Genomic DNA, 72089 nt, shown 5'->3' on the forward strand with positions numbered 1-72089 from the left:
CAGCTGATGCCTCCCGGACTCTTCACTAACACGACTCGAAGCTACTACATCACCGGATTCCTGCCGTAAGCTCTGGACCTTTGCATTGGATCATCGCAGCTAGCTAGCTGCTACCGAGTGGCTAATGCCCTTGTCCCGAAGCTAGCACCAGTTAGCCTTGAGCCAGGTGCATGTCCCGGATAGCAAACAAAATTACTCCAGCTACAATACCTCTTTTGCCAATTGGCCTGGACCCTTTGTCGACACGGAGCCCCGCCGATCCATCACGACTGGTCTGCCGATGTAATTCCGTCCGTTGTGCCCTCAACCGGCCTTTGCCGGACGTCGATGAAGACGCTTCTGCTAGCCCCGGCCTGCTATCTTTATGTACGCTGTGTCTCTGGCATTGTTAGTGTAGTAACGACTACCTAACGGCTTCCCAGTTTCATCTATTGCTGTTCACTGGACCCTATGATCAGGGGTGAAAATCTGATATCAACTTTGGAGGGGACAATTACATGAAATTTTCTCAAGAGCAATTCCTGAGGGGGACACCAAAAGTAGTGCTGTAACACATAGCCTACATTGTAATATGGTAAATGTATATTGAGGAACCAAAGAAATAAGGTGTTTGCCGTACTCCTAACTACCGGTACCCAAAACTACACAACTAAATCACAACAGCAATACCATTGCCTTTAACAAATCTTAGTTCAGTCACCAGTTTAAGTTGAGAGTGGGGGTATCCATGGCATTTTCCAATTATGTTCCTATTTTACAAGTCAAAAAAATTGAGAACCTTTCATAATGTTGCCAAACAAAGACTCAACAAACTTACCTGCGACTCCCTGTCTCTGCCAGTCTGTCCCTGCATATCTGTCCCCAACTCTGCTGTCTGTGTGCCATCTGTTGCCTGCTCTGCCTAATGATATCATTGTGAAACATTTCCATTAGAATTTCATTTCTTTCTTATGAACATTTTATCAACTTGTCTTTGAGATATTAGGCTACTAGGGTTCTTACTATGCGTTTTGGTGTATTGAAAAATACTCTGATGTCCGTCTTTTATTTTTCTGTCATTTTTCTACCTGGCTGGCTGGCTACACACACAGTGTGTAGGTTATTTACAGTCGGAGATGGGCTTCTATCATCTTCAATCATTCTATTTGGGCTTCGATCTAAAAGGTAGCTAGCAAATGTGAAACAGATTAAAATGACAAGAGTTGACAGCTGTATGAGTTCACCATTTACACAACGTATGCTGCAACCTTTTGTAATTTTAATAGTTTGTTTCATATTGGCTGGCTTCCAACAATAGCTGAATTTGCAAAGCTAGCGAGCACCAATACAGTTTCAGTGGTGTTTGCTATAATCTTTGCTACCCGGGTTAAATAAAGGTGAAATAAAATAAATAAATAAATAAAAGTTCCCTTGCGACAATTTAGCTTTTGCAACGAGACCATTAAATATATTTAAGACAATGGTAGAAGACTGTGTAGTTCTGTTCAGTTTGGATTTCAGTTTATCGCTAACCTTATCACAGGGACTTTGAAGCACTAACTTACATCATCTGCATGCTGATCTTGGAATAAATTGACGATAGCAAAGATTCCATCTTTGACGACGCCACATAAATGGAATAGATACTAGCTAGCTTAATAGTTAATATTTGCGCGCTAGCTCTGCATATTCAGCTAGTGTATGTGCGCGATTGACTGGATTAACCTCATGTCAGTTACGTGCATTGAGTGCCTTTCAGACAGTAGATACGACCTCTCTGTTACCTAGCAAGCTAAGGAACTGGCAGTGGATCAAACCATTGTGAGGCAAAGGGTGGGGGGGGGTCGCAATCTTTTGAAACTTAACGCGCTATTAAGTGTCTATAATCAGCACAATTGCTTTCATTGCGTATTATTAATATTATTTAAATTACATAGTTATGTTTCAGTGATATATTGGGGGGGACAAATCATATTTTTCCCAGGATGGGGGGGTCGTGTCCCCCCCGGGATTTCCGCCCCTGCCTATGATCACCTGGCTACATAGCTGATGCCTGCTGGACTCTTCTTTAATCACGGTACTCCATTTTGTTTATCTGTCAGCCCCAGCCTTGAACTCAGGCCCTGTGTGTAGTTAACTGACCCTCTCTGCCCATTCATCGCCATTTTATCTGTCGTCTTACCCGTTGTTGTCTTAGCTAGCTCTCCCAATCAACCCCTGTGATTGCTTTATGCCTCTCTCTAATGTCAATATGCCTTGTATACTGTTGTTTAGGATAGTTATCATTGTTTTAGTTACCTGCGGAGCCCCTAGCCCCACTCAACATGCCTTAGATACCTCTTTTGTCCCACATCCCACACATGCGCTGACCTCACCTAGCATAACTAGTGCCTCCAGAGATGCAACCTCTCTCATCGTCACTCAATGCCTGGGTTTACCTCTACCACACCCAGAAATCTGCTCCTTTTATTCTCTGTCCCCAACGCACTAGACGACCATTTTGATAGCCTTTAGCCGTACCCTCATCCTACTCCTCCTGTCCCTTGGGTGATGTGGAGGTTAACCCAGGCCCTGTGTGTCCCCAGGCGCTCTCATTTGTTGACTTCAGTAACCGTAAAAGCCTTGGTTTCATGCTTGTTAACATCAGAAGCCTCCTCCTTAAGTTTGTTTTACTCACTGCTTTAGCACACTCTGCCAACCCTGATGTCCTTGCCATGTTTGAATCCTGGCTTAGGAAGACCACCAACAATTCTGAGATTTTCATCCCCAACTACAACATTTTCCATCAAGACAGAACTGCCAAAGGGGGAGGAGTTGCAATCTACTGCAGAGATAGCCTGCAAAGTTCTGTCATACTTTCCAGGTCTATGCCCAAACAGTTCGAGCTTCTAATTTTAAAAATTAATCTCTCCAGAAATAAGTCTCACTGAAAATGCTTTTCCCCCTACATTTTAAACAGTCTAATAGGTCCGTTTAATATAGGAAAACATCACCAAATCCATTTGGTCTATGTAATTTCATTTAGTCTCATTATGATACGGAAAATGTAGGCTATTTCATATTTTACCATATTTGAGCTTTTATACTAAAGATCTACCCAGCATCTTTTAAAACTATTTTGATATTCACCTCATGTCTAAATAATTATTAGCTTAAGATTCTCACCAACAGGGCAGAAGGCTATACATTGCACAAGACGAGTATAGGCTATTTTAAGAGATTTAAGAGAATGAATGCAAATGTATGCCGCTAATGAACAATAACTAGGCCCAATCGATTACCTTTGAAACTATCCTCTTTGAACTACCAGATCTGAATAAATGGGTTAGATGGATGGCTTTGATTGTCCAGCAATCGAATTGCAAGTCGTTCATATGCTAATAGTCCAAATATTCTGCATTGCTACCCTCGGCATTCATTATTCTTAGAGGTCAGAACAAGCAACAGGGACTTCACCAGAGTTTCATAACCAGGCACGCAGCCCTGAAGACCAGGGGCTGACGGGGACATAGTCTGAGAAAAACATAGCCTTTTCTAAAATAATTTCCTGAAATTCTACATGACTGGATACATTACAATAACATTTTTTTTTATAGCACACAAATGATAAATGACAAGACACTGCAAAATGAATCTAAGAAAAATGAGCACTTAGCCTACTTGGACACTTCTTCATGACACATCCATTTCAACGAAAATCCGTATGAGACCAAAATATTAAGCACATTCTTGGAAGATTTGGACCTGAACTAGTTTTTAATGGCGATTCATTGTCATGTAGCCTTCTTATTTTTGTTTAATTTTTTGGTTATTTTAAATAAAATGTTTTTGGCCCATTTATTTTTTTCTCTCATATTTTTTTGTATTTTGGTAAGCTTTTTTGTTGATAAAGGTTTTATAGTGAATGGTTGATGTTAATGGACGGTGTAAAAAAAAAAAGATGAAACAAAAATACATTGTAGAAACTAGATATTGGCTGTTTTTAGCCTTCGGCCTTTCCATAACCACATTAACAAATATACAATATTCTGCTCATATGAACAAATCTATATAGTTCTGGACTACAAGATTCCTTCATATGGGCAAAATATATGTACAATATTTGTAGCCATACATAATTTAATGAAAAGCAGTAAACATACACATTTAATAACAGACTCAAACACAATCCTGCAATAGTCTACAGCTGGCTTCACAGCTAACCGGTGAAACTCGACTTAATGTAGCCTACGCATTGTGGCGGTGCTTCGCGACAGAGCAGAGCAGCACTGAGTGTGCAAGAGTAAGAAAGACAGAATGTCTGTGTTTTAGACTGTGTGTGAGATAGTATGTTTGGCCTCAAACTCATCAGGAATCTGATTTGAGAGCAGCAGTGTCTGTACTGTGTGTCTCATATCACAGAGACTGAGGGAGGGAGATCTATCAGAAAGAATGCAGGTGTTTCTTGTCTGCGAGTAGCTGTGTGTGGAAGTCGAGGGGTTATTGACTCATTCTAACCTAAATAACCGTGTGTATAATGTTTTTGTGTTTTGGACAGCAAATGGAACCCAACCACACTACTCACCTGAACTAAAGATAAACATACTGTATTTGTGCTGGCTGCTGCTTGTGTGTGTGTGTGTGTGTGTGTGTGTGTGTGTGTGTGTGTGTGTGTGCACACGCCACACTCAAATAATTTCAGCACATTAAGCAATCACATTCAGAAAGCAGTATTGATGATTGACATATTTATTAGTTTGATATCTTAACGTACAGACTAGGGTTTGACAACAGTAACATACCTATTACTTATACAGAAATGAACCACCAGCAGCCACGCCCTTTACAAAAGGCTTCTGACCTCAGAGCGCACACACACACACACGTATGGGTCAGATGTGGTGTTGGGGTGAAGGTATGATGTAACCCTGTACACACAACTAGTTCGCTTTTTCAAACCCTGACTCAGGGTGGATCCCTCTCCCAGTCCCAAAACTAGCCCATTTCATTTGTCTCTACCCTCCACACCTTCCCTATATACTTCTCCTGAACCTCAGCCTTTACCACTTACACAACCCCTTTTAATCCCCTGGACACTTCTGAGGAAGAAGACTATCTCTTATAGGATTGAGACCCAGCCCACTCTGGAAGACACTTTGGCATCACGATCTGTGGATAAAAGCCCATCATATAACAGTTATTTAAAAATGTTAATATTTGTAACGGATTCCTTTAAGTCAAACATCTCAGCTGTGAGGAAAAACCTTGGTGGTTGTGACACCATCACAAAATGCTTTAAAAACATAAAACCACATAACATTAAGGACATGCTCTGAGAGAAAGGAGGGAGAGAGAGAGAGCTCTTTTGATACTGATGGGATGATAGAACATGATTGTAGCATAGATGCAGTAAAGAGAGCAATTGAACTTGACCAAAATAATGGAATAATGCCATGGAAATGCGTCGGGGAAAGATCACGAGTCTCTAAAAGTAGAATGCTTGTATGGATGTCAACCGCAACACATGTTCATATCATCGTTACCAATCAACTGCATTACAGTTAAAAACAAATTTGACTACCTGATTTCTGTATGCTAGCTCTGCTAACCAGCTTATATATGAATGGGAGTTAGTATTTAGCAATCCCAGACACCATCGGCATTCCATGCAGCGAAATAACTCAAAATTGGACTTAAGCACCAACATTGTGGGCCTGTTACAATAATCATGATATTTGTAATTGACGAATATCTACTTCGTTAGATCAAATTTGTTGAATGTGCGCCAATCTGGTCAATGGAACATATGCATTCCATTAAATCCTTCACCAAAGCTATGTAAAAATGTATGTATGTGGACATTTCCAATATATCAAACATGCGACCCCCCCCCCACCCAGGTGAAAGCATGTAGCAGGGTTACAGGGTCTGATGCTGGGGTAAAAACCAAAACACAGACATCATTATTGCCTCATTTCAACACACACACACACACACAGAGCAAACCGCTTTCCGATACATCTGAATTGATACCAAAAATAGATAAGTGTTTATTTATATACTGTTTACATAATACGTTTACATTATACCACAACCTAATACAGGTTCAAATGTCACAATATTACATTTACACAGCTCTGTGGAAGGGTGTGACTGTGTGTGTGCTCAGGTAGTGGTGTATGTCTGACACTTTGTGTGTGTGTGTGTGTGCGCGCACGCTCAGGTAGTGGTGTGTGTGTGCTCAGGTAGTGGTGCGAGATATATATATATATATATATATATATAGTCTCTTCTGTGTATGTGTACTGAGTATGTGTGTGTACTCATGCTGTGTGTGTTTGTGTGACGTCACACAGGTGTGCTTTCATCACATCCACAGGACTGCTCTTTTAACCTGAGAATATATCCCAAATCTTCCACACGCACCCACACGCAAGCGAAGAGACAGCACAGACACAATCATTATTTTCTATAATAAAATGATTGAGTCAAATAAATTAAACTAGGAATACATTTTTAGAACACATTTTGGCTTTTAGAATCTTAGTCAGTACTGACTACCCATTCGCCTCCTCCCCAGGCCTCAAACTTTGCTCTGGGCTGAGGATGACTACAGCGGGAGTAGAGTCTCTCTACTCAACAAAGAGCTTAAGTTAAGTGCAAAAAAAACCAAAACACCCAGCTGGAGAGATAAGAACAAACAAGACTACATAAAGCTGGATCATGTGCGTGTGCTAGAGCTGCACGATAGCCCACAAAAATTAATAGCCATTTTTTTTAACCAAATATTGCGATTTGACTCGTGATGAAGATCAAAACACTTGGGTGAACTGTTGGAATCATAGAAACACAATGACGTACAGTACCAGTAAAAAGTTTGGATACACCTACTCATTCAAGGGTTCTTTATTTTCACTATTTTCTACATTGTAGAATAACAGTGAAGACGTCAAAACTATGAAGTAACACAAATGGAATCGTGAAGTAGCCAAAGAAGAGTTAAATCAAAATATATTTTAGATTCTTCAAAGTAGCCACCCTTTGTCTTAATGACAGTGTTACACACTCTTGGCATTCTCTCAACCAGCTTCATGGAGGTAGTCACCTGGAATACTTTTCCAACAATCTTGAAGGAGTACCCACATATGCGAAGCACCTGTTGGAGCTTTCCAGTGTAGAAAAATAGTAAAAATAAAAACCCCTTGAATGAGTAGGTATGTCAAAATGTTTGACTGGGTACTGTATATTAGGAAGCAACGTGGAAAGAAGCATCGTTCTTGTTTATAACAATCTGTTGACTGCATTTGACAGAGGAGGAGGAACTGCGCTGCTTGATTGACGGGGGTAGTGTCTTGGTGTGAGTGGGAATATGCCGCAAGAGGGATGACAGAGTAAACTATAAAAACTTTCCTTATGCGGTGTTTTAAAAATATTGCTTGCCATTTTGGATGTTGAGACAAGGACATTGCACATGTCAATATTGCGATGTCGATGTGAATTTGATTAATTGTGCAGCACTAACGTGCACACACATCCCAGTGTGGTGATAGGTGTGTAGGAGAGACTTCAGCAGAAGGACAAACATCACATTCATCTGTTTATTGGTTGTTGGTGTTTAGGAGCTGTGGTCTGGATTCTGAAATGGCTTTTCTCTTCTGCTTTTTGTCCCACTCATCCACCATAGTTGTCCTTGACATGGACCAATGACAGGGCAGCACTGCTCACAAATACAGGATGTTGCATGGCATAGAGTGTTGTTGGGAAGTGGAGTGTGGTTGTGTTAGCTAGGGAATGGAGTGTATGTGTGTGAGTGTCGTGGTAGCGCAGTACTAGGCCGGTCCGTTTGCTGAGGGTGTCTCTCTGTGGGGAGAGTGGAGGGGGTGGTGTCAGTGAAGAAGCAGGTACACAACACAGACAGACAGAAACACACTTACTTTGTGACGGTGGCAGGCCGATCTGTGAGAGGAGCAGCTGTGGCATTAAGCGGGTCTTCTCCACCCATCACCCTCTTTTTCTCCTTTTCCTTCTCTTTCATGTCAACCTCACTGTAAAATGTAAAAAGGCACAACTAAGAACATCTGGGTTGTGTCTCAAATAGCAGCCTATTTCTTGTACAGGGCACTGTTATTAGACAGAGCCCTATGTGGCAGGCCTATGTGGTTCTGGCCAAAAGTAGTGCACTATATAGGACTTTCTAGCCTTTTCAGATTTGCCCCTTGTAGACCTAGAGTAGAGGCATAGTGATAGGGTCAGAGAGGAATGGAGGGATGTCCAGCCAAAGGTCACACACATACAGTTAGTTATCATGCAGCTGCACACAAAGTTCAATGCCTTATTAACAGAATTAACCTGTGGCCAACACATACCATTGGTTTTTGGTCTACAAAGTGTTGTACACTCTAACACTCCCAATGCAACAAACTCCACAGGCAACACTCAGTGGTTGGAGACCTCATACACTACATAAGGAGGACAGGGGAGGAAATGGGGGAGTGGAGGAAAGTGGAGTGGAATTGGGGGATTGGATGAGAGAGAGGAGAGGAAATTAGAGAGGAAGAGAAGGAAAGGAGGTGGGAGGAATGAGTATTGGGACGGTGGGAAGGAGAGAAGGTAAGATGAGATGAGTGGTGTGGACAGTAAGGCAGGGAGGGGAACATACTCAGACCAGGCACCAGAACGAATTAGTTGGGAGGGGCCGTTGATTTCCATAGGAGGGCATGTTTTTTCACGGGACCTCCCATCTGTGCACGTGCTTCTGCGTTCACCATTTTTTGAATGGATGTAATAGTAAAGACCATAGGCAGCTGGTGAGTTTCAAGTCTGGGGAAGCTTACAATTTGTCCTACCAATCTGTGAACCAGTTATGATTATTTTTACATGCGCATTTTTCATGGAACAGTTTAATTTAAAAAATGTTTGTTTCTCAAAATCATTGTCACGTGGTTAATCATAAAAGTAAAGTTATAAAAATCAAAAAATGTAAATTACACTATTGGGAGAGCACAAGCCTCTGCCATATTGACACACTGATCCACTTGCGGCTAAAGAAATGAGAGCATAACTCAGATGCAGCAGTAGGCCTATAACTTCCATCGTCAATTAAGTCAAATACATAGGCCGACAAATAAAAACAGCAGAAAATGGTTCTTTCAAATCACATTCATCTGTTTGTTCTGCCTCCCTTTCTGTCTTGAACTATTGCTAGTGAAGTGCAACATTCTAGGAACCGAAAGGTTGCTGGTTCAAATCCCCGAGCTGACTAGGTGAAACATCTGCCAATGTGCTCTTGAGCAAGGCACTTATCCCTAACCGCAGAGTTGTGTGAGCTTGGGACAGTCAGCTGTTTATGACATTTCCACTGGGATCATCAGATTGTGATATTTAGCTCTTTCACGTGGCTTAGTGGTAAGCGAGGCCAGGAGTGTTGGAAAGATATTTCAAATACTGAGGAACTATCATTCGCAATGGATGTTAAAAAAACAGACTTTGTTGACTTGTGAGGTGAAAAAAAAAAGAAAAGAAGTGGTGCACATGGTGAGTTAAGATATCAGAAATAAGACACTGCCAAATGAGCACTTTCCTACATTCAGTGCATTTGGAAAGTATTCAGACCCCTTGACTTAACACATTTTGTTTACGTTACAGCCTTATTCTAAATTGGATTCAATTATTTTTTCACCCCATCAACCTACACACAACCCATAAATGACAAAGCGAAAACAGGTTATTCAAAATCTTTGCAAATTTCGTAAAAAAACAATAACAGAAATATCTTACTTACTTAAGTATTCAGACCCTTTGCAATGAGATTAAATTGAGCTCAGGTGCATCATGTTTCCATTGATCATCCTTGAGATGTGGTAAATTCAATTGATTGGGCATGATTTGGAAAGGCACACTCCTGTCTATATACAGTACAAGTCAAGTTTGGATACACCTACTCATTCAAGGGTTTTTCTTTAATTGTACTATTTCATACATTGAAATACAAGCCACCCTTTGCCTTGACAGCTTTGCACACTCTTGGCATTCTCTCAACCTGCTTCACCTAGAATGCTTTTCCAACAGTCTTGAAGGAGTTCCCACATGTGCTGAGCACCTGTTGGCTGGTTTTCCTTCACTCTATAGTCCAACTCATCCCAATTGGGTTGAGGTTGTGTAATTGTGGAGGCCAAGTCATCGGATGCAGCACTCCATCACTCTCCTTCTTGGTCAAATAGCCCATACACAGCCTGGAGGTGTGTTGGGTCATTGTCCTGTTGAAAAACAAATGATAGTCCCACTACACGCAAACCAGATGGGATGGCGTATTGCTGCAGAATGCTGTTGTAGCCATGCTTAAGTGTGCCTTGAATTCTAAATAAATCACTGACAGTGTCACCAGCAAAGCACCCCCACACCATCTCATCCGTGCTTCACGGTGGGAACCACACATGCAGAGATAATCCGTACACCTACTCTGCGTCTCACAAAGACATGGAAGTTGGAACCAAAAATCTCAAATTTGGACTCATCAGACCAAAGGACAGATTTCCACAAATCTAATGTCCATTGCTTGTGTTTGTTTGCCCAAGCAAGTCTCTTCTTATTGGTGTCCGTTAGTAGTGGTTTCTTTGCAACTATTCAACCATGAAGGCCTGATTCATGCAGTCTCCTCCGAACAGTTGATGTTGAGATGTCTGTTACCTGAACATTTATTTGGGCTGCAATTTCTGAGGCTGGTATCCTCTGCAGCAGAGGTAACTCTGGGTCTTCCTTTCCTGTGGCAGTCCTCATGAGAGCCAGTTTCATCATAGCGCTTGGTTTTTGTGACTTTACTTGAAGAAACTTAAAAATAATAATGGACTGTCATTTCTCTTTGCTTATTTGAGCTGTTCTTGCCATAATATAGACTGGGTCTTTTACCAAATAGGGCTACCTTCTGTATATACGAACCCTGCCTTGTTACAACACAAGTGATTGTCTCAAATGCATTGAGGAAAGAAATTCCACAATTGAACTTTTAACCGGTTGAGCTAACATGCGCTAACGTGATTAGCATGACAATTGTAAGTAACAGCAAACTTTCCAGGACAGACATGTCTTATATGGGTAGAACGCTTAAATTCTTGTTAATCTAACTGCACTGTCCAATTTACAGTCGCTATTACAGTGAAAAAAATACCATGCCATTGTTTGAGGAGAGTGCACAACAACAAATTATCACGCCAACTGGTTTGATACATTCACCTCTGAAGGTAAATAATGTACTTAGTAATCTTGCTCTGATTTTTCATCCGGAGGGTCCCAGAGATAAAAGCTAGCATAGTTTTGTTTGCTAAAATCTATTTTTATATTAAAATGTAGTAACTGGGTTCTACAGTTTGAACCCCTGCTGTCTCTGGCTCCACATCCACCCGGCCATCTAGATGAGTGAAAGTCAGTGTATGAGCTAATGATCCATCATGTAGGACATTACTGGGAGTGTGTACACTTAAATGTTGTATTACCTTATCATTTTTGTATATTCTCTATAGTTATGTACTTGAAAATGTATCAATTGACCAATTCAGCACATTTGGGCAAACTTGATACTAAATATTGTCCAGTATTGCAATGCGTCACTGGATCAACCTGAAACTTTACACACATAACAGCCCACTTGGAGTTTGCTAAAAGGCACCTAAAGGACTCGGACTATGAAAAACAAGAATCTTTGGTCTGAACTCGTCGGCCTGAATGCCAATTGTCATGTCTGGAGGAAACCTGCCACCATCCCTACAGTGAAGCATGGTGATGGCTGCCTCCAACCTGACAGAGTTTGAGAGGATCTGCAGAGAAGGGAGAAACTCCCCAAATACAGGTGTGCCAAGTTTGTAGCGTCATACCCAAGAAGACAAAGCTGTAATTGCTGCCAAAAGGTGATTCAACACAGTACTGAGTAAAAGGTCTGAATAGTTATGCAATTGTGATCAGTTAAAAACAATATCTATTTGCAAAAATGTCTAAAACCTTTTTTTGCTTTGTCATTATGGTGTATTGTGTGTAGATTAATGAGGGACTGTCACGTAACAAAATGTGGGAAAAAGTGAAGGGGTCTGAATTATTTCCAAATGCACTGTATATACCTGGTGAAGCCAGCTCTCTCGTTCTTGACATTCATGTTAAGTCTGATGGTCTCCAGTCCGGCGGTTGTGACGAAGGTCTCTGTAGTGACCATTTCCTTGGATACTATCTCCATAGTAACAGATTCAGTCTTTTCCTCCTCTTCCTCGCTGTCTGAGCCTCCTGATGAAGAGGTGTCTGATGCTACCAGCGGAGCCTTCCTTGCCACACACACACTCCACACACATGCTGCAGAGAAAACACACACGGTTATACACACATGCTCTGCAAAGTGAACACACTTTGCATTAGGAACACCTGCTCTTTCCATGACAGACTGACCAGCTATGATCACTCATTGATGTCACTTGTTTAATCCACTTCAAAATCAGTGTAAATGAAGGGGAGGAGACAGGTTAAAGAAGGATTTTTACATCTTGAGACAACAGACATGGATTGTGTATGTGTGCCATTCAGAGTGTGAATGGGCAAGACAAAAGATTGAACTGGGTATGTTAGTAGGTGCCAGGCACACCGGTTTGAGTGTGTTAAGAACTACAACACTGCTGGGTTTTTCAACAATTCCTGTGTGTATCAAGAATGATCTACCACCCAAAGGACATCCAGCAAACTTGACAACTATGGGAAGCATTGGAGTCAACATGGGCCAGCATCCCTGTGGAATGCTTTCGACACCTTGTAGAGTCCATGCCCCGACGAATTGAGGCGGTTCTGAGGACAAAGGGGGGTGCAACTCAATATTAGGAAGGTGTTCCTAATGTTTTGTACACTCAGTGTACACAAACACAACTCACAATGCAGGGAGAGCACACACAGACTTACGGTTCATTCCCTGGCTGGGTTTAGTTTTGTCTGACCCACAGATCTCCGAGTCCACTGGGGAAGTGCACCTCAAACCTGTCTCTGAACTGAACACACACAAACACACGTGTCAGAATATAATCCTATACATGAGCAGCAGAAGGTTAAAAAAAAAATGGGCTGAAACGTGGCTGCACTCACCAGCAAAACGGCTGAAAGTCAGTGAACTTGGCCCAGCCCTTCTCAGCCTCTGTAGTTACAGGCTGTGGGGCGGGGCTTCCCCATGCGTCCACGCCCACTCCAGGCTTGGGGGCGGGGCTACCCCATGGGTCCACGCCCACTCCAGGCTTGGGGGCGGGGCTACCCCATGGGTCCACGCCCACTCCAGGCTTGGGGGCGGGGCTACCCCATGGGTCCACGCCCACTCCAGGCTTGGGGGCGGGGCTACCCCATGGGTCCACACCCACTCCAGATGAGGGGGAGTTAAAGTTCACCTCCCCGAAACTAGCCGCCCAGCCAGGGCCTGAGAGAAACGACAACTCAGAGTAAGCGCCAGACACTCAAACAAAACAGGCAGAAACTTATACTACCACAGCAACACACAACCAAAGAAAACTAGAACCACACACAATCACAAAAACACCCCACAAACAAAAACACTCCGCAGCAAACCCATGAAATACCCCCACCCACCCAAGCAGACTCGGGGTCAAATAGTTATCCTTACTCTGTGCAGTCTCCGTCTGGCTGATGTTCTTGCTGTGTTCAGTCTGACCTGTGACCTCATGAGGCACATCCCCCTCCTTTGTGTCAGAACCTGTTGACTTATCAGGAGTATCGCTCATCCCATCACTCTGAGCCGATCCAACAGACGTCTGTGGCCCCCCAAACCTGAGAAACCAAGAGAGAGCATTACTTGTGTGTCTGTATGTAGATCTGCTGTCTAAAATTGATCACTCTGTTTTCACAAAGAATTTTCCTGAGCAGCAGGAAATGCAAATTCTAGTGTATTCAAGGCTTAAAAAGGCTTCTAAAGTTTGTAACTTTAAAATGTCAGATTTGATTTTCCCTAACAATTTTTTTTATTAACCCACACAAACATTTCCATGAACTATAATCCACATTTCCTGTTGAAGGATTATTTTCCTGCTGTGAGAAGCAGGCTCAAATTAAGATGGCATATATGTAGGCCTGTGTGTGTGTGCATAGTCCTGGAGTGTTGTATTGTTAATCTGAGTTTGTGTGTACCTGGTCCTAGACTTGGTGTGCGTAGTATAGTTGATCTCTCTCTCCTCCCAGATGTCTTCTTCCTCACTGTCATCAAACAACTGGATCTTCTCTTTAGTGCAGGCCTCAAATGCTGCAGTCTTAGCCTGTGAGTGTACGCAAACACAACAATGTATGCGTATAGATTCCCTGCATGACTGTACGCCAAGACCATTTTAGGTAACGACAGACAGTAAATTTCAAAAATGGAAGCGCATATGAGGTAGAGGCTATTGACTCAGTCACTCACAGTGTCCTCTGTGTCCACGTTGAAGTTGATCTCTTTGATCCGGTCAAAGGTGGCGCTGCAGCACAGAACAAACACACTCAGTCACAATCAAGTCAGAACCACTTAGGGAACTTACTTAATGTCGGCGTTTGTGCGTCTTACCTGATGTTGTCGCCGTTTTCTGAGAACTCGTCGTCATTGAAGCCAAACTGATCCACAAAGTTAGCAGTCATCTGCTGGATCTGGTAGTCTGAGAATGTCTGTAAGATATCAGCCATATAAAACAGAACTAGATCATGGTAGCTACCAGGACAGAGTAGGAGCAGTAGATGACTATCTCTAAATTCGTGTGTGTGTGTACCTGTTGCAGTGACAGCTCTTTGGGGAAGGGACTCTGTCGGTCATCGTCTTCACTGGAGGAGCGCAGGTTGTGAGACACCTGGAACACACAAAAGCCAGGGGTTTTACATATGTATACTGAACAAAAAATAAACGTAAAGTGTTGGTCCCATGATTCATGAGCTGAAATAAAAGATCCCAGAATTGTATTTTATTTCTTATTTCTCAAATTGAATGTTCATTTCTCTACCATAAGCCGCTTCCAAAGTCATTTTAGACAATCTGGTGAACCCGGCCTCACAACCGCAGACCACGTGTAACCACGCCAGCCCAGGACCTCCACATCTGGCTTCTTCACCAGCTGGATCGTCTCAGACCAGCCACCCGGACAGCTGATGAAACTGAGGAGTATTTCTGTATGTAATAAAGCCGTTTTGTGGGGAAAACTCATTCGGATTGGTTGGGCCTAGCTCCCTAGTGGGTGGGTCTATGCCCTCCCAGGCCCACCAATGGCTGCGCTCCTGCCCAGTCATGTGAAATCCATCGATTAGGACCAAATGTATTTATTTAAATTGACTGATTTCCTTATATGAACTGAAAACTGTTAGAAAAGTCTTCGAAATTGTTGCATTTATATTTGTGGTATGCAGAGTTCCCCCTATATTCATTTAGCTGCTAAACTGTTGCAAAATAAAATATTTTATATAAAACGGAAAGTATTCCGACCCCTTGACTTTTTCCAAATATTGTTACGTTACAGCCTTATTCTAAAATGAATTAAATGTTTCAACAAAAAAAAAATCTCAATCTACACACAATACCCCATAATGACAAAGCGAAAACAGGTTAAATGTTTTTGTAAATTTATAAAAATACCTTATTTACATAAGTATTCAGACCCTTTGCTATGAGACTGGAAATTGAGCTCAGGTGCATCCTGTTTCCATTGATCATCCTTAAGATGTTTCTACAACTTTGAGTCCACCTCTGGTAAATTCAATTGATTGGACACGATTTGGAAAAGCACACACCTGTCTATATAATAAGGTCCCACAGTTGATAGTGCACGTTGGAGCAAAAACCAAACCATGACTTCGACGGAATTGACAGTAGAGCTCCGAGAGAGGATTGTGTCGAGGCACAGATCTGGGGAACAGTACCAAAACATTTCGGCAGCATTGAAGGCCCCCAAGAAGACAGTGGCCTGGAACCACCAAGACTCTTCCTAGAGCTGGACACCCAGCCAAACTGAGCAATCAGGGGAGGAAGGCCTTGGTCAGAGAGGTGAACAAGAACCAGATGGTCACTGACAGAGCTCCAGAGTTCCTCTGTGGAGATGGTTGTCCTTCTGGAAGGTTCTACCATCTCTGCAGCACTCCACCACTCAGGCCTTTATGGTAGAGTGGCCAGACGGAAGCCACTCCTCAGTAACTGGCACCGCCGCCCACTTGGAGTTTGCCAAAAGGCACCTAAAGGACTCTCAGACCATGAGAAACAAGGTTCTTTGGCCTGAATGCCAAACATCACATCTGGAGGAAACTTGGCACCATCCCTACGATGAAGCATGGTGGTGGCAGCATCATGCTCGGGGATGTTTTTCAGCGGCAGAGACTGGGGAAACTAGTCAGGATCGAGGGAAAGATGAATGGAGCAAAGTACAGGGAACCTTGATGAAAACATGCTTCAGAACGCTCAGGACCTCAGACTGGGTTCACCTTCCAACAGGACAATGACACTATGCACACAGCCAAGACAACACAGGAGTGGCTTCGGGACAAGTCTCTGAATGTCCTTGAGTGGCCCAGCCAGAGCCCGGACTTGAACCCGATCAAGAGCCCTGAAAATAACTGTGCAGCGACACTCCCCATCCAACCTGACAGAGCTTGACAGGATCTGCAAAGGGATAAACTCCCCAAATACAGGTGTGCCAAGCTTCTACCCAAGAAGACGCAAGGCTATAATCACTGCCAAAGGTGCTTCAACAAAGTACTGAGTAAAGGGTCTGAATACTAATGTAAATGTCATATTTCAGTATATAAAAAAAAAAAAAGTTTGCTTTGTCATTATGGGGTATTGTGCGTCGATTGATGATAAACTATTTAATACATTTTAGAATAAGGCTGTATCATAACAAAATGTGGAAAAAGTCAAGGGGTCTGAATACTTTCCGAATGCACTGTATGCACGTACAATGCAGTCGGCAAGTACTCAGACCCCTTGACTTTCTCCACATTTTGTTACGCTACAGCCTTATACTAAAATGGATTAAGTTTGTTGTTGTCCTTCAATCTACACACAAATATATATATATATACACATCTGCCGAGACGTGCTTTTAAATGGATAGACGTTGGCTTATTGACAAAGTCCCCCGCTTGTAGCAATCTACACCCCCCCCCCACCTACCTACCCTTGCCACCACTCCTGAAAAAAATGCTAGGGGAAATACTGGTGTACATTTGTGTGAGCAGGTATGTGTACCAGGTCTACAGTGTTCTTCCTGTTGGTCTCTGTCAGGGCCTGGTCTACAAAGCTCTCCCAGCGCCCCCTGCAATCCTTAGGCAGCTCTGCAACACAGACAGTAGAGAACTTCACACATACACTCTACAATAAGCTTGCTATGTCCGTAGGCCTAAGTAACACACACAGCCCTACCTGTAATAAGGTTGCTGATCTGGGTGCGGACTGGTCCTTTCTCCATGTTACAGACTACAGTATTGGCGATTCTTGTCAGGTGACCCATGTAGCCTCTCCTCATACCCCCCTCTGCCCTGAGAACACACACATTCATGAGAAAATGTAACATGGACAATTACATTTATAAACGTTAACAACCTACACTCGTGACACACTATTACACACCAATCACTTATGACAAAACAGGAGCAAAAACAGCTGAACTGTTGAACTTTAACAGTTTGAGGGCTCTATTAACAAATCTAACGCAGTGGTAAATCTAAGCGCTGGCAGAGCTTAATAGGTTCAGGGTGTGTCAGAATTTTTTTTTTCACAGAGGGAATTATGAGCGCAATAGCTGGCGGTGGCATGAAATGGCTGGGTTTTGATGAATAAACACGTTGTCGGTGTGATGAGGGCTTGGCCACTCACTGGCCAATCAACATGTTCCATGGCTTAATACTGAATGCGTTTTGTTTCATCAACACCAATTCGTCTGGGGGCACAGAATATTCTCATCCTGGTCCATTGTGGATTGATACTAGTTTATTAAATAGCATAGGCTACAGTAACAAATAGCAACAGTAAAAAAAATGGTTTTATTATTATAATTTTTTTTTAATCCAGTGTTTGCTCAATAGCCTGTTTGGAGTGTTGGTGGTCAACATTGCAATTCTCTTCAACGAGCCTAACCAAGCCTACATGTCTTTACGTATTGCACTTCTCCTAAAATAAAATAAAATAAAATACTAGACTCATAAATTGTATGTGTGAGGCACGTTCTCAATATAACCTACGCCTACCGTTGATATTGCATTATAGGACAGAATAATTTAATTAAGTCTAGAGTGCGTCTTTGGTAACCAGATGAGGCACTCTTTGGAGATGGATACTCGAACAAGCAAAATTAACTCTGACGAATAGACCATTTAAACACCTTTAATGGAAGGCTACTTTGCAAGGCCAGGATAAAAAACAACGCATTGCTGTTGAACCAGCCTTAGTAGCCTCGGGTAAGGGCATCCTATGGAGGGCTTGATATCAAACAAAACAAGCAATCTGTTTATTAAAACACCAACAATATTTCTAAATCGGACAGGGTCAGAAGCATTATATCATAAAATCGCTTCTTTCGTTCCATGGCACCATGTACACACGTAGGCCTAAATGGCTTTACTCATAACATTCGCATGACTATACAAAATACAATTGTATCGTTGCTTATGTGCGAGGCAGATTCTCAAACAAATCTGCCGTTGATATGGCATTATAGGAGGACTGAATAGTTTGGAGGAGCATGTCTTTGGGAATCGGGTGAAGGGCGCTCTTTGAAAATGGAGATGGATAGCATGAGGGCAAAAACCTAAAATATTTCAAAGCACTCTCAGTAGACCATTTAGAAGCCTTCATTCATAGGCTACTTGGCTAATGGCCAGGATAAAAAGATGCACCTATGCGATGCTGCTAAATCAACTTTGATTAAGGGGAGGGTAGGTTATGCTTGGTCTTTAAATAAAATCGTTTTTTTTATGTTTGTAAATATGAGATTCACCGGCACATCCCTCTTCCATGGGCACTGTGCATTATGGCTGGTAAGGCTGCACTTCCACTCTCAAAGTCCATGTCATTATTAACTGCATTACCCTTAAGACATGCTTTTTGTGGGTCTTAAAACATCCCATTAACGCTGCATGAAGTATTCACTTTTGCGCTTGTTTTTAATGACACACATCAAATATTGCCACCCCTCCTCGCTAATGTTAGACAGGTAAATTGCCGAACCTGGCGTTAGGGCTGGAAAATGCCACTGCACCAGTATTTACATTACAAAATTGCAAACTAATGTGCGTTTGACACTTGCGCCTCCTTAGGGCTCTATTTTCTCCGGCACTGAGTGTCTTACTGAGTCTTATCATTCTCCTCCCAGGCCTCCAATATCCTCTGAACCAGACGACAGTCCTGAAACAACTACAGATGGAGAGAAAGAAAGAAAGAGTGAGGGAGAGGGAGACCTTGAGAGAGAATATGTTACAGAGAAACACAGGCAGGCAGAGACACGTACATGGGTCACCAGTGGGTTATGTGTGGAGATGTCAGGAGGAACAGAGGGCAGTGGTGGTTTGGGGCCAGGCAAGGCCTGCTTTTCCTGGGGCTCCTGCTGAAGCCTGGGCTTTTCCTGGGTCAGGAGGCTGCCCTGAGGATTCTCCTCCTGGGGAAACATGGATTTTTCCTGGGCCACAAAGCTGGCCTGGGGAATGTCCTCCAGGGGAACCAAGGGCCTTTCCTGGATAACCAGGCCAACCTGGGGCCTCTCCTCCTGAGCAGAGTGGCTGAGGATGGCTGCCACACACAGTTCCACTTGGAAGTGCAGGAAGTTGTTCCAGGTGTACTTAAAGAACAGGTCCTGCAACACACAACACAAACAGGTTAACAGATAAAATATGTATACAAACCAGGACATGGTGTGTGTGAGTGTACTCACCAGTAGGAGGTTTATGGTCTGGAGTCTGCAGAGCTCCAGTGTGACGGTGTTGTTATAAATCGTGTCGTCAAAACAGGTGTAATAACTCGTGTTAGTGGTCTGTAGTAGGGAGGCCATTAGTCTGGCCACATGGAGACGACAGTTACCCAGTGGCACCTCCAACACACCTAGACTGGTCAGCATGGGGGTCCGCTAGAAACACACGCACATAGACACAGGTGTAATTTAGTTTTATGATGTGCTGAATAGCTGACATTACAGCTCCAAGAATGTATAACAGATAACACCGCAAGACTGGAAGGGTGACATAGTCAGAGAATACGGGATGTGTGTATGTTGAAGGTGTGCATGTGTCTGTAGGCTTGCGCGGTATACTGAGGTACTTGGAAATAGCCACAGGATGGTTTTTCAATACCGTCAACAACATTACAACTATTTATTTGAAGTTTTTCCCAATACATTTTTATATTTGTATATACTTAAGTAAATACCTGCAGTCAACTTGTGCAATATGTTAAGAGATAAAGCAGATCGCGTTCTTCATTTCACCGGTCATATTACATTAGGAAGCTTACCTTAGTTCCACAGAACAGTTGAGCCATGTGTTTGTTTGTAAATAGCACAACGGGAGAAAGCGGGAGCAGGTTGAGTCCAGCTGTGTATTGACAGGGGTCGCGTTTTATATTGAAAGTTGTGTTTTTTTGCTTCACTAGAGTGATCAGGGACGTGCAACTAAAGTTATCCATCACAGAAAATACATCAGTGCAACACATTTGGCAGAAAATAGCTTAATTTTCATCAGATGACAACAGAAGTGCTACTCTATTTGGCCGGCAGCCACATAAGTAAATGAGCTTACAATGAAAAAGCATGGTATTTTTTTGCAAAAATAATGCATGGCCGCCATATTTCTAAAGTGTATTTATAGAAAGAATGTAGCCAGCTACATTTCCTAATGTTTTGTTTTAAGTTAATCTAGCATTTTACCTGAGAAAATTAATCTGGCTACACAGAGAAAAGTACCGGTAAAAGTAGCTACACATCAGTCAGAGTGCTGTCTGGTCATAGAATGCCGGTTCGTTTGCGAATTCTCATCCAAGTGGAGAAGTGCAACTGAAGCACAAAATGGGTCTGATCCCGAGCAGAAATTACAATAAGAAGCATTTTAGATCTGCGTCGACAAAACGCAGCAAGATATTTCTGCATTGCATCTTTTTTCCTGCATGAAAAACACACTATTTTACACTGCTGCTACTGTTTATCATCTATGCATTGTCACTTTAACTATACACCTACATATTACCTCAATTAGCCCAACTAACCAGTGCCCCCGCACATTGACTTTGTACCGGTACAAAAATTCGCTACTGTTATTTTCACTGTCTATTTCCTTTTTTTTCTCCACTGATCTATTGTTTACCCAATACCTATTTTTTACTTAAAAATTGCACTGTTGGTTAGGGCTTGTAAGTAAGCATTTCACTGTAATACCTGTTGTATTCAGCACACATGACAAATAAACTGATTTGATAGCAACCCCTAAGTTTAACTTGCTAGTTTTGTGAGTAAGTGGCTGAATTAATAAGGTATTGGGGCATCATATCGTGTTAGCTTTCTGCCGTGTTTGAGAAGTCAAAGCCCTTTGGATGGGTTATCTTAATTTCCTTGCATTTTCTTCTCTCCATTCTAGGCCTGTCTGCTCCCCCCCTCTTCACCGGGCAGAGCAGGCAGGCCCAGTTGCCCTAGCGACTCCAGATACCACACAAACACAGCTTGTTCACATGCTGAATCCAGAGCCAGTACTGTCCTTCCTTCAGACAAGCATGCATCAAAACTTTGTTCCTTTGCACAATGTCTCCTGTTCACATTTGCTTTGTAATGTCCAAACTCACCAAAAAGGACATTCGGTAGCTCCTACACACACATCTATAACTTTATGAGCTGGATTGTCGGTCTTTGCAATTTGCTTATTTTCATTTGCGCTCACTCACTATTACTTGTGCTAATTTTGTTAGCATTCTGGTAATAAACACCCGATGGGCTTTTAAATTTTTTTGGTGCCCCCTTGTGCACTAATACCGTAAATCCCAGGATGAGAAAAGGACGGTATGACAATATGAAAATCTGGATACCACCCAACCCTGTGTGTGTGTGTGTGTGTGCACTCGTGCGAGTTTACCCTGGGAGGATCCAGCAGTAGTTGGTGGTAGTGTTTGAGGTGGGGTTGGACAGCCTGCAGGATGCTGCTGACGACACACCTTTCATATCCCAGAACACACACATCCAGCACACCCTCCACTCTGGAACACACACACACACCAAAGACACAGTTAGGATGTGAAAATCTGTGAGTCAAAGAGAGGCTAGCCCGTGACCAAATTCCTACACATCCTATTCGGTAGGCTTTATAGGAATGTGAGAATGGAACACCCACCCCGGCCTCCTGATCTCCAGTAGGGTGAGAAGGACTTGAGTTCCGTAGACGATGCAGCTCTCTGTGCTCTCGCCCACAAACATGTTGTCCAGCAGCTGACTTACACACTCCTGCCTGCAGGAACACACAGGACATTACAGGTAGGTAGGTGAGAGGGTGAGAGGGTGTGAGAGAGAGAGAGAGAGACTTACGACTCCAGCACGGCGAGCAGAGGGTCGGCCTCAGAATTCTCTTGGAGCTGATTGGCCTGGTCTCTGCTCAGACGGATGATGTCACACACAGTCTGGGACGCATTCGACTGTCTCTGAAACACATTCGGCTACATTACTCCTCTGACAGCACTCTAGTCATCGGTAGATTGTGTGTGTGTGTGTCTCATACCTCCTTGTCTTTCCCTGGGTGAATGAGTTCTATGAGCCTCTGGGCCAGCCGCTCTTCATTCAACCACTGCAGAGGGAACACAAACATACATTACATATTTTACGTCACGCTGAGGGTGTGTGTGTGTGTGTGACATACGTTGAGTGTGTCTTGTCGGAGAGGAGCAGGATCTACACAGCTGATGAGGCGTAGCAGGAGGTCCATCATGGCTGATGTGTTGATGTGTTTAAGAACCAGACCCAGGAAACCCTCCTTTCCCCGCAGGAAGGAGATCACCTACAGAGACCACAACACAACCACCTGTCAACCAGATCAACTGAAAACCTATATTCAACCATATAGATTATTATAACCAATTTTATTAATCTACACTAGAGAGAAGAAATCTCCTTGCTCTGCAGAAAACTGAACACAACAACCCGATTATAACCATTAAAGGGATTCTTCGGGTTTAGGCAATTAAGCCTTTGTCATGACGTTGCCCTCTTTGGGTACAGCGAGCACAGTTGACCCCCCTCCCTCTGCACCAGGCCTTTTCTATGCACCATCCCCCGACCTCTATACTTCTGACACCAGGCTCTGTAAGAGCGGTCGTAAATTCCTATGAGGAGATTCTCTCCTCATGGCCACAGTATAGAGACAGAGTGAGTTTCATAGAGAGAACAAAGGAGTTCTTCCACCTCACAGAACTGGAGAACCGAACGACATTTATGTTCTGGAGAAGGTATAAAAGATTGGTGAAGAATCCAGCTACGAACGGTCCGTTTGGTAAAATTTTGTGAAACTCATGAGACAATACGGCCACATTACATTACATTACATTTAAGTCATTTAGCAGACGCTCTTATCCAGAGCGACTTACAAAATGGTGCATTCACCTTATGATATCCAGTGGAACAACCACTTTACAATAGTGCATCTAAATATTTTAAGGGGGGGGGTTAGAAGGATTACTTTATCCTATCCTCGGTATTCCTTAAAGAGGTGGGGTTTCAGGTGTCTCCGGAAGGTGGTGATTGACTCCGCTGTCCTGGCGTCGTGAGGGAGCTTGTTCCACCATTGGGGTGCCAGAGCAGCGAACAGTTTTGACTGGGCTGAGCGGGAACTGTGCTTCCTCAGAGGTAGGGGGGCCAGCAGGCCAGTGGTGGATGAACGCAGTGCCCTTGTTTGGGTGTAGGGCCTGATCAGAGCCTGAAGGTATGGAGGTGCCGTTCCCTTCACAGCTCCATAGGCAATCACCATGGTCTTGTAGCGGATGCGAGCTTCAACTGGAAGCCAGTGGAGAGAGCGGAGGAGCGGGGTGACGTGAGAGAACTTGGGAAGGTTGAACACCAGACGGGCTGCGGCGTTCTGGATGAGTTGTAGGGGTTTAATGGCACAGGCAGGGAGCCCAGCCAACAGCGAGTTGCAGTAATCCAGACGGGAGATGACAAGTGCCTGGATTAGGACCTGCGCCGCTTCCTGTGTGAGGCAGGGTCGTACTCTGCGAATGTTGTAGAGCATGAACCTACAGGATCGGGTCACCGCCTTGATGTTAGTGGAGAACGACAGGGTGTTGTCCAGGATCACGCCAAGGTTCTTAGCACTCTGGGAGGAGGACACAAGGGAGTTGTCAACCGTGATGGCGAGATCATGGAACGGGCAGTCCTTCCCCGGGAGGAAATTATTATTATTACTATTAATAATACTATTAATAACTATTAATTAATATAACTATTATTAATTATTAACATTACCATAATCATGTTTATAGAAGAGTCTCAGGTATGAGACTAACATCTAAATGGTTGTATAAAATGAATGAATAAGGATGGAACTGTTTGTGAAATTGTGTAATGTGATTTTGGACTGTTTAATGAAGGAAACTCCAATTCCCTTTGGAGTCTAACTAAATCAGAGGACCACCCATGAGCACAGTTATGGTCTGGCGTCATGGGACAGGCCCTTTTCTGCTCTTCCGAATAAAACCCCCACCTAGGTTTTATATCACCAGACCGAGCTTACCTCAATTACGAGATGGCTAAAGGTTGGAGACCGAGCTTACCTCAATTACGAGATGGCTAAAGGTTGGAGACCAGCTTACCTCGATAACGAGAGGGCCAAGGTTTGACCATGCATTCCTCTTGCTGAACTTTTAACCATACCACGTGGTTAAACTCTTAGACTATCGATACCGACAGAATAAGAACAGGTCTTTGATATTAATTACTAGTCTGCAGCTAGGAATTCGGTATCATTGAACGAAGACCGACAACCGCCGACACTGCTATTCTATAACGACATGAATGAATGTCACTCTGAACTACCCATTCTAACCACGACAGAGAGAGGGCGGACAGACTCTCCAACAGAAACATACTTTTCAACAGAGATCCCGACGACACACTGAGCGTAAATATATTGATTGCAATTATTCCCGAATGAGTGAGCGTTCATGCGCAAAGGATTAGAATTTAATTTGTTATAATTATCAACTCTGTCGGGCCTTCTTAGCTGACCCCCACTCCCCTTTTGTCTAACAAGCCGCCATGCCAGTTTAGCCCACTAGGGGACATTCCCCCTATGATTTCCTTGTAACCATATCTACTGTTTGTTATGCATTTCTGTGAATTACTTAGTTAGTAAATAAATGATTTTAAAGACAATTGATGTATGGATGACTCATAGTGAAGACTGGGTTCGTGCAGGTAACCAACAATTTACGACGTTTGGAATGAGACTGACGTGAGGTAAAGAATACGTCATTGATCAGAAGACTAATTGATCAGATATTTAAATATCTGAAAGTTATATTAGTAAAATTATAACTTTGTAATCTGAATATTTTCCTCGGTGCCCCGATTTCCTGGTTAATTACAGTTACACGATTAATCAGTTTAATCGGCGTAATAATAATTACAGAGTTATTTGATAAATGAGTCTTCAGTTTTAATGACGCCTAAAGACACGACACCTTTTTCCCTACTTGCCGAGAGTCAGACGAACTCATGGACACCATTTTTATGTCTCTGCATGCAGTTTGAATGAAGTTGAATGTAGTATATTGTTAGCGTAGCGCAATTGCTGGTAGTCTCCAGGAACTACTAGCAAGCTCCTCTCAAAAGCAGGGTAATAGACCTAACTACTCCAAAGCGGAGTGGTTGGTCATTTAGTCTTACAAAGCTATACAAGTCAATATTTTATAAATGTGTTAATTTGACTGATTATCATAAGAAACAAGATTCTATCCTCTTCCTCATTCTGCTCCGTTGTCACAGAGATCGCAATGCTGTATCTGTCCCATTATTGCATCTGTGAGCGCATGGGTAGTGCCACAGACAGATATAACATTGCAATCTCTATGTGACACATTTCTTATGATTATCACAATAATTTACACATTTATAAAATATTGATTACCATGTATAGCTTTGTAAGAATATAAATGACCAACCACCCAGCTTTGAAGTAGTTCGGTCCATTTCCCTGCTTTTGAGAGGAGCTGGCTAGTAGTTTGTGGAGACTTCCAACAAATGCACTAAGCTAACGATATATTACCTTCAAACTGCGCACACAGACATAAACATGGTATCCATGAGTTTGTCTGACTCTGGGTAAGTAGGAAATAAGGCTTAATTGCCTAAACCCAGAAGTATCCCTTTAACTGTGTGTGAGATGTGTTTGTTACTGTACCTGTTCAGTCTTGCGTGTGATGAGGTTTCCAATGGTCTTGCTGAAGAAGGATGCGAGGAGGGGGTTGAGGGGAGGGGGCTGCTCCAGGAAGGAGTACAGGATGTCCAGAAGGGGCTTCTCTCCCCCCAGCTTATCATTTATCACCCCTACATCACTTGTCAGCAGCTCACATGCTATGTTAGGGTGCCTGGAACACACACACACACACACACACACACGCTCAGTGAAGCATCCCAGTGACTGACTGGACGTATGGCGTGTGTGTATGGACTCACTTGAAGCGTTTGGTCTCTTCCAGACCAGCAGGGGCTCTGTGGTGATGAGGTGCAGCAGCTCTTGCATGCAGGTGTCCTGGGACAGGAAGACCAGCAGCCTGGGGCCCAGAGAGGAGCCAACAGACACTTGTTAGCATTGGAAATGCTAAAGCTAACGCTAATAAAAAGTGTGCAGGGGCTAATGCTAAAGACTAACCTGCGGTTCTGGGCCTTGCACTCCTGCAGTACGTCCTCCTCCTCCATGAGCTCAGTGAGCGTGACATCGTCCTTCTCAAGCAGGGCCTCCAGCTGGGACGACGTGTGCAGGTCAAACTTCCAGAACATGGCTGCTGCTGCTGGGAGGAGAGACACAGTGAATAGAAAGACACCAACTTCTCTGTGTATCATAGGTTTTGCAACTTTCATTTTTCTGTTTGGTCTTGTGTATTATGAGCTTTCCTATGGTCTTGCTAAAGAGGGATGCAAGGAGGGGGTATGATTGGGGGTGACAGCCAGACACACCCTCAGTTTACAGGGGAAGCACTTTAAACCTGAAGTGAACAGATAGTCTAGATTGTACCTTTAAGTGAGCATATTGTGTCATGTGTGAGTGTGTTTTCTTCTTACCTTAGTAAAACGTGTGTCCTATGTCAAACCTCTTCAGTCATTTATCTCAAATATGCAGGTAGGAATGGTCATGAATCTGTATGGATGATTACACACACCCTCTCAAGACACACATTCCCTCCCTCCCTCTCTCTCTCTCACACACACACTCCAGCACTACCTCTGAAACCTGAAAGTGATAAGAGAGAGATAACAGTAATTAGTGTGTTCCAGCACACACAGCTGACTCTCCTTATCTTTAGGATGCAGTGCTGCGTAGCAAGGTGGCTAGCTATCCATGACTGTCAAATGTCTGAGCATATATTAGCTAGCTAGTAGGATCAGGATGTTGTTGCTTGCTTACGCGCTGCTAATTAACGTTAGACTGAGTATATAGGCAGGCTGATTATTGCAATCTTGCCATGTCACAGCTACGACTATCTGAGAACTATCATCTCCACGATATCGTGGGGTTGAGAATTCTCAGCTAAGCTACGACAAGTACCTACCTTGACTTTAGCTTCAGTGCGTCAGTGTTGTTAACCTGCTAGCTGAGCATTTTGTTTATGTTCCAAACCAGTCAACTGGTGATGCACGTCCAGGTTATTTAACCAAATATGTCCTATGTCCTTGTCAACTCACCAGAAGCTGCCTGACCCTTCCAACTGTGTATAGGACAATCAGAGGTTCAGTAAATTAGTTGTCGCTTTTATCCTGAAGATTGGAGCAAGACAGAAAAGGATGCTCACATATTTTAAATCAAAATGGCGGACACTATTGCTGGAACGAGCAATCAAATCTACGCCGAACATGTGTGTGTGTTTATCGTTGTGCCAAAGAGACTGCGCTTCTTGAATATTCTTGTCCCCCAAAAATGTGTAGCACCATTAAAACATAGCCCAGACTGCGTGCCCCTAGTAGAAATAACAGGAGATTATTAAAATGCTAACGAGGTGGCCCAGTCAGAAGGGTACTTCCAACATTAACTAGCCGGCGTTATTCAAAACTGCAACTAGCATAGAGATAGGTTTATACAAATAAATATGAATATTTGTAGCTTCATGCCTCCATAATCTCTGCTGCTCTCTGTAGCCTATCAGCTGACTGTCAGCACTGACCCATATTGACGCATTGCTTATGACGTTCCCACCCGGCTTGTTTATCTTCTCTCGTTTCCTTTCCTCGGCAGAAGGTATTTCTGTCTGTAGTTGACTAACGTTAGCTAGCATTATGGCCAACGTTGTGGATACCAAGCTATACGACATCCTCGGAGTTTCACCCTCCGCCTCAGAAAACGACCTAAAGAAGGTAAGTGACTGGTGTTATGTAAAGAAATAATACACAATCAGCTCCTACAGGAAATTATATGACCACAAAACAGGGTTGATGTGGCCTTACCAACACTATTCAGATGCTAAGCTAATTTAGCTAGTTAAATTATCGCTAGTTAACGTTAGGTAGCTAATCATGCGAGCTAGCCAGTGCATATTCTTGGGCAAATATCTAATGAAAAGCAAGTCTTTCTCTGATTTCAAAAGCGCGATTTAAGGCAGCTAACTAGTTAGTTAACTACCTGTTGGGAATTTGGTTATATGTATTGTATACATGAGAAACTAGGCCTACCGTCCTTACGCATAGAAACGAAGCACAGGCAGCGGCCGATCGTTGCTAGGCAGTGCAGACTGCTGGGCGAAGTTAGTTGCAGTAGCTAGCTAACGTTAGCGTAAGATGCTGCGCTAGCTGGTGTGAGTAAAACAAAGCTGGCAGAGTAAAACCATATAGAGGTACTAGGTATGTTATTTGCTAGTTATAGCCAGCTAGTACATAATGAGCTCGGGATTTATCTAATTTGTCTGGTAATGTTAGCTAACTATATATATTATTGTTAGCTAATATGGTCTAAAGTTAGTTACTCTGTCGTCATGTTTTTGACAGACACTACAGATTGCTATTTTATTAGGGATTGTCATGAGGAGGATGATTATGTTAAGCATGCTAGCTAGGTAACGTTAGAATATTTTCTGATTCACCAAGTGTTTCTCTTGCCGCAGCAGCGTAAAGCTACGCAGTTAGAAAATATTGGCCCTACAACAACGCACTCCCAGACAGTGACTGATAATGTAGGTCTGTCTCTCTTGTGTTCAGGCATATCGCAAATTGGCCAAAGAGTTTCACCCAGATAAGAACCCAGATGCCGGGGACAAGGTAAGAGACATGCAGTTACACAGTCACAACATGACATAGCACACACAAAACGATTCACAGCAGCAACACATAACACTGATCAAGCCACATCATGACCACTAGTCATGGTAGTACCATCACATGGGCCTATCTGTATTGTGCAGTAACAGAGACTGGTATCAATCGCTTTTGGTATTACTCAAATGGCCTCCTCTCCAGAGCAAGAGTGCACCAGCTAGTCTGTTGAGGCACACTCTTTCCTGGTCTCCTTTGGTTCATCTGCAGCACTGCCCCAACCGGCATCTTCTTCTGCATCTCTATCAGCTGTCCTGTGTAACATCAGTGCAGATGAAGGAGAGGAAACCTAGACTATTGAGATGAGAGGATCTCTGAGACAACAACGTGATGATTGTTCATGTGGATTTAAAGTTAACAGTATCAAAAATGTCACCTGATGAAGTAGAATGTCTGTGGGAGGTAGTTATGATGGACAATGGCAGGTTCCTCCCTAATGACCCCCCCCATCTCTCCCAGTTTAAGGAGATAAGTTTTGCGTATGAGGTGCTGACCAATCCAGAAAAGAAGGAGCTATATGACCGCTATGGAGAGCAGGGGCTGCGGGAGGGAGGTGGTGGAGGGGCTGGCATGGATGACATCTTCTCCCACATCTTTGGAGGGGGGCTGTTTGGCTTCATGGGGGGGCAGGGACGCGGAGGGGGAGGACGCAACGGGGGGCGCAGGAGAGGCGAGGACATGGTGCACCCCCTCAAGTGAGTGACAGTTATTCTCCCTTCACATCTATGGTCCTCATCCAGACATATTATTTTAGTTATGCCTTACCCTGCTTACCTGTCTAACAGAGTTTCACTGGAAGACCTCTACAATGGTAAAACAACCAAACTACAACTCAGCAAGAATGTCCTGTGTGCTTCCTGCAATGGGTGAGTCTACACACACACTTTAAAATAATGTAATTCACATGGAGATCAATGTTGGTAGTTGCTGAGCTACTACACTTTTTGAAATACACTGAACAAAAATATAAATGCAACAATTTCAAATATTTTACTGAGTTAGAGTTCATATAAGGAAATCAGTCAATTGAAATGGATTCAATAGGACCTATCTATGGATTTTACATGTCTGGGAATACAGATAGAGTATGTGAGTGGAGCTGGAGCGTTGACCTTTTCGCCCGCACCAATTTTGCTCCAGTAGTGCTCACTTCACGAGGTCAGGGCATGGCTGGTTCACCATCCATTTGTAGTCTACTTGTGTTTTTATTTGAATGTTTTATTTAAAAAAAACGTTCATGTTTATTTAACCAGGTAGGCCAGTTGAGAACAAGTTCTCATTTACAACTGCGACCTGGCCAAGATAAAGCAAAGCAGTGCGACAAAAACAACACAGAGTTACCATAAACCAACGTACAGTCAATAACATAATAGAAAAATCAATGTACAGTGTGTGCAAATGTAGGGAGGTAGGCAATAAATAGGCCATAGAGGCAAAATAATTACAATTTAGCATTAACACTGGAGTGATAGATGTGCAGATGATGATGTGTTGGCTTTGGGGATGACCAGTGAAATATACCTGCTGGAGCACGTGCTACGGGTGGGGGTTGCTATGGTGACCAGTGAGCTGAGATGGGGTGGGGCTTTACCTAGCAAAGACTTATAGATGAGCTGGAGCCAGTGGGTTTGGCGACGAATATGTAGTGAGGGTCAGCCAACAAGTGCTGATATAGCCGTTTTCTTTAACTACTGTTATTGAGTTCGCTAAATATTTTCATAAAGAAACGGATAAAAACACACACTTGCAAAATTAAGGTGACTTACAAAGATGAGGACCAAGAGAGCGAGTGCGGTGATATAGTGTCCACAACTAAAGAACCATTGTGGAATCTGAAAAGACATGCATCGCTGCTGGCCTGCTCTCTAGGCTCCATCGCATGAGCCTGAAGTCAGACTGGCCAAACTCGTGTTTCTAAAAAGTTAATTCAAAGGCACTAATAAGGCATTTGTTGTTTAATTTGTATTTAATTCTATGTCACAGCCTATAGTTTATTCGGAAAGTATTCAGACCCCTTGACTTTATCCACTTTGTTATGTTACAGCCTTATTCTAAAATTGATTCTAGTTCCCCCCCACCCCCACAATCTACACACACTACCCCATAATGAAGCAAAAACTGGTTTTTAGAAATGTTGGCAAATATTAAAAATAAACGGAATTATCACATTTACATGAAGTATTCAACTCTTTACTCAGTACTTTGCTGAAGCACTTTGGCAATGATTACAGCCTCAAGCCTTCTTGGGTATGACGTTACAAGCTTGGCACACCTGTATTTGGGGAGTTTCTCCCATTCTTCTCTGCAGATCTTCTCAAGCTCTGTCAGGTTGGGTGGGGAGCATCGCTGGTCACCTTTTTTTCAGGTCTCGCCAGAGATGTCCGGCCTCTGGCTGGACCACTCAAGGACATTCAGACGCTTGTCCCGAAGCCACACCTGCGTTGTCTTGGCCGTGTCCTTAGGGTTGTTGTCCTGTTGGAAGGTGAACCTTCGCCCCAGTCTGAGTAGCCATTTGATTAGATGTTCAGGAGTCTTATGGCTTGGGGGTAGAAGCTGTTTAGAAGCCTCTTGGACCTAGACTTGGCGCTCCGGTACTGCTTGCCGTGCAATAGCAGAGAGAACAGTCTATGACTAGGGTGGCTGGAGTCCACGACAATGTTTAGGGCCTTCCTCTGACACCGCCTGGTATAGAGGTCCTGGATGGCAGGAAGCTTGGCCCCAGTGATGTACTGGGCCGTACGCACTACCCTTTGTAGTGCCTTTGCGGTCGGAGGCCGAGCAGTTGCCATAACAGGCAGTGATGCAACCAGTCAGGATGCTCTCGATGGTGCAGCTGTAGAACCTTTTAAGGATCTGAGGACCCATGCCAAAAAAAATGTGGTCTCCTGAGGGGAGGATAGGTTTTGTTGTGCCCCCCTCATGACTGTTTTGTGTGCTTGGACCATGTTAGTTTGTTGGTGATGTGGACACCAAGGAACTTGAAGCTCTCAGCTTGCTCCGCTACAGTCCCATCGATGAGAATAGGGGTGTGCTCGGTCCTCCTTTTCCTGTAGTCCACAATCATCACATTGAGTGAGAGGTTGTTGTCCTGGCACCATACTGCCAGGTCTCTGACCTCCTCCCTATAGGCTGTCTCGTTGTCATCGGCAAACTTAATGATGGTGTTGGAGTCGTGCTTGGCTGTGCAGTCATGAGTGAACAGGGAGTACAGGAAGGGACTGAGCACGCACCCCTGAGGGGCCCCTGTGTTGAGGATCAGCGTGGTGGATGTGTTGTTACCTACCCTTACCACCTGGGAGCGGCCTGTCAGGAAGTCCAGGATCCAGTTGCAGAGGGAGGTGTTTATTCCCAGGGTCCTTAGCTTAGTAATGAGCTTTGAGGGTACTATGGTTTTGAACGCTGAGCTATAGTCAATGAATAGCATTCTCAAGTAGGTGTTCCTTTTGTCCAGGTGGGAAAGGGCAGTGTGGAGTGCAATAGAGATTGTTTCATCTGTGGATCTGTTTGGGCGGTATGCAAATTGGAGTGTGTCTAGGGTTTCTGGGATAATGGTGTTGTGAGCCATGACCAGCCTTTCAAAGCACTTCATGGCTACAAATGTGAGTGCTATGGGTTGGTAGTCATTTAGGCAGGTTACCTTCATGTTCTTGGGCACAGGGACTATGGTGGTCTGCTTGTAACATGTTGGTATTACAGACTCAGTCAGGGATAGGTTGAAAATGTCAGTGAACACACTTTGCAGTTGGCCAGAGCATGCTCGCAGTACACGTCCTGGTAATCCGTCTGGCCCTGCAGCCTTGTATATGTTGACCTGTTTAAAGGTCTTACTCACATCAGAGAGCATGATCACACAGTCCTCCGGAACAGCTGGCGCTCTAATGCATGTTTCAGTGTTATTTGCCTCGAAGCGAGCATAGAAGTAGTTTAGCTCATCTGGTAGGCTCGTGTTACTTGGCAGCTCTCGGCTGTGCTTCCCTTTGTAGTCTGTAATGGTTTGCAAGCCCTGCCATATCCGACGAGCGTCATAGCCGGTGTAGTACGATCCGATCTTAGTCCTGTATTGAGGCTTTGCCTGTTTGATGGTTCGTTGGAGGGCATAGTGGGATTTCTTATTAGCTTCTGGGTTAGTGTCCCGCTCCTTGAAAGCGGCAGCTCTACCCTTTAGCTCAGTGCGGATGTTGCCTATAATCCATGGCTTCTGGTTGGGGCTTCTGGTTGGGTTATGTACGCACAGGACGACGTCATTGATGCACTTATTGATGAAGCCAATGACTGATGTGGTGTACTCCTCAATGCCATCGGAGGGATCCCGGAACATATTCCAGTCTGTGCTAGCAAAACAGTCATGTAGCTTAGCATCTGCTTCATCTGTACACAATTCATCACAATGTATTTCTTTGTAGGCTATAGCCTAAATAATTCATTTGTGTTCCTTCTTAGGCTACCTGTCTGGCTCCTGACCTATTTAGATTGTTTTAATATGACATGTAGCCTATTTGAAGTTCTGAGCACTTCTTACATTCACCTTTCCATTTTATTAAAATACTTTTAATTCGAATCATATGGTTTTGTTTCAATACTTAAAAAATAAATGAAAGGTCCAGGTAGTCACAAAAATAGATGGGTGTTGGATAAATTGTGATTTTAATGAAGGGATTGAATTTGGAGCTGCAATTTTTTTTCTTCTTTGAGCTCGGAGCGGTTTTTGTCAGTGGTTGGAAAGGACGTGGTGCGCTGTAGCAGTGAAGTGCTCCATGAGAGGGATTTCCATTTTCAATTCCGCTCACATACTCTGACAGATATGTATCTGTTGGTCAGATACCAAGTGGGTTGGTATGGGCGTGGATCAGAAAACCAGTCCGTATCTGGTGTGACCACCATTTGCCTCATGCAGCGCGACACATCCCCGTCGCATAGAGTTGATCAGGCTGTTGATTGTGGCCTGTGGAATGTTGTCCCACTCCTCTTCAATGGTTGTGTGGATTTGATGGATATTGTCGGGAACTGGACACGCTGTCATACACGTCGATCTAGAGCATCCCAAACATGCTCAGTGGGTGTGTATGCAGGCCATGGAAGAACTGGGACGTTTCCAGCTTCCAGAAATTGTGTGCAGATACTTGCGACATGGGGCTGTGCATTATCATGCTGAATCAAATCAAATCAAATCAAATTTATTTATATAGCCCTTCGTACATCAGCTGATATTCTCAAAGTGCTGTACAGAAACCCAGCCTAAAACCCCAAACAGCAAGCAAAGCATGTGAAAGAAGGTGGCTAGGAAAAACTCCCTAGGAAAAACTCCCTAGAAAGGCCAAAAACCTAGGAAGAAACCTAGAGAGGAACCAGGCTATGAGGGGTGGCCAGTCCTCTTCTGGCTGTGCAGGGTGGATATTCTAACAGAACATGGTCAAAATGTTAAAATGTTCATAAATGACCAGCATGGTCAAATAATAATCATCATAGTAGTTGTCGAGGGTGCAACAAGCACGTCCGGTGAACAGGTCAGGGTTCCATAGCCGCAGGCAGAACAGTTGAAACTGGAGCAGCAGCACGGCCAGGTGGACTGGGGACAGCAAGGAGTCATCATACCAGGTAGTCCTGAGGCATGGTCCTAGGGCTCAGGTCCTCCGAGAGAAAGACAGAAAGAGAGAATTAGAGAGAGCATATTTAAATACACACAGGACACCGGATAAGACAAGAGAAATACTCCAGATGTAACAGACTGACCCTAGCCCCCCGACACATAAACTACTGCAGCATAAATACTGGAGGCTGAGACAGGAGGGATCAGAAGACACTGTGGCCCCATCCGATGATACCCCCGGACAGGGCCAAACAGGCAGGATATAACCCCACCCACTTTGCCAAAGCACAGCCCCCACACCACTAGAGGGATGTCTCCAGCCACCAACTTACCGTCCTAAGACAAGGCCGAGTATAGCCCACAACGATCTCCGCCATGGCACAACCCAAGGGGGGGTCGCCAACCCAGACAGGAAGACCACGTCAGTGACTCAACCCACTCAAGTGACGCACCCCTCCCATGGACGGCATGGAAGAACACCAGTAGGCCAGTGACTCAGCCCCTGTAAAAGGGTTAGAGGCAGAGAATCCCAGTGGAAAGAGGGGAACCGGCAAGGCAGAGACAGCAAGGGCGGTTCGTTGCTCCAGCCTTTCCGTTCACCTTCACACTCCTGGGCCAGACTATACTTAATCATAGGACCTACTGAAGAGATAAGTCTTCAGTAAAGACTTAAAGGTTGAGACTGAGTCTGCGTCTCTCACATTGGTAGGCAGACCATTCCATAAGAATGGAGCTCTATAGGAGAAAGCCCTACCTCCAGCCGTTTGCGTAGAAATTCTAGGGACAATTAGGAGGCCTGCGTCTTGTGACCGTAGCGTACGTGTAGGTATGTACGGCAGGACCAAATCGGAAAGATGGGTAGGAGCAAGCCCATGTAATGCTTTGTAGGTTAGCAGTAAAACCTTGAAATCAGCCCTTGCCTTAACAGGAAGCCAGTGTAGGGAGGCTAGCACTGGAGTAATATGATCAAATTTTTTGGTTCTAGTCAGGATTCTAGCAGCCGTATTTAGCACTAACTGAAGTTTATTTAGTGCTTTATCCGGGTAGCCGGAAAGTAGAACATTGCAGTAGTCCAGCCTAGAAGTAACAAAAGCATGGATACATTTTTCTGCGTCATTTTTGGACAGAAAATTTCTGATTTTTGCAATGTTACGTAGATGGAAAAAAGCTGTCCTTGAAACAGTCTTGATATGTTCTTCAAAAGAGAGATCAGGGTCCAGAGTAACGCCGAGGTCCTTCACAGTTTTATTTGAGACGACTGTACAACCATCCAGATTAATTGTCAGATTCAACAGAAGATCTCTTTGTTTCTTGGGACCTAGAACAAGCATCTCTGTTTTGTCTGAGTTTAAAAGTAGAAAGTTTGCAGCCATCCACTTCTTTATGTCTGAAACACAGGCTTCTAGCGAGGGCAATTTTGGGGCTTCACCATGTTTCATTGAAATGTACAGCTGTGTGTCGTCCGCATAGCAGTGAAATTTAACATTATGTTTTCGAATGACATCCCCAAGAGGTAAAATGTGTAGTGAAAACAATAGTGGTCCTAAAACGGAACCTTGAGGAACACCGAAATTTACAATTGATTTGTCAGAGGACAAACCATTCACAGAGACAAACTGATATCTTTCCGACAGATAAGATCTAAACCAGGCCAGAACTTGTCCATGTAGACCAATTTGGGTTTCCAATCTCTCCAAAAGAATGTGGTGATCGATGGTATCAAAAGCGGCACTAAGATCTAGGAGCACGAGGACAGATGCAGAGCCTCGGTCTGACGTCATTAAAAGGTCATTTACCACCTTCACAAGTGCAGTCTCAGTGCTATGATGGGGTCTAAAACCAGACTGAAGCGTTTCGTATACATTGTTTGTCTTCAGGAAGGCAGTGAGTTGCTGTGCAACAGCTTTTTCTAAAATTTTTGAGAGGAATGGAAGATTCGATATAGGCCGATAGTTTTTTATAATTTCTGGATCAAGATTCGGCTTTTTCAAGAGAGGCTTTATTACTGCCACTTTTAGTGAGCTTGGTACACATCCGGTGGCTAGAGAGCCGTTTATTATGTTCAACATAGGAGGGCCAAGCACAGGAAGCAGCTCTTTCAGTAGTTTAGTTGGAATAGGGTCCAGTATGCAGCTTGAGGGTTTGGAGGCCATGATTATTTTCATCATTGCGTCAAGAGATATAGTACTAAAACACTTTAGTATCTCCCCTTGATCCTAGGTCCTGGCAGAGTTGTGCAGACTCAGGACAATGGAGCTTTGGAGGAATACCCAGATTTAAAGAGGAGTCTGTAATTTGCTTTCTAATGATCATGATCTTTTCCTCAAAGAAGTTCATAAATGTATTACTGCTGAAGTGAAAGCCATCCTCCATTTGCGAAGGCTGCTTTTTAGTTAGCTTTGCGACAGTATCAAAAAGAAATTTCGGATTGTTCTTATTTTCCTCAATTAAGTTGGAAAAATAGGATGATCGAGCAGCAGTAAGGGCTCTTCGATACTGCACGGTACTGTCTTTCCAAGCTAGTCGGAAGACTTCCAGTTTGGTGTGGCGCCATTTCCGTTCCAATTTTCTGGAAGCTTGCTTCAGAGCTCGTGTATTTTCTGTATACCAGGGAGCTAGTTTCTTATGACAGATGTTTTTAGGGGTGCAACTGCATCTAGGGTATTGCGCAAGGTTAAATTGAGTTCCTCGGTTAGGTGGTTAACTGATTTTTGTCCTCTGACGTCCTTGGGTAGGCAGAGGCAGTCTGGAAGGGCATCAAGGAATCTTTGGGTTGTCTGAGAATTTATAGCACGACTTTTAATGCTCCTTGGTTGGGGTCTGAGCAGATTATTTGTTGCAATTGCAAACGTAATAAAATGGTGGTCCGATAGTCCAGGATTATGAGGAAAAACATTTAGATCCACAACATTTATTCCATTTGACAAAACTATGTCCAGAGTATGACTGTGGCAGTGAGTAGGTCCAGAGACATGTTGGACAAAACCCACTGAGTCGATGATGGCTCTGAAAGCCTTTTGGAGTGGGTCTGTGGACTTTTCCATGTGAATGTTAAAGTCACCAAAAATTAGAATATTATCTGCTATGACTACAAGATCCGATAGGAATTCAGGGAACTCAGTGAGGAACACTGCATATGGCCCAGGAGGCCTATAAACAGTAGCTATAAAAAGTGAGTGAGTAGGCTGCATAGATTTCATGACTAGAAGCTCAAAAGACGAAAACGTCTTTGTTGTTTTTTCTTTTTTTTGTAAATTGAAATTTGCTATCGTAAATGTTAGCAACACCTCCGCCTTTGTCGGATGCACGGGGGGTATGGTCACTAATGTAACCAGGGGGTGAGGCCTCATTTAACACAGTAAATTCATCAGGCTTAAGCCATGTTTCAGTCAGGCCAATCACATCAAGATTATTATCAGTGATTAGTTCATTGACTATAACTGCCTTGGAAGTGAGGGATCTAACATTAAGTAACCCAATTTTGAGATGTGAGGTATCACAATCTCTTTCAATAATGGCAGGAATGGAGGAGGTCTTTATACTAGTGAGATTGCTAAAGCGAACACCACCATTTTTAATTTTGCCCAACCTAGATCGAGGCACAGACACGGTCTCAATGGGGATAGCTGAGCTGACTACACTGACTGTGCTAGTGGCAGACTCCACTAAGCTGGCAGGCTGGCTAACAGCCTGCTGCCTGGCCTGCACCCTATTTCATTGTGGAGCTAGAGGAGTTAGAGCCCTGTCTATGTTCGTAGATAAGATGAGAGCACCCCTCCAGCTAGGATGGAGTCCGTCACTCCTCAACAGGCCAGGCTTGGTCCTGTTTGTGGGTGAGTCCCAGAAAGAGGGCCAATTATCTACAAATTCTATCTTTTGGGAGGGGCAGAAAACAGTTTTCAAACAGCGATTGAGTTGTGAGACTCTGCTGTAGAGCTCATCACTCCCCCTAACTGGGAGGGGGCCAGAGACAATTAATCGATGCCGACACATCTTTCTAGCTGATTTACACGCTGAAGCTATGTTGCGCTTGGTGACCTCTGACTGTTTCATCCTAACATCGTTGGTGCCGACGTGGATAACAATATCTCTATACTCTCTACACTCGCCAGTTTTAGCTTTAGCCAGCACCGTCTTTAGATTAGCCTTAACGTCGGTAGCCCTGCCCCCTGGTAAACAGTGTATGATCGCTGGATGATTAGTTTTAAGTCTAATACTGCGGGTAATGGAGTCGCCAATGACTAGGGTTTTCAATTTGTCAGAGCTAATGGTGGGAGCCGTTGGCGTCTCAGACCCCACAACGGGAGGAGTAGAGACCAGAGAAGTCTCGGCCTCCGACTCCGACTCGCTTAATGGGGAGAACCGGTTGAAAGTTTCTGTCGGCTGAATAAGCGACACCGGTTGAGCATTCCTACAGCGTTTCCCTCCAGAAGCCATGAGAAAGATGTCCGGCTGCGGGGACCGTGCGAGGGGGTTTATACTATCTGTACTTACTGGTGGCACAGACGCTGTTTCATCCTTTCCTACACTGAAATTACCCTTGCCTAACGATCGCGTCTGAAGCTGGGCTTGCAGCACAGCTATCCTTGCCGTAAGGCGATCGTTCTCCTGTATATTATAAGTACAACGACTGCAATTAGAAGGCATCATATTAATGTTACTTAGCTTCGGCTGTTTGAAGTCCTGACGAACCATGACCAGATAAAACCTCCGGGGTGAAAAAGTTGAATGAAAAAAGTTGAGTGAGGGAAAAAGTAAAAATATACGGTAATGAAAAAGTAAAAAACCGTCAGGTATCAAAGTAAGATCGGCAACAAAAACGCACAGCAGCGTAAACAAGTCTGCATGAGGTGATGGTGATGGTGGCGGGTGAATGGCATGACAATGGGCCTTAGGATTTTGTCACGATATCTCTGTGCATTGAAAATGTCATCAATAAAAAAGGCAATTGTGTTTGTTGTCCGTAGCTTATGCTTGCCCATACCATAAACCCACCGTCACCATGAGGCACTCTGTTCACAACGCTGACATCAGCAAAACGCTCGCTCACATGACATCGTACATGCTGTGTGCCATTTGCATGGTACCAGTTGAAACCGGGCTTGATCTGTGAAGAGCACACTTCTCCAGTGGCCATCGAAGGTGAGCATTTACCCATAGATGTTGGTTACGACACCGAACTGCAATCAGGTCAAGACCCTGGTGAGGACGACGGGCATGCAGATGCGCTTACTTGAGACGGTTTCTGACAATTTGTGCAGAAATCCTTTGGTTGTTCAAACCCAGTTTCACCAGATGTCTGGTTGGCTGGTCTCAGACAATCCCGCAGGTGAAGAAGCCGGTTGTGGAAGTCCTGGGCTGGCGTGGTTGTGAGGCCGGTTGGACGTACTGTCAAATGATCTAAAACAACGTTGGCAGCTTATGGTAGATAATTTAATGTTCATGTATCTGGCAACAGCTCTGGTGGACATTCCTGCAGTAGCATGCCAATTGCAAGCTCCATCAACTTGAGACATCTGTGGCATTGTGTTGTGACAAAAATGCACATTTTTAGTGGCCTTTTATTGTCCCTAGCATGAGGTGCACCTGTGTAATGATCATGCTGTTTAATCAGCTTCTTGATATGCCACACCTGTCAGGTGGATGGATTATCTTGGAAATGGAGAAATGCTCGCTAACAAGGATGTAAACACATTTCTTCACAAAATTTGAGAGAAGTAAGCTTTTTGTGCATATGGAAAAGTTTTTAAACATGGGACCAACACGTTGCGTTTTTTATTTTTGTTCTGTATAAATATCCTTAGTGGACAGAGCTATGGATGCAGGACTTAACATTCATGAAATAAAAATGTATAGTTTTTACCATATTTTGAAGCTGTATACCGTTTGTTTGTTTACTTTGTTTGTAAAACAAGGTTATATTTTGGGTTGTGATGGGATACGACAATTGAACTAAGTTCATTTATAAGTTATATTATTTTAGAATCAATGGGTACAAGTCCAAAAATGAATGTAGGTGTGATTGATATATATATATATATATATATATATTATTTATTTATTAGTTTAATGGGATACTTGACTCTCCTCGCTCTGGTCCGACTCCAGTGCCGGGGGTAAGGCGGGGGCGGTGCAGAAGTGCGTGGCCTGCAGAGGGAGAGGCATGAGGATCATGATCAGACAGCTGGCTCCTGGCATGGTCCAACAGATGCAGTCAGTCTGCACAGACTGCAACGGAGAGGGTAGGACCACACACACGTGGTCTGCAATAATGAATACACTATAAAAAGTAACATTTTTGTTAGGAAACTAATCTGTTTGTGTTTTGTATAGGGGAGGTGATCAGTGAGAAGGACCGCTGTAAGAAGTGTGAGGGTCGTAAGGTGAACAAGGAGACCAAGCTGTTGGAGGTCCATGTTGATAAAGGCATGAGGCATGGCCAGAAAATAAGCTTCACTGGAGAGGCTGACCAAGCCCCAGGCACTGAGCCTGGAGACATCTTACTGGTCCTACAGGAGAAGGAGCATGAGGTAAAATGCACACACACTGTAGCAGAGAGTACTCAGACTTTAAACCTGTTATGGCTAGGGGGCAGTATTTTCACGGCTGGATAAAAACGTACCCGATTTAATCTGGTTACCACTCCTACCCAGTAACTAGAATATGCATATACTTATTACATATGGATAGAAAACACCCTAAAGTTTCTAAAACTGTTTGAATGGTGTCTGTGAGTATAACAGAACTCATATGGCAGGCCAAAATCTGAGAAGGTTTCATTCAGGAAGTGGCCTGTCTGACAAGGTGTCGTTCTTCTTGTCTCTGTTTATTGAAGAGTGAGGGTCTTAGCTGTCCCGTGACACTTCCTACGGCTGCCATAGGGTCTCAGAAGGCGGTAAAAAGCTGAATCGTTGCTTTGCAGGCTCTGGCTGAAACAAAGTAGCGCATTTGGGTAGTGGCTGGTTACAGTACTGTGAGACTCAGGCTCGTGCCCGCGTCGACCCGAAAGCTTTGTTTACTTTCCTCTGTTTAGCTAAATGGACATTCCCGGTCGGAATATTATCGCTTTTTACGAGAAAAATGGCATAAAAATTGATTTTAAACAGCGGTTGACATGCTTCGAAGTACGGTAATGGAATATTTAGATTTTTTTGTCACGAATTGCGCCATGCGCACGACCCTTATTTACCCTTTCAGATAGTGTCTGGAACGCATCGAACAAAAACGCCGCAATTTGGATATAACGATGGATTATTTTGGACCAAACCAACATTTGTTATTGAAGTAGCAGTCCTGGGAGTGCATTCTGACGAAGACAACAAAAGGTAATCAAACTTTTATAATAGTAAATCTGATTTTGGTGAAGGCTAAACCTGCCTGGTGTCTAAATAGCTAGCCCGTGATGCCTGGGCTATGTACTTAGAATATTGCAAAATGTGCTTTCACCAAAAAGCTATTTTAAAATCGGACATATCGAGTGCATAGAGGAGTTCTGTATCTATAATTCTTAAAATAATTGTTATGCTTTTTGTGAACGTTTATCGTGAGTAATTTAGTAAATTATTAGCAAATTCCTCCGGAAGTTTGCGGGGGCTATGCTAGTTCTGAACGTCACATGCTAATGTAAAAAGCTGTTTTTTGATACAAATATGAACTTGATTGAACAAAACATGCATGTATTGTATAACATAATGTCCTAGGGTTGTCATCTGATGAAGATCATCAAAGGTTAGTGCTGCATTTAGCTGTCTTCTGGGTTTTTGTGACATTATATGCTAGCTTGAAAAATGGGTGTCTGATTATTTCTGGCTTGGTACTCTGCTGACATAATCTAATGTTTTGCTTTCGCTGTAAAGCCTTTTTGAAATCGGACAGTGTGGTTAGATAAAGGAGAGTCTTGTCTTTAAAATGCTGTGAAATAGTCATATGTTTGAAAAATGGAAGTTTTTGTATTTTTGAGGAATTTGTAATTCGCGCCACGCCTATCATTGGATATTGGAGCAGGTGTTCCGCTAGCGGAACGTCTAGATGTAAGAGGTTAAATAAACTGCTCAGGAAACCACTCGGAGTGAAGTGTTCAGCAATTCTCAATCTAATTTTGTTGGTTGCAAACACATGTAGCAGATATTGCAGTTTCAGCTAAATGCTTGTTTCTAGTTCCAACAGTGCAGTAACAATACAAAACAATACACACATCCCCAAAATAAAGAAACATCAGTTCAAGAAATGTCATAGTCCCAAAAAATTATATATATATCTATATCTCAGCAAAAAATAAACATCCTCTCACTGTCAACTGTATTTATTTTCAGCAAACTTAACATGTGTAAATATTTGTATGAACATAACAAGATTCAACAACTGAGACATAAAACTGAACAAGATCCACAGATCTATGACTAACAGAAATGGAATAATGTGTCCCTGAACAAAGGGGGGGTCAAAATCAAAAGTAACAGTCAGTATCTGGTGTGGCCACCAGCTGCACCAGATTTGCCAGTTATTGCTGTGAGATGTTACCCCACTTCCACCAAGGCACCTGCAAGTTCCTGGACATTTCTGGGGGGGGAATGGCCCTAGCCCTCCCCCTCCGATCCAACAGGTCCCAGATGTGCTCAATGGGATTGAGATCCGGGCTCTTCGCTGGCCATGGCAGAACACTGACATTCCTGTCTTGCAGGAAGTCTTGCACAGAACGAACAGTATGGCTGGTGGCATTGTCATGCTGGAGGGTCATGTCGGGATGAGCCTGCAGGAAGGGTACCACATGAGGGAGGAGGTTGTCTTCCCTGTAATGCACAGTGTTGAGATTGCCTGCAATGACAACAAGCTCAGTCCGATGATGCTGTGACACACCACCCCAGACCATGACAGAGCGTCCACCTCGATCCCGCTCCAGAGTACATGCCTCGGGGGTAATGCTCATTCCTTTGATGATAAACGCGAATCTGACCATCACCCCTGGTGAGACAAAACCGCGACTTCGTCAGTGAAGAGCACTTTTGCCAGTCCTGTCTGGTCCAGTGACGGTGGGTTTGTGGCCATAGGCAAGCGTTGTTGCCGGTGATGTCTGGTGAGGACCTGCCTTACAACAGGCCTACAAGCCCTCAGTCGAGCTTCTCTCAGCCTATTGCGGACAGTCTGAGCACTGATGGAGGGATTGTGTGTTCCTTGTGTAACTAGGGCAGTTGTTGTTGCCATCCTGTCCCGCAGGTGTGATGTTCGTATGTACCCGATCCTGTGCAGGTGTTGTTACACGTGGTCTGCCACTGCGAGGACGATCAGCTGTCCGTCCTGTCGCCCTATAGCGCTGTCTTAGGCGTCTCACAGTACGGACATTGCAATTTATTGCCCTGGCTACATCAGCAGTTCTCATGCCTCCTTGCAGCATACCTAAGGCACGTTCACGCAGATGAGCAGGGACCCTGGGCAACTTTCTTTTGGTGTTTTTCAGAGTCTGTAGAAAGGCCTCTTTAGTATCCTAAGTTTTCATAACTGTGACCTTAATTGCCTACCGTCTATAAGCTGTTAGTGTCTTAACGACCGTTCCACAGCTGCATGTTCATTAATTGTTTATGGTTCATTGAACAAGTATGGGAAACAGTGTTTAAACCCTTTACAGTGAAAATCTGTGAAGTTATTTTGATTTTTACAAATGATCTTTGAAAGACAGGGTCCTGAAAAAGGGAAGTTTCTTTTTTTGGTGTGTGTGTATAGATACATACATGTACACATAATTCAAAAATCATGGGCGTTAATATAGAATTGGACCCCCCTTTGCTGCTATAACAGCCTCAACTCTTCTGGGAAGGCTTTCCACGATATGTTGGAAAGTTGCTGCGGAGACTTGGTTCCATTCAGCCACAAGTGCATTAGTGAGGTCGGGCACTGATGTTGGGCGATTAGTCCTGGCATTCTAATTCATCCCAAAGGAGTTTGATAGGGTTGAGGTCAGGGCTCTGCAGGCCAGTCAAGTTCTTCCACACCGATCTCGGCAAACCATTTCTGTATGGACAACGCTTTGTGCACGGGGGCATTGTCATGCTGAAACAGGAAAGGGCCTTCTCCAAACTGTTGCTACAAAGTTGTCATTGTATGTTGGAGCGTTAAGATTTCCCTTCACTGGAACTACGGGGCCTAGCCTGAAGAATGTAAAACAGGCCCAGACCATTATTCATCCTACAACAAACTTTACAGTTGGCACTATGCATTCGGGCAGGTAGCGTTCTCCTGGTATCCGCCAAACCCAGTTTTGCCAGATGGTGAAGCGTGATTCATCACTCCAGAGAACGCGTTTCCAATACTCCAATTGTGGCAAACTTTACACCACTCCAGCCGGAGCTTGTCAATGCGCATGGTGATCTGACTTGTTGGAAAGGTGGCATCCTATGACTGTGCCACGTTGAGTCACTGAGCTGATTTTAGACACTGATCAGTAAAGAGTGTGGCTGAAATAGCCGAATTTGAAGCGGTGTCCACATACCTTTGGCCGTGTGTGTATTTTATTTATTTATTTACATTACAGTATCAGTCACATTTGGACACACACACTTCTACATTGTTGAATTAATAGTGAAGACAAACTCTGAAATAACACATATGGAATCATGTAGTAACCCAAAAACTGTTAAACAAATCAAAATATATTTGCGATTGTTCAAAGTAGCCACCCTTTGCCTTGACAGCTTTGCACACTCTTGGCATTATCTCAACCACATATGCTGAGCACTTGTTGGCTGCTTTTCCTTCACTTTGCGGTCCATCTCATCCCAAACCATCTGTTGGGTTGAGGTCGAATAGCTCTTACACAGCCTGGAGTGTGTTGGGTCATTGTCCTGTTGAAAACAAATGATAGTCCCATTTAAGCGAAAACCAGATGGGATGGCATATCGCTGCAGAATGCTGTTGTAGCCATGCTGGTTAAGTGTGCCTTGAATTCTAAATAAATCCCTGACAGTGTCACCAGCAAAGCACCCCCACACCTCCTCCTCCATGCCTCATGGTGGGAACCACTCATGCAGAGATCATCCGTTCACCTACTCTGCATCTCACAAAGACATGGCGGTTGGCTCCAAAAATCTCTAATTTGGGCACATCAGACCAAAGGACAGATTTCCACCAATCTAATGTCCATTGCTTGTGTTTCTTGACCCAAGCAAGTCTCACACAGTCTCCTCTGAACAGTTGATGTCTGTTACTTAAACTCTGAAACATTTATTTGGGCTCCAATTTCTGAGGCTGGTAATTCTAATGAACTTATCCTCTGCAGCAGAGGTAACTGCTGTGATCCTCATGAGAGAGAGCCAGTTTCATCATAGCGCTTGATGGTTTTTGCGACTGCACTTGAAGAAACTTTCAAAGTTCTTAATTTTCCGTATTGACTGACCTTCATGTCTTAAATTAATGATGGACTGTTGTTTCTCTTTGCTTATTTGAACTGTTCTTGCCATAATATGGACTTGGTATTTTACCAAATAGGGCTATCTTCTGTATACCAACCCTACCTCGTCACGACACAACTGTCTCAAACGCATTAAGAAGGAAAGAAATTCCACATTAACTTTTAACAAGGCACACCTGATAATTGACATGCATTCCAGGTGACTAACTCTTGATGCTGGTTGAGAGAATGCCAAGAGTGTGCTAAGCTGTCATCAAGGCAAAAGATGGCTACTTTGAAGAATCTCAAATATAAAATATATTTTGATTTTGTTTAACAATTTTTGTGTTACCACAATGTTCCATATGTGTTATTTCATAGTTTGTGTTCACTATTATTCCACAATGTGGAAAAGTAAAAATAAAGAAAAACCTTTGAATGAGTAGGTGTGCCCAAACTTTTGACTTGTGTGTGTGTACAAAAATATAAATGCACCATGTAAAAGGTTGGTTTCATGAGCTGAAATAAAAGATCCCATAAATTGTCCATATGCACAAAATATTATTTCTCTCAAATGTGGTGCCAAAATGTGTTTACGTCCCTGTTAGTGAGCATTTCTCCTTAGTCTATCGACCTGACAGGTGTGGCACATCAAGAAGCTGATTAAACAGCATGGTCGTAACACCTGTGCACTTTGTGCTGGGAACAATACTCTAAAATGTGCAGTGTTATCACCCAACGCAATGTCACAGATGTCTCAAGTTGAGGGACTGTGCAATTGGCATGCTTACTGCCAGAGAATCAATGACTATGTACATAGGGCAGCAGTCTAAGGTGGAGGATAGAGTCTGGGTGGTAGCCGGCCAGTGACAAAATGTTTTAGCTTCCTCTCTGAAGGTGGCCCTCAATTCCCATCTCCTGAGTTTGAGACAATCCTGAAACGCTCTCGCCGACTTCAGCCAGAGAGGTTTGGTCAAAGTACTGATAAAATGTTAATTATTGATATTGTTCTGCAGGAGTTCCGTCGTGATGGCCATGACCTCCACATGACCCAGCGTATCGGCCTGGTGGAAGCTCTGTGTGGCTTTCAGTTGGCGGTCACACACCTTGATGGACGCCAGCTCGCCGTCAAATATCCCCCTGGCAAGGTCATAGACCCAGGTAAACACACACCAGTCCACAACTCACACACACCGCTTCAAGTTTAAAGGGGGCCTGAACTTCCTGATTTGGCCTAGTTTTTTGGCTTGGCCATTAAGAAATGCAGCAGCCATGACTGAAGTCAAACGAGAGTTGTTTTGGGGGGTGGTTTAATGTGGGTGTGTCTGTGTGTCTTCGGATGTGGCAAGCGTTTGTACAGCACACAGTATTCACTCACGCTTATAACTTGAACAGTCTAACCAGGTCTTGTGTCTTGAAGTCGCTTAGGCTTGCTAGTGCTAGCCAAGTTCTTTCGCCAATTAGCTTCAGCTGGCTGGTGTGTGACCGTGGCAAAGTTGGTTTGACATTGGGTAGCCTAACTCTGGGGCTAGTTAGTGACCGTCAATAAATAGCAAAATGGGACAATATTGTCATGTTGCACATCTTTTTAAATGCTTTCGGTATTTCTGCAATTTATATATGGTTTTGAGGTGTTTAAATAATTGAAATTGGGAGCTATTGACATTTTAAAATATTGTCGCATGTACACTGTAATTTACTTATGGTCCCTAACTTGCCCCATAGGGATGTCAAATACAAATTGACCATGGTCATTACAATCGGGTCGCATGCAGTTGCGGTCCGAATTCATGATTACTTGTCTGCTGCCAGCTGTGGGCAGGATTTAAATAAACCCAACCAAAGGAACACTTATGGTACCCTTCATTCCGTGACGTACCATTTTTTTTTGGAGAATGACTTTATGATCATACTTCTACTTTGTAGTACATTTTGACATGATAATTCTGACTCCTATCGATGCCAAATAGGATGTTTTCAAAACGAGAAGTTGCTTTTTAGGGGCAGTCGCTCTTTAACTTTATCTATTTTGCTTGCCCTGTATCGTGTGTGTGTGTGTGTGTGTGTGTGTGTGTGTGTGTGTGTGTGTGTGTGTGTGTGTGTGTGTGTGTGTGTGTGTGTCAGGTTGTATCCGGGTGGTGAAGGGAGAGGGTATGCCTCAGTACAGGAACCCATTTGAGAAGGGAGATCTGTTCATCAAGTTTGATGTCCAGTTCCCTGACAACAACTGGATCAGCCCTGAGAAACTCACCGTGAGTACCTCTGAGAACCAATTAGCCCTCCTAAGGTGTCTGGTGCATCACACATTGTCTTAACCTTTACTTTGTGTACGTAATTTACAGAATGTGTGTTTAACCTGTGTGTGTTTAGGAGTTGGAGGACCTGCTGCCTGCGCGTGCAGATGGACCAGTCATCTCGTCAGAGGCAGAGGAGGTTGACCTCCAGGACTGTGAGGTCAGAGGTCAGGGGTCAGCGGGGGCCAGGAGGGAGGCCTACAACGATAGCTCTGATGAGGAGGGGGGGCCGCATGGTCCAGGGGTACAGTGTGCCCACCAGTAGACTGAATACACACACACACCCCGTCAACCCTCTCTCTCCAGTCTATGTGCCCATCTGTTGTGAGGGAAGGGCACCTCCCTACTGCACCCTGCCCCAGGTCCCATCAGGACCCTCCATCCTCTTCATTCCACAATCAGAGTGTGTGGGTGTGGTCAGCAGGCTGTGCTGGATGTGTGGTGGCCATTTGACATCCTAGGATTTTAGGCTCTACAGCTGTCTTTGGAAACGTCATTTGCGAACCTTGTGTATAAAATGAAAATATTGTCTGGAAAAATACATTCATTTATCTTCTAAAAGGCTTCAGTGTCGTAGTCTAGTCTTAGTCACATCAGCGCATGCTGAAAAGACATTTAACACAGGCCTACCATAGCCCATGGCCTACACGGCAGCCTGCTGAGCCACACAGGAAGTGATTGCATCACTTTCTGTAAGCTCAAACTCCTCTCATCACTGAGTTACTTGGGGACTTCCTGGCTCAGATTTATCTCCACCAATCACATAGCTTGAGTCTTTAGGCTTATTTACCTTTCAGTCAGAAAAAAATGTTTCTCTTCTGTGTGAGGATTGTGTGCTTCTGCGCATCTGTGCGTGTGACCACAGAGCTTTTGTCTGAGTAGCATACTCTATTCCTCTTTCTAAACTCAGGCAAGGCTCTCTCTCTGTGTGTGTGTGTGTGTGTGAGCTGCTGGCGTCTCTACTCATAGCAGTATGTATTCTGTGTGTAGTGGCAGTGTGAGTGATGACCTCATGTTTATGCTCAATTAAAGATAAAAACATCTGAATTTGTTGAACTTCTCCCACCTTGACCATGTCACCTTTTTAACCCTCAACCCCAAACCCCTGTATTATATACAACTCTCCATGCCAGTAGAACTGTCACATGCCATCTCCAACTTCCATTCCCTTAGCTCTGTAAATACCAGCCACAACCCCATCCCCTGTGCACGGTTGCATCTCAGTACTCTTCAGCTGCCTCCTCCCTTCCTATCCAAATTCCTGTCCTTCATCTGCACTAATGGGACAAAACAGCAGGGTCATGTTAAGTTGGCACAAATTAGAAAATGTTTTGATCACAACCTAAAAAACACTTTCATTTCCAGTTTCAAAACATTTAGCTATAGTCTGGCTTATTTCCTTTCTCCTGTCCAGTTCTGTGAGATCAGTGCAGATGGAGATGATAGGAGGCTACTTTAGACTGTAGAGATGTAGTCATGTGACTGTAAATATGAAATAGGCCACTGGAGGAACACGCTACAGACCAACAGACAGGCTTTATTTAGTAAGTGATATTATTGTTGATGCTCATGTTTGTCAGGATGACAATTGAACTGTATAATAAACTCTGTCACCATCAGCTCTCTGCATCTGTTCATCCACTTACCAGCATGCTACAGTATTTAAGCCAATGACAGACAGTTTAATAAAAAAAAAAAGTATAGCTCTTTGAAGTCCACTGTATTTAATTAAAGAAAAGCTGAATCTTATGCATACACTAAAATAATTACTGAACTGCAGCCAGGCAAGTGAACGGGGTGGGTAGTAGTATAGCAATTTACAGATTGAGGGGGAACAGCCAGAGCAGGACTTACCGATCAGAATTCTAGTGACATAGATGTGTAGTAATGGCATCGCTATATGGGTAGTGATAGTATATTAGTGTTGGAGGCTAGCCTGAGTGAGTCAGCGGTGTCATCTCTCTGTGCTGTGGAGTTCCACTGGACCCAGCAGCTCCTTATAGCCTGCTGTATTCCTGGGAGGAGGGAGAATAAAGAATGGGTAAGAGGTGTAAATTGACACCAGTCTTGTTACCTGTATCTCTTACATATTACTTGTGTGTTAACTGTCTCGTTTAGACTGCATGACATAGGAGTGTTCCCTCTTCAGCTGCTCCAGTCTCTGATCTTCTTACCCTCCTGAGAGAGACACATACAGCCCAGAATCATACACCACCCTCCAATGCCTAACAAAAGGGTATATTATACGTGGAAGGTTATGCGTGTGGTTGTGTGTTACCTGGGGCAGGTTGTGCGTGTGGTTGTGTGGTTGTGTGTTACCTGGGGCAGGTTGTGCGTGAGGTTGTGTGCTTGTGTGTTACCTGGGGCAGGTTGTGCGTGTGGTTGTGTGTTACCTGGGGCAGGTTGTGCGTGAGGTTGTGTGGTTGTGTGTTACCTGGGGCAGGTTGTGCGTGAGGTTGTGTGCTTGTGTGTTACCTGGGGCAGGTTGTGCGTGTGGTTGTGTGTTACCTGGGGCAGGTTGTGCGTGAGGTTGTGTGGTTGTGTGTTACCTGGGGCAGGTTGTGCGTGAGGTTGTGTGGTTGTGTGTTACCTGGGGCAGGTTGTGCGTGTGGTTGTGTGCTTGTGTGTTACCTGGGGGAGGTTGTGCGTGTGGTTGTGTGTTACCTGGGGGAGGTTGTGCGTGTGGTTGTGTGCTTGTGTGTTACCTGGGGCAGGTTGTGCGTGTGGTTGTGTGTTACCTGGGGCAGGTTGTGCGTGTGGTTGTGTGTTACCTGGGGCAGGTTGTGCGTGTGGTTGTGTGTTACCTGGGGCAGGTTGTGCGTGTGGTTGTGTGCTTGTGTGTTACCTGGGGGAGGTTGTGCGTGTGGTTGTGTGCTTGTGTGTTACCTGGGGCAGGTTGTGCGTGTGGTTGTGTGCTTGTGTGTTACCTGGGGCAGGTTGTGCGTGTGGTTGTGTGTTACCTGGGGCAGGTTGTGCGTGTGCTTGTGTGTTACCTGGGGCAGGTTGTGCGTGTGGTTGTGTGTTACCTGGGGCAGGTTGTGCGTGTGGTTGTGTGTTACCTGGGGCAGGTTGTGCGTGTGGTTGTGTGTTACCTGGGGCAGGTTGTGCGTGTGGTTGTGTGTTACCTGGGGCAGGTTGTGCGTGTGGTTGTGTGTTACCTGGGGCAGGTTGTGCGTGTGGTTGTGTGTTACCTGGGGCAGGTTGTGCGTGTGGTTGTGTGTTACCTGGGGCAGGTTGTGCGTGAGGTGTCTATCAGTCTCAGGCCCATTAGGTCCTCATGGGAATTCCTGTTCTGGATTATTGACAGCCACTTCTGGAGCTGACACAGAAAGTATCTCTTTATAACTAAGCTGCTCTTTTTCCCCCCCCCCCCCTTGTTGTGCCTCTCTTCCTAAAAAACACAGAGTATGTCTCTCCCTCTTTCTCTCTCCCACCCTCAGTAGTTGTCTCTCACCCCCCTCTGTCTCACTCTCAGTACCCCCCACTCCCCCTTTGTCTCACTCTCAGTAATATAAATTCTAATAATGTGTTCTCCTATTTTACACATGTATTTTAATGTGTGTGAATTGGGGATTTTTTGTTGTTGCATATCCTGAGACACCCTCAGAGAGTGGGGTCACAGCTAGGGTCACTATTAACCTTAATTGCTACAGGATTGCCATTAAGTGCTTTGCTCAAGGGCACAGACTTCACCTTGTCGGATTGGGGATTCGAACTAGTGACCTTTCAGGTACTGTCCTATACTCTAACAGCTAGGCTACCAGCCGCCCCAGTAGTCTCTCTGTCTCTCTTTTGTTTCCTCTGCAGGTCCAACAGGCTGCGCATCATTCTCTCTCTCCATTGCAGAGAACAGCTCCAATGTCCTCTCCATCATACTCCGCATCGTTCTGTCTCCCTCTAGAGTAGCATGTGGGGTTTTGTGGGTCTCCTGGTCTGATGGAGGGGGAGCAAGTCCACTTATGGCCCAGTGCTCTGTCTCTCACTTCCTTGCTCCCACAGGGCCCAGGAAGCACTCTCATTGGCTCCCACAGCAGTGAAGTCATCAGTGTGTTCCTCATTGATGCTGCTGCTACTCTGTTCTTTATTACACTCATTATTATTTATCCTGATGCCTTGCCACTTTACCCTGCCTTCATGTAGAGTGCATTCGGAAAGTATTCAGATCCCTTGACTTTTTCCACCTTTTGTTACGTTACAGCTTTATTCCAAAAATTATTAAATTGTTATTTTCCCTCATCAATCCACACACACTACCCCATAATGACAAAGAAAAAACTATTTTTTTTTTTTTTTCAAATTGATTGAAAAAAAAAACCCTGAAATATCACATTTACATACAGTATCAGTCAAGTTTGGACACACCTGCTCATTCCAGGGTTTCTCTTTATTTTTACTATATTTTACATTGTAGAATAATAGTGAAGACATCAAAACTATGAAATAACAAATATGGAATCATGTAGTAACCAATTTTTTTGTAAAACTATCAGAATATATTTTATATTCTTCAAAGAAGACACCCTTTGCCTTGACAGCTTTGCACACTCTTGGCATTATCTCAATCAGCTTCATGAGGTAATCACCTGGAATGCATTTTTGATCCAATAAGTTGTGTTGTGACCAGGTAGGGGTGGTATACAGAAGATAGCCCTATTTGGTAAAAGACCAAGTTCACATTATAGCAAAAACAGCTCAAATGAGCAAAGAGAAATGACAGTCCATTACTTTAAGACATGCAGGTCAGTCAATGCACAACATTTCAAGAACTTTTACATTTCTTCAAGTGCAGTCTCAAAAACCATCAACCGCTATGATGAAACTGGCTCTCATGAGGACCACCATAGGAAAGGAAGACCCAGAGTTACCTCTGCTGCAGAGGATATGTTCATTAGAGTTAACTGCACCTCAGATTGCAACCCAAAGAAATGCTTCACAGAGTACAAGTAAAAGACACATCTCAACATCAGCTGTTCAGAGGAGACTGCATGAATCAGGCCTTCATGGTCGAATTGCTGCAAAGAAACAACTACTAATGGACACCAATAATAAGAAGAGACTTGCTTGGGAAAAGAAACACAAGCAATGCACATTAGCCCGGTGGAAATCTGTCCTTTGGTCTGATGAGTCCAAATTTGAGATTTTTGGTTCCAACCGCTGTGTTTTTGTGAGGCGCAGAATAGATGAACGGATGAACTCTGCATGTGTGGTTCCCAACTTGAAGCGCAGAGGAGAATGTGTGGGGGTGCTTTGCTGGTGACACTGTTTGTGGTTTATTTTGAATTTGAGGCGCACCTTTTTCAACAGGACAATGACGCATTCTTCTCTGTAGATCTTCTCAAGCTGTCAGGTTGGATGGGGAGCGTCACTGCACAACTATTTTCAGGTCTCTCCAGAGATGTTCGATCGGGTTCAAGTCCGGGCTCTGACTGGGCCACTCAAGGATATTGAGGTTTTTCTCGAAGCCACTCCAGCGTTATCTTGGCTGCGTGCTTAGGGTCATTGTCCTGTTGGAAGGTGAACCTTCGCCCCAGTCTATAGTTCCTCAGTGCTCTGGGCCAAGTTTTCATCAAGGATCTCTGTACTTTGCTCCGTTAATCTTTCCCTCGATCCTGACTAGTCTCTCAGTCCCTGTTGCTGAAAAACATCACCACCATGCTTCACCGTAGGGATGGTGCCAGGTTTCCTCCAGACGTGGCGCTTGGCATTCAGGCCACGGAGTTCAATCTTGGTTTCATCAGACCAGAGAATCTAGTTTGTCATGGTCAGAGTTCTTTAGGTGCCTTTTAATAAACTCCAAGTGGGCTGTCGTGCCTTTTACTGAGGAGCGGCTTCTGTGCTGCAGAGATGGTTTTCCTTCTGGAAGGTTCTCCCATCTCCACAGAGGAACTCGGGAGCTCTGTCAGAGTGACCATTGGGTTCTCCCCCGATTACTCAGTTTGGCCGGGCAGCCAGCTCTAAGAAGAGTCTTGGCGGTTCTTCCATTGAAGAATGATGGAGGCCACTGTGTTCTTGGGGACCTTCAATACTGCAGAAATGTGATGGTACTCTTCCCCAGATCTGTGCCTCGACACAATCCTATGGACAATTCCTTCGACCTCATGACTTGGTTTTTGCTCTGACATGCACTGTCAACTGTGGAACCTTATATAGACAGGTGTGTGCCTTTTCGAATCATGTCCCATCAATCGAATTTACCACAGGTGGACTCCAATCAAGTTGTAGAAACATCTCAAAGATGATCAATGGAAACAGGGTGCACCTGAGCTCAATTTCCAGTCTCATAGCAAAGGGTCTGAAAACGTACTTTTGTGTATGTACAGTATGTGGTCTACTCGTCAACCATCTCATTCCAAAATCATGGGCTTTAATATGGAATTGGTCCCCTTTTTGCTGCTATAACAGCCTCCACTCTTCTGGGAAGGCTTTCCACTAGATGTTGGAACATGCTGCGGGGACTTGGCTCCATTCAGCCACGAGCGTTAGTGAAGTCGGGCACTGATGTTGGGCGATTAGTCCTGGCTTGCACTCGACGTTCCAATTTATCTCAAAGGTGTTCGATGGGGTTGAAGTCAGGGCTCTGTGCAGGCCAGTCAAGTTCTTCCACACCGATCTCAACAATCCATTTCTGTATGGACCTCGCTTTGTCCACAGGGGCATTGTCATGCTGAAACAGGAAAGGGCCCACCCCTAACTGTTGTCACAAAGTTGGAAGCACAGAATCGTCTAGAATGCCATTGTGTATCGTAAAGATTTCCCTTCACAGGAACTCAGGGGTGGAAAAAGTACTCAATTATCATACTTGAGTAAAAGTAAAGATACTTTAATAGAAAATGACTCAGGTAAAAGTGAAAGTCACCAAGTAAAATACTACTTGAGTAAAAGTCTAAAAGTATTTGGTTTTAAAAATACTTAAGTAACAAAAATAAATGTTCAAATCATTTAAAATTTCTTATATTAAGCAAACCAGATGGCACAATTTTCACACTCCAACACTCAGACATAATTTAAAAACAAAGCATTTGTGTTTAGTGAGTCTGCCAGATCAGAGGCAGTAGGGATGACCAGGGATATTCTCTTTAATAAGTCTGCGAATTGGACCATTTTCTGTCCTGCTAAGCATTCAAAATGTAACGAGTACTTTTGGGTGTCAGGGAAAATGTATGAAGTAAAAAGTACATCATTTTCTTTAGGAATGTAGTGAAGTAAAAGTTGTCAAAAATATAAATAGTAAAGTACAGATACGACTTAAGTAAAAAATACTTAAGTAATATGTTAAAGTACTTTACACCACTGCAATGGAACTAAGAGGCCTAGCCCGAACCATGAAAAACAGCCCCACATCATTATTCCTCCTCCACCAAACTTTACAGTTGGGCCTATGCATTCGGCTAGATAGCGTTCTCCTGGCATCCGCTAAACCCAGATGGTGAAGCGTGATTCATCACTCCAGAGAACACGTTTCCACTGCTCCAGAGTCCAATGGCGGCGAGATTTACACTACTCCAGCCAACTCTTGGTATTGCGCACAGTGATCTTAGGCTTGTGTGCGGATGCTCGACCATTGAAACCCATTTCATGAAGCTCCCGACGAACAGTTCTTGTGCTGACGTTGCTTCCAAAGGCAGTTTGGAACTCGGTAGTAAGTGTTGCAACCGAAGACAGACAATTTTACATGTTACCGCGCTTCAGCACTCGGCCTGCCCATTCTGTGAGCTTGCGTGGCCTACCACTTCGCAGCTGAGACGTTTTCGCTCCTAGACATTTCCACTTCACAGCACTTAAAGTTGACCGGGCAGCTCTAGCAGGGCAGAAATTTTACGGACTGACTTGTTGGAAAGGTGTCATCCTATGACAGTGCCACGTTAAGTCATTGAGCTCTTCAGTAAGGCCATTTTACTGCCAATGTTTATCTGTGGAGATTGCATGGCTGTGTGCTCGATTTTATACACCTGTCAGCAACAGGTGTGGCTGAAATAGCCAAATCTACTAATTTGAATGGGTGTCCACATACTTTCGTGTGTATATATAGTGTATTGATATGATACAGGGACTCCCTGTATATAACTCCATTATAATTTTTTCCCCTCGTTATTATTTTCTTATTTTTTTTAAACTCTGCATTGTTGGGAAGTTGCTCGTAGGCAAGCATTTCACGGTAAAGTCTACACTCGTTGTATTCTGCGCATTTGATCAAGTTTGATTATTATATTTTCATTATAGATAATAGGACACGTTAGAGATCAAGACAGGGAAAAGCAGTAATTTAGCTATATCAAATAGACAGGCAGACATACTGACCTGGTGAATAGGTGAATTCTGCTCTCCTGGCCACTGCGGCTTATCTGGGGAGATCCCATGCAGGAGCCTCAACAGGCACTTTCCTTCCCACTCCTGACTCAGTATCAGACACTTCAGCACCACCTGATCAGAGGCTAGGGGTCAAACTCCAGGAGCAGGGGGGTATAACACAGTATAGAAAAGAGGCAACAGCAGTGTTCCTGACAGATACTAGACAAACTGTTGTTGAGAGATAGGGGGTTCTTCCTCCTCCTGCAGGTAGAGCCAGGCTTGATGTCTACTGCAGGAGCCGCTAATACTGGGCCTGGAAACAAGGCAGATATATGAAATTGACACAGTAAAGTCAGAGACTTATTCCCATTGTGGTTGCCATGAAGGCCTCACCATGTCTCCTAGTCCTGTCTGGCTGCCAGCAAGCAGTGCACCATAGGACAGTTTCTCCCTCTGAGCACTGATGGTGGCCAGGCTGGCGTACAGACCCATCAGCCGCAGGGTCTCCCTGTCCAGCCTGCAAGGGCAGAGGGACACATTCTCACAGTCAAGGTTGTGATTGGCAAAATGTGTTTGCCTCTTGTAGTTATTGTGGATTTGAGGTGTGCGTGTTTCTGTGTGTGTACCTCCTGGCCAGGGCAGTGAGTGTATTTATCTGGTGCTCAAGGCTGGTGTGTATCCCAGTGAGGAGGGAGATGGCTGACCAAGACTCCTCACTGGGTTTCACCCAATCAGGACAGCCCCTCAGAGACATGCCCTCATTGCGCCTGTTAATCATGTCATCACATGATCAGAGAGGTAGCCATCTGCTGCACACACACTGGCTCATCCGTAGGTTTCCCACTCAATTAAATTACTCCTCTATATCAACTCATTGTGTATAATTGTTATGCACAGCCTAAAACCATCTTAAGCATGTGTGTTACCTGTATATTCTGAAGGCTCCAGGCAGGTCAGACTGATTCAGCATGTCAACTGACTCCTGACTCTCCTCCCATAGCAAACCTAGCTCCACCTCCCTCTCCTCACCCTCCCGCGGTAACAGCGTCTCCCAGGCAACCAGCCCTGGGATATCAGAAACAAGATGGGATGTTCTGCACTGTGTGTGTGTGTGTGTGTGTGTGTGTGTGTGTGTGTGTTTGTCTCACCATGGTGTTCATGCAGCATCTCTGTGTAGAGTGTGTGTGTGATGGCGTCATACTTTACTCCCGCCAGTAGGCGTCATACTTTACTCCCGCCAGTATGCGACATATTTTACTCCCGCCAGTATGCGACATATTTTACTCCCGCCAGTATGCGACATATTTTACTCCCGCCAGTAGGCCACATATTTTACTCCCGCCAGTAGGCCACATATTTTACTCCCGCCAGTAGGCCACATATTTTACTCCCGCCAGTAGGCCACATATTTACTCCCGCCAGTAGGCCACATATTTTACTCCCGCCAGTAGGCGACATACTTTAGTCCCATAGCGACACACCCCAACACTTGACCTCTCACCGACGACGTCTGACCACAGCTCATAGATGGCAGTGCTCCGCACACCCCCTCCTGCACCAGCCTGGGGACAGGGACAGACACACACACACACACACACACAGTGTGATTATGGGTGAGAGAGGGATAGAAAGAGGAAGGAAGGGAAAGAGAGAGGAACACAGTCTTACAGACAAACTAACAGCTTACCTGGCCCAGCGCTGTCTAACTGCTCTCCTCAGTCTCCTCTCACACATCTTTCTCTCTTTTCTTTCTCTGTGGGTATGTTCTGTGCATCTCTGTCGTACTTAGCATGACCGGCGGTACAGGGCTTGGTTGAGGTGTGCGATGTGTGTCTGTGGGGTACAGTTTTCCTGTGTTCAGCAACTGTACGTCCTTGTAGATCTGTAGAATCAAGGTTCAGAAACACACCCCAGTCAAGGTTTTTTTACTCTCAAATGTCTGAAATATATGCACAACTTTTGAAAACATGGCAGAGGTTTGAACTGAGAACCTTGTGAATAAAATGTTGAGTTACAAGTTGTAATGCTTTTAAATCATTATTGTGTTACAGTAGTCAGACAAATGTGTCTATCTCTTAAGATATGGCCCAGTACATCCCTGGGGCCAAGCTTCCTGCCATCCAGGACCTATATAATAGGCGGTGTCAGAGGAAAGCCCAAAAAACTGTCAGACTTCTCACCCAAGTCATAGATTGTTTTCTCTGCTACCGCATGGCAAGCAGTACCGGAGCACCGTGTCTAGGACTAAAAGGCTCCTTAACAGCTTATACCCCCAAGCCATAAGACTGCTGAACAGTTCATTAAATAGCCATTGGATTATTTACATTGACCCCCCCCGTTTGTTTTTTACACTGCTGCCACTCGCTGTTTATTATCAATGCATAGTCACTTCACCCCTACCTACATGTACAAATGACCTCTAACCTGTACCCCCGCACACTGACTCGGTACCGCTACCCCCTGTATATAGCCTCGTTATTTTATTGTTACTTTTTATAAATGTTTACTTTAGTTTATTTGGTAAATATTTTCTTAACCAACAGTGCAGTTCAAGAAAGAGTTAAGGGCTTGTAAGTAAGCATTTCACGGTCTTCACATGTTGTATTCGGCATATGTGACAAAGTTTGATTTGAACTGGTCTGTTGACTTGGAGCAGAGTCAAATGTAGCAAGATTACAGCAACATGCTGAGCTAATCAGAGCATGCTAGCTAAGCATTTATCAACCTCTTAGCTACTCATGTTGAATGAATAAATAGAGCTAGATAAGTGTCAAATATACAAGTGAGTGAGCTAACATTTGCTTTATTGAAATTAAGTTGAATAAGCTATATGAACTTAAGAAAACGTGGAAAGTTATAATTTTCTTATTTACTGACCTATTTGAGACCTAGCTAGCTAACTCTATTTTATGATTAAGCATTAGTAAGAGGTAGCATTCTGCTTAGTCAGTTAGTTCAGTTTAGCTTTTTATGTTTCTGCCCCCAGGAAAGGATAACAGTCCATTACAATTTATTTTTTGCTCATATAGCTTAAACAAAAACGTGAGGGAGGGGAAGAGGTTTTTACAATACAGCTTGGCAATAATAACAGATTTGCCTGTCAAACCTATTGAATTGAAACAGAAAAGAGTGGACTATACACAAACACAACCTAACTTTTATTATACCGGTTTGTGTTTGTGTCAAATTCTGTATAGCTGTGTGTGTGTCCTACATGCCAGTGTGTTCATGCAACAGCTTGTGGAACAGAACACACACATCCTGGAGAAAGCTGTCCTCCTAGAGAACAACGTAAAAACTGGTGAAGCCTACCGACACAGTGCTCCATCACACCCTGGAGAGAACACAGTGCTCCATCACACCCTGGAGAGAACACACAGTGCTCCATCACACCCTGGAGAGAACACACAGTGGCTTTACACATCAAACATTGCACACATGGATACACACACACAATACGAATAAAGACAGTACTGGGGAAAATAAACATTCTCAGCCAGTGTCTTAGCTGTTCCATGTTTACGCCATAGACTGATGAATTATACACACTATTGGCATGGTTACGTCAGTCTCCCCGACAACAGAGAAATTCCTTTACCAGGAAACAACAGTGAAAGTTGTCTATCAGCCTCAGACAGGTGACACCTGACCATGTTACTGGTCTCACGTAGGCACAATTAGTTTCCCTGGCCTGTACAATGTAATAAAACACGCCCAAAAACCACACGTTGGATAGTCATCTTTATTTGTTGTGAAATGGCAGAGGGAATGTGTCCAATATTGTAAGTCTGTGTAGTCTGGCATAACACATAATACCATAATACATTCAAATAACTCCCCGTGGATACAACAGAGAATGAGGTTTATACAGTAAAAGCACCTGGGATGTAGTGGAGTGTAACATGTCAACACCTTTTTATTTTCTCAACAGTGTTTTCCCACTACATCCCTACAGAGCACGATAGTGGATCAGCAGCCCTATCCTGAGCGTTAGAGGCACAGAGTGGTCACATCACACTTAACAGTACAAACATAAAATACAGAGAATTCATTACAATGTTGATAAAAATGAATTCAGCTTCACAGAATGTTAATAAAATCCAACAATAAAGTCCACAGGTGAGTGAGACACCTCCTCAGACAGTTCATTCACACTGGGAGAGGTCCGTGTGTGTTAGGACTTGCCATGTATGATCTTGGGGCATGTCTCTGGTGGTACACAGTGGTTGTTGTGTAGTACCAGTCCAGCAGGACACTGGCAGCCGGGCACACAGGGTTTAAAACAGTGGCTCTCTATCACCCCTAGTGGCACGTCACGGTTAACACAGGTCACTGGACATGGGGGACCACATTCATCAAACACGAAACCACGCTCCACTGGACAGCCCACCGCTAGATCGAGAGAAAGAAATGGGCAGGGAGAGAGGGAGAGATTATGTCAACACAGAGAGATGGGGCCTTTTACTGTGGTAAAATTTTTTATACTGTGGTTTTGTGTTTGTATTTACCACACAGTGAGGAGCTCCTCCAGGACAGTTTAGCCCCAGCCTCTCTGCACTGCGCTGCGTAGGCCTCCAGGGCATCACACAGACACTCATCAGCGTTGGCTCCGCAGGCACATAGGTCATAGACACATGCTGCATACCAGGGCTCTGGAGCCACCAAGTGGTGGCAGGTATGGAACACTGCAGACTTCAGAACCCTGAGGAACAAAGGTCAATCAATCAATCAATCAATCAATCAATCAATCAATCAATCTAGCAGGCAAGCTCAAGCTCAGCTAACGTTTTTGAAAAGTCTGGTTTGTGTGTTACCTGCAGCGTGCATTAGCCGACTTCCTGGCCTGGTAGCCTGCTGCCTTACAGGGGTCAATATCCTCCCCAGGCTGACATGGCAGGCTGCTGTTACCACTACCCACCTACAGGGGAGATAGAGATAAGAAATAAAACTAACAAGTAATTAAGAACAGCAGTAAAATAACAATAGCGAGACTATATATAGGGGGGTACAGGTGCAGAGTCAATGTGCGGGGGCACCGGTTAGTTGAGGTAGTATGCACATGCAGGTAGAGTTATTAAAGTGACTGTATAGATGATAACAGAGTAGCAGCGGTGAAAAAAGGGGGGGGGGGGGCAATGCAAATAGTCTGGGTGGCCATTTGATTCGATGTTCAGGAGTCTTCTGGCTTAGAGGTAGAAGCTATTAAGAAGCCTTTTTGACCTAGACTTGGCGCTCCGAACACTCTATGACTAGGGTGGTAGTAGTCTAACCATTTTTAGGGCCTTCCTCTGACACCGCCTGGTATAGAGGTCCTGGATGGCAGGAAGCTTGGCCCCAGTGATGTACTGGGCCGTACGCACAACCCTCTATAGTGCCTTGCGGTCGGAGGCCGAGCAGTTGCCATACCAGGCAGTGATGCAACCAGTCAGGATGCCTCGATGGTGCAGCTGTAGAACCTTTTGAGGATCTGAGGACCCATGCCAAATCTTTTCAGTCTCCTGAGGGTCAATAGGTTTTGTCGTCACGACTTCACGACTGCCTTGGTGTGCTTGGACCATGTTAGTTTGTTGGTGATGTGGACACCAACCTGCTCCACTGCAGCCCCATCGATGAGAATGGGGAGTGCTCGGTCCTCTTTTCCTGTAGGCCATAATCATCTCATTGTCTTGATCACGTTGAGGGAGAGGTTGTTGTCCTGGCACCACACGGCCAGGTCTCTGACCTCTTTCCTATAGGCTGTCTCATTGTTGATCAGGCCTACCACTGTTGTGTCATCGGCAAAATGAATGATGGTGTTGGAGTCGTGCCTGACCGTGAACAGGGAGTACAGGAGGGGACTGAGCACGCACCCCTGAGGGGCCCATGTTAGAGGATCAGCATGGCGGATGTGTTGTTACCTACCCTTAGCACCTGGGGGCGGCCCATCAGGAGGCCCAGGATCCAGTTTCAGAGGGAGCTGTTTAGTCCCAGAGTCCTTAGCTTATTGATGAGCTTTGAGGGCACTATGGTGTTGAACGCTGAGCTGTAGTCAATGAATAGCATTCTCACATAGGTGTTGCTTTTGTCCAGGTGGGAAAGGGTAGTGTGGAGTGCAATAGAGATTGCATTATCTGTGGATCTGTTGGGGCGGTATGCAAATTGGAGTGGGTCTAGGGTATCTGGGATGATGGTGTTGATGTGAGCCATGACCAGCCTTTTCATTGCTACCGACATGAGTGCTACGGGTCGGTAGTCATTTAGGCAGGTTACCTTAGTGTTCGTGGGCACAGGCACTATGGTGGTCTGTTTAAACATTGGTATTACAGACTCAAACAGGGTAAGGTTGAAAATGTCAGTGAAGACACTTGCCAGTTGGTCAGCGCATGCTCGCAGTACACATCCTGGTAATCCATCTGGCCCTGCGGCCTTGTGAATGTTGACCTGATTAAAGGTCTGACTCACATCGACTGCGGAGAGCGTGATCACACAGTCTCCCGGAACAGCTGGTGCTCCCATGCATGTTTCAGTGTTATTTGCCTTGAAGCGATCATCAAAGTAGTTTAGCTCGTCTGGTAGGCTCGTGTCACTGGGCAGCTCTCGGCTGTGCTTCCCTTTGTAGTCTGTAATGGTTTGCAAGCTCTGCCACATCCGATGAATGCCAGAGCCGGTGTAGTATGATTCGATCTTAGTCCTGTATTGACGCTTTGGCTGTTTGATGGTTCATCGGAGGGCATAGCGGGATTTCTTATAAGCTTCTGGTTTAGAGTCCCGCTCCTTGAAAGCGGCAGCTCTAGGCTTTAGCTCTGTGCCGATGCTGCCTGTAATCCATGGCTTCTGGTTGGGGTATGTACGTACGGTCACTGTAGGAATGAAGTCATTGATGCACTTATTGATGAAGCCAATGACTGATGTGGTGTACTCCTCAATGCCATCGGAGGAATCCCGGAACATATTCCAGTCTGTGCTAGCAAAACAGTCCTGTAGCTTAGCATCTGCTTCATCTGACCACTTTTTTATTGATCTAGTCACTGGTGCTTCCTGCTTTTAATAATTTGTAAGCAGGAATCAGAAGGATAGAATTATGGTCAGATTTGCCAAATGGAGGGAGAGCTTTGTATGCATCTCTGTGTGTGGAGTAGAGGTGGTCCAGAACTTTTCCCCTCTGGTTGCACATTTAATTAACATGCTGATAGAAATTTGGCAAAACGGATTTAAGTTTCCTTGCATTAAAGTCCCCGGCTACTAGGATTTCTTGTTTGCTTATGGCGGAATACAGCTCATTAAATGCTGTCTTAGTGCCAGCCTCTGACTGTGGTGGTATGTAAACAGCTACGAAAAATACAGATGAAAACTCTAGGTAGGTAGTGTGGTCTACAGCTTATCATGAAATACTCTACCTCAGGCGAGCAATAGCTCGAGATTCCTTAGATATCGTGCACCAGCAGTTATTTACAAAAATACATAGTGCGCCGCCCCTTGTTTTACCAGATGCCGCTGTTCTATCCTGCTGGTACAGTGTATAACCAGCCAGCTGTATGTTGATAGTGTCGTCGTTCAGCCACGGCTCCGTGAAGCATAAGATATTACAGTTTTTAATGTCCCGTTGGTAGTTTAATCTTCCGCTTAGGTCATCGATTTTATTCTCGAAAGATTGCACGTTTGCTAGCAGAATGGAAGGAAGTGAGGGTTTATTCGATCGTCTACCAATTCTCAGAAGGCAGCCCGCCCTTCGGCCCCTTTTTCTCTGCCTCCTCTTCACGCAGATCACAGGGATTGGGGCCTGTTCCCGAGAAAGCAGTATATCCTTCTCGTTGGGCTCGTCAGACTTGTGAAAGGAAAAAAAGGATTCTGCTAGTCCGTGGTGAATAATCACAGTCCTGATGTCTAGAAGTTAATTTCGGTTATAAGAGACGGTAGAGGCTACATTATGTACAAAATAAGTAAAAAAATATGTTACAAACAAAAAAACACAATCGGTTGGGGACACGTAAAACGTCTGCCTTCCTCTCTGGCGTCATTTTACACAACTACAGGAGTTGTGGTTAACACTCTACCTACAAAGTAGACAGACACACACTCACTCACCTTCCAGCTGTTTCCAAAGTCGGCCTCTGATTGACTGACTTTTCCTGCAGGGGTTCGTAGGTCGTCCTGGGGGTAGTTGTTGAAGTTGCCACAGAGACCACAGGTGTGACCTTTATACGACCCCGGTATACTCACTTCCAGGTGGGACCGCCCACTCCACAACACCTGAGGAGTTCAGACATGTAAGAGTTAACACAGGTAAGGGTTTAGACAACTTAGAGTAAATAGATACAGTAGTTTTAGTACCTTTAGTCCTATATTAGTGTTGAGTAGGATGGTATTTGTCTGGCGCTCCAGGTAGATGTATGGTTCTTTGAGGAAAGGCAGGGTGACAACCTTGTAGTCCACCTGGAATAAAAACACACCTCAGCTCAGATTGGCTCTCACCTCTTACACACATACTCTGATTGGCTCGCTGCTAGAACATTCACAACCAGAAACCCACTCACCCTAACGACCCAGTCCTGGAGTAGCTGCACTACCACATCTCCTATGAAAACTGTCACTTCTTTGGTCCAGGACACTCCCTTTCGACCACGGTCATCATTGGTCGCATGGATACTGGACACGCACAGGTGTACACAAATTAGTTCAAATCAACCAAATACCAAATCTCGCATGAATCTTGTTAACAGAAAAAGCATTGCTTTGTACCTGAAGTCCCCTCCGTCACAGTCCTGGGACAGTATGTAAGTGCAGGCCCCCTGGAAGTGGAGCATGCGGCCATCGAAGGTCCTGTAGTGGGGATCCCCAAATGCTACGCAGGTGGCTGGCCGTGGTATGCAGTGGGGACAACACACACCTGGGATCACAGCAGGAGTCTCATCCTGTTACACACAAGAGTCAAACGGAACACATAGTTAGAATACTAAGAAACCAGATGGAACACTGAAAGATCAGACAGAAAACACTGCGAGACCCAGACAGAACACAGAGTCAGACGGACCACTGAGAGGCCAGACGGACCACTGAGAGGCCAAAAAGAACTAATAGACCAGACGGAATACCGAAAGAACATATGGAACACTTAGTCAGACACAACACTGAGAGACCATACAGTACACTGAAAGACCAGACAGAACACTGAGAGACAAGTGTGTGTTATATTGACCGCTGCACAGCCTAGTGGAGGACAGCGTTGGCTGTAACAGTGTACGTCTCCAACCACACAGGTACAGCTGGTACACTCATCCACTTCCCACTGTTCATTAGACTGGTACACAGAGCCTTGGTACACACACTGCACCCCGAGTCTGAAACACACACACACACACATTATTTAGTGGTATATTAACAGTTTAGCTGTGTAGTGGTGATATTGCATAGTTTTTTTTTAGCCCTTTTTCTCCCCAATTTTGTGGTATCCAATTGGTAGTTACAGTCTTGTCTCATCGCTGCAACTCGTATCGAGTTGGGGGAGGCGAATGTCGGGAGCCGTGCGTTCTCCGAAACATAACCCAACTAAGCCGCACTGCTTCTTGACACAATGCCAGCCGCAACGATGTGTCGGAGAAAACACCGTACACCTGGTGACTGTGTCAGCGTGCACTGCGCCCGGCCCGCCACAGGAGTCGCTAGTGCGCGATGGGAAAAGGACATCCCTGCCAGCCAAACCCTCCCCTAACCCAACAACGCTAGGTCAAATGTTTCTCCCGGTCACAGCTGGCTGCAACAGAGCCTGGACTCAAACCCAGAATCTCTAGCGGCACAGCTAGCAATGCGATGCAGTGCCTTAGACCACTGCGCCACTCGGGAGGCCATTGCATAGTTATATATTTTAGTGGTTAGCGAGTACTGTAGAAGCGGTACCTTGGCACTCGTAACAGCATTTTCCAGGAGTCTTCATTCTGACCTGCTCACACTCCACAGGAACACACTCCTCTATACTGCACTCAATGTAACCCAGCTAGAATACACACACATACAACAATGGACATTTGTGCCATTTGTGCGATTCTGTGAGTGTTTTAGCGCACGTGTGTACGTGTGCATGTGTGTTTGTGTAACTTACATTACAGGTACATGTGACGCACTCATCTTCACTGTCTGTCCAGCTCTCACCATTAGACACATGCCTCTTCCCACCCTCGATAACACACTCTGAAAGAAACACACACACACACACTTGACCACAGGGTTTTGAGGTTAAGGTTGGGTGTTTGAGAGATGGGGTTTAGGGTGTATGAAAACGGGGTAGGGTTGAGCGTATACCGTCACAGATGGGGCAGCAGGAATCAGGGGGTGTGTGGTGTTCTTCAGGGCGGCAGCTGAGAGGGGGGCAGCTCTGGTGTAGACACGTCCATGTCAGGTCCTGATCAACGCAACAACACACAGGGATACAGGTTATATATCACTAGTCCAACACACAATACACAGCTTTATATTATTATACCACTATTCCTACACACAATATACAGCTTTAAACAGACAAACACAGGTCAGGGGTTGTTGCCATTGTACCTTGCACTGGCAGGTGAAGCAGGGGTCGTCTGTAGCCAGGACCTCGTTACCGATCAGAGTGGCCGTGCAGTTACTGAGGGGCTCTACACAAACGCGTGCACACACACACAGGTTAGTGGTGGGCGGGTCATCTGTTTGTTCACCCGCACCCGCCTGCAATTGCTAATAACCCATCCGCAACTGCCCAACTATATGTGATAAAGTGAAGATGTGAGGCCTGAACCCAACCCGAACTTGTTCATATAGAAACATGTCCTGTAGGCTACAGTCAGAGACGGCGGAACAATATTTTGACAGAGGGTGGAGGATTTTTTTGACTGATTTAGATTTATTTCTGTTTATAATTTACAACATATTGGTAGGCTATTTGTTAGTCAACGTAATTAGATTATGCAGCTTCTCTTCTGTCATTATATAAGTATGTTGCCCTTATAGACTAAATAAACCATTGCTCACCAGAATAATATCATGAATTGATAGAATTAATGCTTCAATCTAGTTGACATCGGTAAAGTTCTCTATCATCTCTGCTTCTTTTGTGGAGCAAAGACGTTTAGGGACCGGGGAGAACATGCAATAAAAAAATACAAATTCTGTTGAAGATTTCCAAATGACATCAGTTTGACCGGTTGTCAGGAAATAGAAAGCTGTGAAAACAACCCAACATGTTTTGGATAAGATTTCAGTTTGGCTTGGATGCATATTTTCTGTGGTTGAAATACTATTAGCTTTTATGATGCTGATAAAAATAGCACCTCTACAGACGGTATCTAACTGTGCATGCACATTCTCTCAAGACGCTGAAATAAATAATAATTCTCCACTCCTGTTCCTGAGTAAAAATTGCCTTGATAGTGTATAATTTTACAGCAACCAATGCTTAATTCTGCAGGAGTTAATATTAAGGCTATGTCAAAGGTTATAGACCTACAGTCAGTGTCCAGATTTCAGTTTCCATTTAACCCATCTGAACAGTAGGCAGTTCCCTTGATGTGCTATAGGCCTATTTTGAAGTCCCCTTCTTGAGACTGTCAAATTTGTATATCGCCTCACAATCATCACATATAACATACTGTAGCCCGGCACAGCCATCATCAACTTCTACCATTTCACCAAATCTTTCTCAAACAATACTTTTATGGCCCTTCCTTCTCTTTATTTTAATCTCTTCATTTCACAGCTTTTCTCTTATTGAACTCTGACATTGTCCTTTGGCGCTCGTACAGTTAGGCCTAAAGCTTAGGCTAATGTCCTAATGCCAGAAGCCTAAAATAATGAAAGAAAAACCTCAAGGTAGTCTATACAGTATATACATTTGATAAATGTTTAGATTTTTTAAAGTATTGTTTCTCTTTATTCAACCAGCCCGCCATCCACCCTTCATCCACACAATATTTCATGACCCTAAATCCGTTATAAGTCAACCCCTGCCTCATTAACACAGGTTACTGGAAGCTTTAGAGTGAGAGTGAGAGAGTGAGAGAGAGTGAGAGAGAGAGAGAGAGAGAAAGAAAAATAGTGTTTGTGTGCGTGTGTTAAACTGATGTGTGTGTATGTGTACTGACGTGCGCAGACAGGGCAGCAGGAGTCTGGTCCAGAGAACAGGATGTTGCTTTTAACACAGTCCACCAGGCTGGGACACTGCTTACGGTAACACCTCAGGTGCTGCTCTCCATCTGGCATCACCTGGACACAGGAAACAATGACATCACCTGCTACAATACTGTATCTAGACACGCTGTGTGTGTGTGTGTGTGTGTGTGTGTGTGTGTGTGTGTGTGTGTGTAGTACCTCGCAGGTGCAGATGTGACAGGGGTCATCTGCAGGGTGGAAGCTGTCTCCTGGACCGTACACTCTGCCCTCAAACACACAGTCTGACCAAACACACACAGAGACACTGATCACAGTCTGACCAAACACACACAGAGACACTGATCACAGTCTGACCAAACACACACAGAGACACTGATCACAGTCTGACCAAACACACACAGAGACACTGATCACAGTCTGACCAAACACACACAGAGACACTGAACACAGTCTGACCAAACACACACAGAGACACTGAACACAGTCTGACCAAACACACACAGAGACACTGATCACAGTCTGACCAAACACACACAGAGACACTGATCACAGTCTGACCAAACACACACAGAGACACTGATCACAGTCTGACCAAACACACACAGAGACACTGATCACAGTCTGACCAAACACACACAGAGACACTGATCACAGTCTGACCAAACACACACAGAGACACTGATCACAGTCTGACCAAACACACACAGAGACACTGATCACAGTCTGACCAAACACACACAGAGACACTGATCACAGTCTGACCAAACACACACAGAGACACTGATCACAGTCTGACCAAACACACACAGAGACACTGATCACAGTCTGACCAAACACACACAGAGACACTGATCACAGTCTGAACAAACACACACAGAGACACTGATCACAGTCTGACCAAACACACACAGAGACACTGAACTAAACAGAGGAACACAGAAGGTAAACAGGGTGTGTGTGTATTATAGTTACCTGCACACACAGGGCAGCACTCCCCAGGTACAGTGACGGTGTTGATGCAGGGGGACAGACAGCGAACCTCCGAGCAGGTGGTCACTCCGTCCACACACATACAGCTCATACAGGGAGTAGAATCTGCAAACCAGCTACTGCCCTCAGCATGCTCCTCTCCGTCATACACACACCCTGAGATACACGCACACATAACATTTTGCATCCACAGAGCGTGCTAAATTGTGTAAACCTGACCAATAACTTGTTAAATATATGGGAGGCAAATACAAAGCCCAAGCTGGTGTTTTACCTCTGCAGCGAGGACAGCACGTTCCTGGTTCTGTCAGCTGGTGCATACAGGTCAGCTTAGGACACTCTGGACCCACACACTGCACCTTCCCTGCCTGGAACAAAGACACATTATACACACACATACGCCGCAGACACCTGCACACACACGCAAGAAAGAGAGAGGAGATACAGTCTAACCTGACAAGTACATGCTGTGCAGAGGTTGGAGCTGGGATTCCACTGCTGTCCGTCACTGTACTCCTCACCCTGGTATACACACACTGAGAGAAACAAACACACAGGGAGTTTAACAGGAAAGTTTTCTAATGCACCGTAACCTGCAAAATAGTTGCATGGTGTAATTGTAACAACATACAGGAACTCAAGTCCTTTTGTTGACCTGACCTAGAATTCCTCACAATCAAATGCCGACCGTATTATCTCCCAAGAGATTTCTCCTCGGTTATTGTCACAGCGTGTATATCCCCGTCAAGCCGATACCACGACGGCCCTCAAGGAACTTCACTGGACTTTATGCAAACTGGAAACCATATATCCTGAGGGTGCATTTATTGTAGCTGGGGATTTTAACAAAGCAAATTTGAGAACAAGGCTACCTAATTTATATCAGCAAATTGACTGTAGTACTCGTGCTGGCAAAACTCTGGATCACTGCTACTCTAACTTCCGCGATGCATATAAGGCCCTCCCCGCCCTCCTTTTGGCAAATCTGACCACGACTCCATTTTGCGCCTCCTTCCTGTAGGCAGAAACTCAAACAGGATGTACCCGTGTTAAGAACTATTCAACGCTGGTCTGACCAATCAGAATCCGCGCTTCAAGATAGTTTTGGTCACGTGGACTGGGACATGTTCCGGGTAGCCTTAGAGAATAATATCGACGAATACCCTGATTCAGTGAGTGAGTTTATAAGGAAGTGCAGTGGAGATGTTGTACCCACCATGACTATTAAAACTTACCCTAACCAGAAACCGTGGATAGATGGTGGCATTTGCACAAAACTGATAGCGCAAACCACCGCATTTAACCTTGTTAAGGTGACTGGGATTATGGCCGAATACAAACAGTGTAGTTATTCCCTCCACAAGGCAATCAAACAAGCGAAATGTCAGTATAGAGACAAAGTGGAGTCGCAATTCAACGGCTCTGACACAAGACGTATGTGGCAGGGTCTACAGACAATCACAGACTACAAAAAGAAAACCAGCCACGTCACAGACACCGACGTCTTGCTTCCAGACAAACTAAATACCTTCTTTGCCTGCTTTGAGGATAATACAGTGCCACCGACGTGGCCCGCTACCAAGGACTGTGGGCTCTCCTTCTCCATGGCCAGCGTAAGACATTTAAACGTGTCAACCCTCGCAAGGCTGCTGGCCCAAACGGCATCCCTAGCCACGTCCTCAGAGCATACGCAGACCAGTTGGCTGGTGTGTTTACGGACATATTCAATCCCTCCCTATCCCAGTCTGCTGTCCCCACATGCTACAAGATGGCCACCATTGTTCCTGTACCCAAGAAGGCAAAGGTAACTGAACTAAATGACTATCGCCCATTAGCACTCACTTCTGTCATCATGAAGTGCTTTGAGAGGCTAGTCAAGGATCATATCGTCTCCACCTCACCTGTCACCCTAGACCCACTTCAATTTGCTTACCGCCCCAATAGTTCCACAGATGATGCAATCGCCATAA

At 44.4% G+C, this 72089-nt stretch overlaps 3 protein-coding genes across 3 annotated transcripts in view; 1 reads left to right on the forward strand and 2 right to left on the reverse strand.

The window, feature by feature from the left end:
• Positions 1–4691: 4691 nt before the first annotated feature.
• LOC106561245 (serine/threonine-protein phosphatase 6 regulatory subunit 2) lies at positions 4692–28141 on the reverse strand. The gene is given in 26 exon segments (XM_014124980.2): positions 4692–7818; positions 7893–8003; positions 12066–12291; positions 12886–12971; positions 13066–13387; positions 13592–13755; positions 14113–14237; positions 14381–14435; positions 14522–14619; positions 14721–14798; positions 17180–17265; positions 17354–17469; positions 19278–19342; positions 19437–19778; positions 19857–20048; positions 22036–22156; positions 22291–22404; positions 22482–22594; positions 22672–22737; positions 22810–22947; positions 26344–26530; positions 26619–26649; positions 26652–26716; positions 26815–26953; positions 27225–27393; positions 27713–28141. Coding segments are annotated over 24 exon segments (3060 nt in total). The 5' UTR covers positions 26943–26953; positions 27225–27393; positions 27713–28141; the 3' UTR covers positions 4692–7787.
• Positions 28142–28238: 97 nt separating this feature from the next.
• Positions 28239–50342, forward strand: LOC106561246 (dnaJ homolog subfamily A member 2). The gene is made up of 9 exons (XM_014124984.2): positions 28239–28511; positions 29349–29408; positions 29922–30157; positions 30248–30328; positions 41158–41291; positions 41383–41579; positions 47446–47590; positions 48554–48681; positions 48800–50342. The coding sequence occupies exons 1-9, from the start codon at positions 28434–28436 to the stop codon at positions 48986–48988; spliced, it is 1248 nt and encodes a 415-aa protein (XP_013980459.1). The 5' UTR covers positions 28239–28433; the 3' UTR covers positions 48989–50342.
• Positions 50343–60740: 10398 nt separating this feature from the next.
• Positions 60741–72089, reverse strand: part of LOC123724477 (kielin/chordin-like protein) — a 39386-nt gene continuing 28037 nt past the window's right edge. Inside the window, 17 exon segments of the mRNA XM_045688251.1 lie at positions 60741–61404; positions 61521–61714; positions 61827–61930; positions 65077–65241; positions 65323–65424; positions 65526–65637; positions 65731–65903; positions 66188–66316; positions 66872–66982; positions 67088–67176; positions 67288–67387; positions 67537–67619; positions 69102–69222; positions 69328–69410; positions 70102–70275; positions 70394–70487; positions 70573–70655. Of these exon segments, the coding sequence (XP_045544207.1) occupies positions 61187–61404; positions 61521–61714; positions 61827–61930; positions 65077–65241; positions 65323–65424; positions 65526–65637; positions 65731–65903; positions 66188–66316; positions 66872–66982; positions 67088–67176; positions 67288–67387; positions 67537–67619; positions 69102–69222; positions 69328–69410; positions 70102–70275; positions 70394–70487; positions 70573–70655 (2135 nt within the window). The 3' untranslated portion in view covers positions 60741–61186.

This window comes from Salmo salar, chromosome ssa10 (genome assembly GCF_905237065.1).
Source record: "Salmo salar chromosome ssa10, Ssal_v3.1, whole genome shotgun sequence".
Classification (NCBI taxonomy): Eukaryota; Metazoa; Chordata; class Actinopteri; order Salmoniformes; family Salmonidae; genus Salmo; species Salmo salar.

Coding starts and splice junctions, on each gene's coding strand:
- LOC106561246 (XM_014124984.2), top strand. CDS start 28,434: ATGGCCAACGTTGTGGATACCAAGCTATACGACATCCTCGGAGTTTCA. Junction 30,158..30,247: donor GACATGGTGCACCCCCTCAA/GTGAGTGACAGT, acceptor CCTGTCTAACAG/AGTTTCACTGGAAGACCTCT. Junction 41,580..47,445: donor TACAGGAGAAGGAGCATGAG/GTAAAATGCACA, acceptor ATTGTTCTGCAG/GAGTTCCGTCGTGATGGCCA.